Source organism: Mesoplodon mirus (assembly GCF_964341445.2).
Source record: "Mesoplodon mirus genome assembly, chromosome: 13".
Classification (NCBI taxonomy): domain Eukaryota; kingdom Metazoa; phylum Chordata; class Mammalia; order Artiodactyla; family Ziphiidae; genus Mesoplodon; species Mesoplodon mirus.
Window position 1 is genome coordinate 40,906,750 of NC_138989.1, and position 72,089 is coordinate 40,978,838.

The window sequence follows — 72,089 nt, forward strand, 5'->3', positions numbered from 1 at the left end:
AAATAAAGAAATTGGAATACATCAAAATTAAAACTTCTGGGCTTCAGAGGACACTATTAAGAAAGTGAAAAGACAACACACAGAATGGGAGAAAATATTTGTAAATTGTAGGTGTGATAAAGGCCTAGTATTTAGAACACAGAAAGAAATCTTACAACTCAACAGAGTAACAAACAACCCAATTGAAAAGTAGGCAAAATACTTAAATAGACATGTTTCCAAAGACAAAATACAGATGGCCAAGAAGCACATGAAAAGATGTTCTACACTATTAGACATTAGGGAAATGTAAATCAAATCCACATGGGAAATCACTTCATATCCACTAGGATAATATAATAATAATTTTTTAAAAATGGAAAATAACTAGTGTTGGCAACAATATGGAGAGATTTAAATCCTTGTACATTGCTGATTAGAATGCAAAATGATGTAGCTGTTTTAGGAACCAGTCTGGCTATTCCTCAAAAAGTTAAAAATAGTGTTAGTTACCATTTGACCAACAGTTCCGTTGTTAGGTATAAACTCAAGAGAATTGGAAAAAAATGTCCACACAAAAACTTATAAACAAATGTTATAGCAACATTATTCATGATAGCCCAGAAGTGAAAACAACTGAAGTGTCCATCAATAAATGAATGAAACAAATGTGGTATATCCACATAATGGAATATTATTCAACCATTAAAAAGGAATGAAATCTGATTCATGCTACAACATGGATGAACCTTGAAAACAGTATTCTGTGTGAAAGAAGCCAGTCACAAAAGAGCACATAGTGTATGATTCTAATTATATGAAATGTCCAGAATAGGCAAAACTATAGAGACAGAAAGTACATTTGTGATTTACCAAGGACTGGGAGGGAGGGGGTTGGTGGTGAAGGAATAGGAAGTGTCTGCTAATGGGTATGGAATTTCTTTTTAGGGTGATGAAAATGTTCTGGAATTCAAGTGCATAACTTTGTGAATATACAAAAAATCATTTAATTGTATCTTTAAAAGGATGAATTTTATGGTATTTGAATTATATATCTATAAAAAATTAAAAATAAAGATTGATATATGTGATTGTCACCATCTTGGACAATGGCTTTATAAAATATAGATATGAAACTTCTGGTGTAGTAGAGCACATTCTGTAAAATACATTTTCAATTAATATAAATCAATCACCAAAACATATTGAACAGCATAAAGATATCTGATATTAGAAACATTATGAATTTTTAAACTGCATACAGCTGAAAGTCTTGTGAGTTTTGAAAATGTTTCTGATAAAGACAAAATACACATTACATAGAGAGATATGACTTAAAATAGGGTTGATTTGATTCTTTTTCCATTCATGGAATGCAAATTAATGCTAATGATCTTTTTTAAAAGTCTAAGTGGTCTTCTCCGTTTGTCAATCTTTACTCTTTACATTTGTAACCTTTACTCTTCTTTGCATTTATTCATTATTACTTCTCTCTTAAGAGACACTAGGATTTTCTTCATTCTTCCACAATTAATAAAGTCCCTTTCAAAAACAGCCAGTATTTTTGCTTAGTTAACTTTCAAGGCCTTGCTATTAAAAAAGCAATGAAGCACTTGTTTTATGCAATTTCTTAATTCCAGTCTCTAAACTGGAGACACTAGAGAGCATTCAGTTTGAAAGGGAAAGGAAAGAAAGGCTGATAAATACATTGCTGATGTTGTCTGTAGTATAAGATAAGGTGCAAAAATAAACAGGATGACTGTAACCGCTGTAGATAAGATGGTGAAGGGGCACTGAGTGGGTTGGCCCAGAAAGTAAACATGGATTTATTTTATGGACTGTGCATGATAACCGCAATGTTTTTTGTAATTCTATGTGAGAAGGGAAAGCAATTCAACAGCTTTGGGGATCTTGCCTGGTAGCCTTAGGTTGTGGCAAGATCATGTCTATGGGCTGCCAAGTAGATCAAATTCAGGAAAAAGAATAAGGATGAATCATGTTGGCTACATTTCATTCTCTTACCTTGTGTGAACATAGAATGGGTTAGGAGCAAAGCTCAGAATTTTTTCTTGGTATTCTATTTGAATTTATTGAAGTGTCAAGTCTCTTTGTAACTTGTGTACCATTTCCTTCCTTTTCTATCACTCCTGATGTATATCTAACTATTCTTTTTACATATTTATGATACTTTAAAAGTTCAAGTTTTGTAAATAAAAATACATAAACAAATCCCACCAACAACTAGCAATTTGCTATTAAATAATGAATTGAAATAATTTTCTTTTAGTGGACTGTGACTAGTGATCCAAGACCTTTTGATGTTGTTTACATCCTTTAACTTAATTCATTAACTTTGCTTGTATAACTAAGAACAGAAATAATCAATACCTTGCCTCATCTGGTCACTGTGAAAAAAAAGTGGATGGAAGGCAATTGAACACAGGGTTAAAGATTCATCTTGCTCATGTCAAGAGGGACATAGCAAGGAGAGGGTGTGGAGAAAAGGGAACCCTCCTATACTGTTGGTGGGAAGGTAAATTAGTATGGCCACTATGGAGAACAATATGGAGGTTCCTTAAAAAACTAAAAATAGAGCTCCATATGATTCAGCAATCCTACTCCTGGGCATATATTTGGAGAAAACCATAATTTGAAAAGACAAATGTACCCCAATATTCATTGCAGCACTATTTACAATAGCCAGGACATGGAAGCAACCTAAAAGTCCATTAATGGAGGAATGGATAAAAAAAGATGTGGTACATATATGCAATGGAATATTACTCAGCCATAAAAAAGAACAAAACAATGCCATTTTCAGCGACATGTATGGACATAGAGATTGTCATACTGAATGAAGTAAGTCAGACAGAGAAAGACAAATATCATATGAATCGCTTATATGTGGAATCTAAAAAAAATGGTACAAATGCACCTATTTACAAAACAGAAATACAGTCACAGATGTAGAAAACAAACTTATGGTTACCAAGGGGGGAAGGGGAGGGAGGGATAAACTGGGAGATTGGGATTGACATATGCACACTACTATATATAAAATATATAACTAATAAGAACCTACTGTACAGCACAGGGAACTCTACTCAACACTCTGTAATGACCTATATGGGAATAGAATCTAAAAAAGAGTGGATATATGTATATGTATACCTGATTCACTTTGCTATACAGCAGAAACTAACACAACATTGTAAATTAACTATACTCCAATAAAAATTAATTTTTTTAAAAGAAAAAGAAATAGAGGGACAGAGCAAGAGCCTTAATCTCATCCAGCAGATGATGGAGTCTCACAGGGTCCAGCTCGGTTTCAGTCTCCAATGTGTTCCATTTCCTTCAGCAAACAAGGGACTAAAACCATCAACATGCAGGGACTTTCTAGCAGGTTTACATTTAGGATGAAGAAAAACTAAAAAGACCAAGCTCTTTTCTTCCTGAAACTATTTTGCATTTTCTTTATAGCTTTTTCCTTCTTTTATTCTTTTTCACATATTGATCTTTTGTCTTTTTTTCTTAAGTTAAGCTGCCTTAGATTTTCTGTATGCTTTTCAGTTTATGCATTTAAGTCCTTTTGCATTTCTAAAGGAGTAGCTGCTAAAGCTTTCTTATTATTTAATGACATTAAGTTTTATAGCTGCCACAGTTCTGTCAAGTTGCCTCTGTCTCATGGCCCTCAACTTGGTGTAGAGCTTTTGGAAGATCGCATAGAGAACAAAACAGCTGAAAACATTTATCATCCATGGGTATCCAGGAAGGAGCCCACTGTGATGTGTAGGAAGCATAGCTCCTCATTCTCCAGGGCTGAGGACTCTCCAGTCTGTTCTCCATCCAGCTTCTTGGTATGTTTTCCTGAGCTACTTCTTAAAAATATATATATATATATTTATTTATTTATTTTTTACTTTTGGCCACACTGTGAGGCATGCGGAATCTTAGTTCCTCCATCAGGGATCGATGGAGGAACTTTATCTCCATCATTCATCCAGTTCTGGGGAAACACTAAACATAAGGGTGCAGTAAGGATTAACTCAGCAGGCCTGGGTTGTCCAAACCCTTCATATTTTAACAAATAGTTTGGCCATTGACCAGCTCCTAGGAAATAACCCCTAAGCTCCTGGAATATCGTGCCCGTTACAGTGTTTTTGTTTACTTGGGGCCTTGATCAAGCCAGATAGTCTAGCTAACAATGTGATTCATGGTGGGGATCTTGGGCCACGTGATATCAGTTTGACCTCTGGGGGAGCTGGAGACTAAGTAATTAAGGTCAGCCATGTGGATGCTAAATGCCTATATGATCAATCTCCAATAAGACCCCTCGACACCAAGGCCCAGGTGAGCTTCACTGGTTGGCAATATTTTATGCATGTTGTTATACATCATTGCTAGAATTAAGCACTGTCCCTACGACTTCACTGGGAGAGGACAACAGGACAACTGGAAGTTTGTGCCTGGTTTCTCCTGGACTCTGTGCCTTTTTTCCTTTGCTGATATTAATCTGTATCCCATTGCTGTAATAAACCATAACTGTGAATATAACAGATTTGTTGCATTCTGCGAGCCCTTCTAGTAAATCGTTGGACCTGAAGGTGGTCTTGATGACTCCCAACAACAGTAAGGCTGATGAGTCAGCCTCTCTGGTTCCTCCTTGAGATCTCCTCTACTGTGGGAGGTAGTGAGAGCCTGACTAGGGTCTGGGCACTCATTTGTTGCTTATGATAGCAGGTTAGCACTGTAAAAGGATCAGATAGGAAGTATTTCAGGCTTTGCAGGTCATTTGGTCTCTTGCAACAGGGTGAAAACCCACATAGCACATTTTCTCAATAAAGTTGGATCTACCCTTTGGAACAGCCACTCATTCACCAGCATCATCAACAGCATCATCAACTCTAGCACCAAAGTCACAGTAACCTCTTATCATATCCTGCTCACTCTGTGAGGCTATTCTGAACACACTTACATCTTTAGTTAGGCCCATTTTGCCCCTTGGTGTCTATCCGCTAATAGGTTTGTGTCCATGGTAGTACTGGGTAAGAGGTGGCATGTACCTTCCCAGGTGGCTCAGTTCCAGGATATGAATCTAAAGCATGATACAGCTGGACCTAGCACCCAAGTTCAAAAACCCCAGATGGGAGCCCCCAGAGTAACCAATGAAGCAGACCACTCCCCTTCTTTTCTACAAAATGAGCCTTAGCTGCCATCTAAGAAAGGTAAAAGTTGGGAACATGGTGGCTATTACTCTTTGCTGGAGAAAAGCCCTTGGGATTATAACTATGTTGTCAGTGCCCAGCCTGTTATCTCCTTTGGCCTCGTTGCTGTAGCTCATACCTGCTGACCTCCCACCTGCCAGCATCTGCATTTCTTTGCTGACGGCTTTCTCTGGTGGCCTGAGACTGCTCTGCATATGCACCTCAGGCTGGAAATACTGGAGAATTAATGCCACCCTCAAACCCTAGCAATCTTTAGCCAATGATTTATGGCTCCCTCACAACTACGGGAATAACTGAGGAGGATGTTCTACACTGGCTTCCAGAGTGTCCCAGTAGGATTAAGACTTCATTAGTCAAAGTATAACTTCAAAGCACCCTTCTTGGCTTGCTTCCTTTCCCCACTCTTCTCCCACTACTACTTTTCCCCTACTCTTGGAATCATATCTCAAATAAACTACTTGTACAGATCTTTGTCTCAGGATCTGCTTGTGGCATAACATAAATTAAGACACCTGTCAACTTCGCTGCTCCTTATCTGCTCTGGGACCTTCTTCTCTTTTCTTGGTTCTGAATACACACTGATCCTTGAGGCAAGTTTAGGTAGCTCTTCATTGTAAACTTTCAGTAGCGTCTGGCCAGTGCTGTGGATGGAGAGTGGCTTGGGTATTATGCCATTGGTCTTGTGACTCAGCTTTCTTGGGCTCACAAGGAGTGAGGACATAAGCCTTTAGCAGTGGTCCAAGTGAAGGCTCTCTCAGGCTTACTTTTCATTTTTCTTCTGCCTCATCCTCTTGTCTTTCTTCTTTAATCACCCCCATTTCTTACCAAAGCCCTTTCCCCTCTATTTCCTGGGATTCCCTACCCCACCTCCAACCCCAGAGAAAAGATCAAGTCCCAGTATTTTCTTGTATCTTGCAAATTTTGACAGACTCAAGTTTCCACTGTATATCATTTAGGCTGTCTGCTTTCTGCTGGGCAAGAGATGTGAGCTGTTGTCCCAGGAGAGTGTGTGTATGCACGTGTGTGTGTGTGTCTGTGTGTAGCATGGGGGTGGGGAGGTGAGGAGGAGATGAGGGTAAGAAATTATGGCTGTAACTGCTTTTTTTCCTAAAGTATCTGGAATTTAAATGCACTAATGGTGACAGACAGGGTTCGATCACTAAGAAAGACTCACAGGAACCAAACTGAAAATGCTTACAAATCTGTGGCTTATTGCAGGAAGGGGATCTGATACAGCATCAGCATAGAGGAAAGATAGGCATCACAGTGCAAGGCTGCTTTACAGTGAGGGGTTTGGAGAAGTCAGGCCTGAGCTCCAGATGTCCTCTTTTTGTAAAGGCCATACATATGTGCTTCCTCTCTAGGACCAGGACAAACTGACAGGGAACACCTTGAAACTAGGGAGCCAGAATCGGAGTCTCAGCCAGGGTTTCTTATACCTTGCAGGTCACATAGGCATATTCTTGCTACATAATTGGCCCCAACAGCTCTCTGAGGTCTCATGAAGACCAGGTACAAATCATCAGTCTCACTGTTACCAATAAACAATGTTGAAAGCTGGAACAGACTAGCCAGAAACTCCTCAGACTCATGGTTACAAAGCAACACTATTAATCAGCACATTTCATGTCTTGATCTGGCCAACTCCAGGTCTTCTGGAATTACCCCTCACAGCACAGTCTAGCTCCTTGACCTATGAGCAAGGCCTTTTTAGACCTAATGATAACTCTTGGTTTGACAGTAATTACTTGCCTTAAAGCATCATATAATCACAGAGACAATCAAAATTCACCAAATTGCAAACATCTATAATAACTAACAAGAGGTTGGTATGGATTTAAACAGATGAACAATCCAATAATATTAGCACAGAGTAGCACAAACTTTCTCATATTTTGGACTAACTTCATAATACTTTTGTTTCCCTGACTTATAGTAATCTGCACCTTAATGTACACATCTATTGGGTGAGAGAGATTACTAATTGTCAATCATCAAGTGTAAATTTTCTTCAGGCCACTTCTCCTCCATAGGGATAACATCATGAGGGAGTTTTAATCTAATCTCACAACATTTGATCAACCACCTCAGTAATATCATAAATTTGATTAGCTTCTACAATATTAAATTTACCTATGATTTGTGTATTACACCATACGGCAGTGTCATGGATACACGGTACAAATAAATCAGACATAGTTACATATCATTATTTTGTCCATCTCAATAAAATCTACCTTTCCTCATAGGAATTTAGGTTAGAAACCATGTCTGTTATTTTAGGACTCCAAACCTCTTGAAAACACAGTCAAATTCCTTTTCTCTGATACATGGCTTGAGAGATAGTGGTTCCCAGTGAGACGTGTCCCACAGCTGGGTTAATCTCTTCTCCTTGGGGAGCCCTCTAGTCCTGTTTAAAGTTTGTCCAATGCCCGTGAATAATGTTAGAGGAAAGGAACGGTTCGCCCTCAGTTGCGGCACTAAAATTGTTAAAGAGCGCCTCGAGAGGTTGCGTTCTCCAATTACAAATTTCTGCAGACTATGTAGCCCACACATCTCCCATGCGTGAGAATCTATCTCTGGCTCTTGGGCCTCAGATAGCTCAGACTCCTTTGAGTTAAGATACCAAAGAGCCCAGCTGCACTGATATACAAGCTCATTCCCATTGCTGAGTTTGGGCAGGTTATCTTGGTGTCTGCTCTGATTGCAAAGCCCATTTTCCCAGTGCTGTGTTGCCATCCAGTTGTCATCCTTACCTTTCCTCCTAGAGGAAAATGCCTTGGAGGTTCCCCATTTGCTCCAGAAGCATTTGTTTTCTTCAAAATATCTTTCCTCATTAAAAGTGAATTCCTCTTCATCAATTACTCCTAGCCCAGCTCCTAATTCTCCTATGGCTCTCTTTTTTTTAGGAGGCAAAAGCTGTTTGATCCACCAGACCCTCTGTTGACACTGAGTATTAGCTTCTTACATTTAGGAAATAAACCTGGGACCTGATCACATTGACCCCATTAGGCTAAGGTCCCGTGAGTAGTTGTTACCACTAAACCGACTTTGGTTTGGATATGCCATAGAGCTTCCCACAGCCATCCACATAGACTTTCTGGCTTTTCACTCTCAGGAATGTGGGCCCAACAAGTTATACTAAATTCTTTTCCTTTTTCAGTGATCCAAGTGTCCCAATTGTCCCTCTACATCTTTATGGCTTTCCACCCACAATGTTTTGGAGCTATTTTTACACACAATGTTTTGACAGATGGAACATGTAGAAGATTAACTTTTACTGTCATACTCCAGTACCTTCCTTAAACCTTTACCATCAAAATTAATGGCCATGTAACTGTTCACCTAGATTATTATTAACCAGTGTTGTTCAGATTCAACTGGATATATATTCTCATGGTTTTCTTCCTAACTCAGGTCTTCAGTAATAGCTCTATCCTATGAAATGGGAACCAAAAGACATAGCCACCTTAGTATTGTTCCATGTGATTACAGTCAGACCTTCCACCTGTTCATCCATTATGAGGACACAGACCACTCTCAGAAGTATATATATGTTCACTGGGTTGGCTATTCTACTTCTTGGTTATTCAAAGGAGGAGATTTTGATAAATGAGTCCTTCACCTAAAGGGCATCTGGGTCAAAGCTAAGAGAGAATAATATTCTCATGCTCTATGCTTCTCTTAAGGCACCAGAATTTATTAGATGTTCCCTTTTTAACACCCATTTATTAGCTACCCTCCCCTCAGCAACAATTTCAACTTTCTTCCATTTATCACTACTTTAATCCAAACATTTCTCCTTAATGTAGGTCCCTCTGGTTAAGTCACTGGGCTGGTCTATATGATTGGTACAAGATGAAATACTCCTAAACAACAAGGTCCTACTGTATGGCATAGGGAACAATATTCAGCACCCTACGACAAACCATAATGGAAAAGGATATGAAAAAGAATATATATATATAATATATATATATATTTTATATATATATATAATTGAGTCACTTTGCTGTACAGAAGAAACTAACACAACACTGTAAATCAGCTATATTTCAGTAAAATAAATTGTAAAAAAAGATGAGATATTTCACAATTTTCCCTTTGGTCCAATACAGAGAAATGGGATTATCCCTTTCAAGAGGCAACAAACATTTGCATAATTAGTCCCAGCTTGGCAAGGTGCAGGGAATAGATAATTCATCCCACTATCTCTTTGGAATTTTTGTATTTAGGTTCAAATTAATATACATACTGCCTTTTTTTTGGAATATTACCAGACTTTGGGATTCTTAATGGTAGCTCTAGTTTTAGGGACTAACCACTACTGAGAAAGAACATTTTGGTGAAGTAAGGAAGACATATGTAAATTCCTGTAAAGCGTAAACCCTTTCTCCTTAATTCTACCACAAAAGTGTAACCATCTATCTAACAGAAACCTATTTTTAGTTCCCCTCACCTTACATTGCAAAACACAATGCTGGAGGTTTGTAAACCAGCGCTTTGCTTCTTTGTCATGCCCATCTTCTTAAGCAGGTGTGTTAGTTAACCATTCCAATTTTCTGTTAACCTACTACTTTGAAAGTGATAAATAAAATAAGTCAACTGAATGTGATAATATTTTACTTACTGTTGCCTGCATGGGCAGTGAACTGAGGACCTTGATCTGAAAAGATGTAGCTAGGAAGGCTAAATTTACTCTAAGTTTCTATCAAGTCTGATATAAGGAGAATGGGATGGAGTGGGGAGAGATAGCTTGCCTCTTGTTTCATCAGAGTCTTTCTCCTTTGGGAAACTATGTATATATGAAAGACATGTAAGTTCTGAACTCAGAGGTATTTACCTTTTTATTACCCAGATCCTATTCTTGGTTTTTGAAGTGGATACCTAAAGAGCACATATGAAGTAGAATTGTCCAATAAGGAAGCTCCAGGCTCAGATTATGGTTACCAAGTGAGAAAGAAAAGTTTTTTCCCTTCCAGTGAAATTGTAAAGAAAGGCGAAATGTAACCAATTCCTTTTATTCTTCACTTTAATAAATTTAAAAGCATTGCAAATGAAATTAATAAATTATAGTGGAGTAGAATATATAAATTTCTTTATAATTTAATCATGTCATATAGAATATATGTGAAGTACTTTAATGTAAATTTTTTTTGAATTTTATTTTTTTATACAGCAGGTTCTTATTAGTTATCCATTTTATACATATTAGGGTATATATGTCAATCCCAATCTCCCAACTCTAATGTAAATTTTGAATGTATAATTTCATTTACAAAATACAAAAATAGGCACAGTTAATTTATGATTATAGATGTCAGGATAGTCTTACCCATGAGGGTTGAATGTTTCTTGATTTGGGTGGTGGTTACATGGGTATGTTCAATTTGTAAAAATTAATCAGTTATACATCTATGACTTGTATACTTTATACACTTATGATTTATGTACTTTTGTTTGTTTTTTAAATTTTGGCCACACTGCGCAGCATGTGGGATCTTAGTTCCCCAGCCAGGGATCGAACCTGCACCCCCTGCATTGGAAGGTGGAGTCTTAGCCACTGGACCACCGGGGAAGTCCCGATTTATATACTTTTGTTGTGTATATCATACTTAAACAAAAAGTAATAAAACAGAATGAAACAAAATGCAGCCTTAGCCCTTAGCGACTTATTTCTACTAGGAGAGACAAGCAAGAAAACCTCCATTTCTGTTGTTCTTCATTCCTTTGTATAGATTCCTATGCCCATTTGGATTCATTTTCCTCCTGCCTGAAGAACTTCCCTTCACATTTCTTGTAGTGCTAGTTTGTTGATGATGAATCCTTTCAGCTCTTATACATCTGAAAAATTCCTTATTTCGCCTTTGTTGTTTTTTTTTTTTTTTTTGCGGTATGTGGGCCTCTCATTGTTGTAGCCTCTCCCGTTGCGAAGCACAGGCTCCGGATGCGCAGGCTCAGCAGCCATGGCTCACGGGCCCAGCTGCTCCGCAGCATGTGGGATCTTCCCAGACCGGGGCACAAACCCGTGTCCCCTGCATCGGCAGGTGGACTCTCAACCACTGCACCACCAGGGAAGCCCAACCTTTGTTTTTGAAAGTTATTTTTATTAGGTACAGAACTCTAGGTTGACATTTTTTTTCTTTCAGCCCTTGAAAGATGTTGGACTAGTATCTTCTTGCTTACATTGTTTCTGATGAGAAATCTGATGTCATCCACATCTTTTTTATTTTGTATGTAATTTTCCCTCCTCTGGCTGCTCTTAAGATTTTTTTTTTTAAAACACTGGTTTTGAACAGTTTGATTTGATGTGCTTTGTGCAGTTTTCATCATGTTTCTTGTGTTTGAGATTCATAGAACTTCTTGGTATATAGCTTTCATCAAATTTTGAAAGCTTTTGCCCATTATTTCTGCAATATTTTTCTTCTGTTCCCTGCTCTCTACTTTCCTGCAGGGACTTCTATAGGCATATATTAGGTCCCTTGAAGTTGTCCTACAGCTTAGTGAAGCTCGGTTAAATTTCTGATGGGTGCAGCATCTCCTTTATTTATTTTTTAATTTTTTCTTTTTTTTTTTTAAAGAAGATGTTGGGGGTAAGAGTTTATTAATATATTTTTTATTTATTTTTGCTGTGTTGGGTCTTCGTTTCTGTGCGAGGGCTTTCTCTAGTTGTGGCAAGCAGGGGCCACTCTTCATCGCGGTGCGTGGGCCTCTCACTATTGTGGCCTCTCTTCTTGCGGAGCACAGGCTCCAGACGCGCAGGCTCAGTAGTTGTGGCTCATGGGCCCAGCTGCTACGTGGCATGTGGGATCCTCCCAGACCAGGGCTCGAACCCCCGTCCCCTGCATCAGCAGGCAGACTCTCAGCCACTGTGCCACCAGGGAAGCCCTATTTTTTTAATTTTTATTGGAGTATAGTTGATTTACAATGTTGTGTTAGTTTCAGGTGTACAGCAAAGTGAATCAATTATACATATACATATATCTACTCTTTTTTAGATTCTTTTCCCATATAGGCCATTACAGAGTACTGAGTAGAGTTCCCTGTGCTATACAGTAGGTCCTTATTAGTTATCTGTTTTATATATAGCAGTGTGTATGTCAATCCCAATCTTCCAATTTATCCCTCCCCTGAAGCTCTGTTAAATTGAAAAAAAAATTCTCCTTTATCCCTGTTTTTTATTTTGGGTAGTTTACTTTGCTATATGTTCAAATTCACTAATCTTTTCTTCTGCAATTTCTGATTTGTAATTAATCCTTTGTAATGTATTTTTAGTTCAGACATTTCAATTTTCATTTTTAGAAGTTTGATTTGGGTCTTCTAAAAATAATTTTAATTCTTTATATATCTGTTTAAAAATATGGAATACAACTATAATAACTGCTTTAATGTCCTTATCTATTAATTCTAATATCTATGTCATTTATGGGTGGTTTCAACTGATTGATTTTTCTCTGCATTATGGGTCTTATTTGCCTGCTTCTTGGCATGCCTGATAATTCTTAATTGGATTCCAGACATTATACATTTTACCTTGCTGGGGACTGGATATTTTTATGTTCTACAAATATTCTTGAGCTGTGTTCAGAGCTGCTGTTAAGTTACTTGGAACTGGTTTGGTCCTTTCAGATCTTGCTTTTAAGATTTGTGAGGCAGGATCCAAGCAGTATTTGGTATAGGGCTACCTATTTCTGACTACTAAGGCAAGACCTTTCTGAATATATTACCCAATGCCCCGTGAATTGAGTTTTGTCAGTCTGGCTGGTGGGAACAAAGTCTGTAACTGGCCCCTTGTGACCCCTGGGTATTGTTTCTTCTAATCTTTTTGAGTGGTTCTTCTTCCTGTCCGAGAACATTTCCCCACGTACTGTGCTGGTCAGTACCCTGGTAAATACTTGAGAAGGGCCCTTTGCAGCTCTGAAGCACAGAGTTCTGTCTGGTACTGCCCGACTCTCAGTTCTACCTCCTTATCTCAGGGAATCTACTGGGCTCCCCCTGGATGCCCCTCTCTGCTCTGTGCCCTGGAAACTCTCTCAAGACAGTGAGCTGGGGCAACTGCAGGGCTCACCTCATTTTCTCCCCTTCTCAGGGATCACTGTCCTTCATTGCCTGATGTCCATGCCTCAAAAACCATGGTTACATATATATATATATTTTTTTTTTTTTTTTTTTTTTTTTTTTTTTTTTTCGTGGTATGCGGGCCTCTCACTGTTGTGGCCTCTCCCGTTGCGGAGCACAGGCTCCGGACGCGCAGGCCCAGCGGCCATGGCTCACGGGCCCAGCCGCTCCGCGGCATATGGGATCCTCCCAGACCGGGGCACGAACCCGCGTCCCCTGCATTGGCAGGCGGACTCTCAACCACTGCGCCACCAGGGAGGCCCAACATATATTTTGTACAGTTTTTTCTGTACAAAAATGGTGAATTCAGCCCCTGATATTCTATCTTGGTCAAACGGGAATATTTAACTGGATCTGTATCTTTTCATTTGAGCCCAATTCCCTACCTGTATAGTGTATCAATTATATATATATATATATATATTTTTTTTTTTTTTTTTTTTGCTGTACGCGGGCCTCTCACTGCTGTGGCCTCTCCCGTTGAGGAGCACAGGCTCCGGACACACAGGCTCCGCGGCCATGGCTCGCGGGCCCAGCCACTCCGCAGCATGTGGGATCCTCCGGGATCGGGGCACGAACCCGCGTCCCCTGCATCGGCAGGCGGACTCTCAACCACTGCGCCACCAGGGAAGCCCTATATTTTATATATATTATATAATATTGCTCTATTGATGGGAGATGGATGAGTCACATCAAAATGTTTAAGATAAAACATTTCACTGTCTTTTGGAAATACTTTCTCAGTGTCAGTTAAAGGGAAACTGTTAACACAAGTTTGCTTTATCAAGAATCAGGAAGTACTATAAAATCAGCATTAGATTCTAAAAACTGTTGTTATGAGTAGGAGACTATATATTTTAGGTATTCGATTGGAAAACACACTTGTCAGAATCGTCTTTCCAGCTTAGTTTGCTGTATTACGTTTCTTCATCATTTGATGTGATGCCAGCTACTAATGACACAACTGATTTACCATCAGAAACTAGCATTGCTTTAGCATTTTTAATGAGCTTATTAGCTTTTGCTATAATGGTAGGAAATGCTGTGGTCATTTTAGCTTTCGTGGTGGACAAAAACCTTAGACGTCGGAGTAATTACTTTTTCCTTAACTTGGCCATTTCTGACTTCTTTGTTGGTAAGTTACATATCTTTATTTAAGATAATCTTTTTCAATTATAATTCATTTCTGAAACCTTAAAATAAGCTTTTTCATTTCAAGGGATTATTAAAAACAAAAAGTTTAAGGATTGAAACTCAGGGGAGGCTATACGGCACTGTATGGGCATGTTATATATATGTAAATCAGGTTTGCAGGGGAATTTTCATCTGAAAACTGTTTCTTTTAATGGAATAAAAATAAGTCCAGTATTGCTTTAGTCTAAGAGTTATTTGTTTTTGGACCTATTTTCCTTGTATGTTTAGGTTTATAAGTATTCCTTTTTAAGTAAGCATAGTTTCTTTAATATCACAGTGTTGGAGTAATAGGAAATAATGTATATGCTGGTAATCAGCACAATCAGAAAATAGGATGTTCAGGTCAATTACATAGTATAGTTAATAATATTATCTTATAATATGGCATAGAATGTTGTAAAGTACACCCAACACTGAACTCCTTGCATATAATATGGAACCACAGTATTAATAATTGTAAGAGATCACTGAAATCAAAGTAATCTTTCTTTGAAAACATGCACTATATAATTTCTTACTGCCTGATGATCATTTTTTAACAATGCTTATCATAATGAGTGAATATGCAGAAGTGTCAACTGATGATATGGTTTTATAGGACCTTCTAATATAATTTAATCTGTTATTGTGTACAGCTATATAAACGCTTGCATTTATATTAAAATGAAACAAAACTCATAGAATACTTAGTTTATTGCCTGGAACACAGTGACTGCTCAATAAATGTTAGTCTTTTCACTCCTGATCTCTCTGAAGATAAATGTCAACTCAAACCAAGTACACAAATGTTAGTAGAGTACCTACCATGTAAGTACTGTTAGGTACCAGGTACAGTTAGATAATGAGGAGGTATCGAGAAGACTAGGTTAATCTCTTTCTTTAATAAGGTTTCAATACAGTAGAGTAGATAAGAGAAGTTCAGAAATGACTATAACAGGACATGTTGATATGAGAACCCATGAAGACCCACCCAGTGCTGTGGGCACTCAGAGGAGGGAGAAAACACATTTGGTTAGTGGGTAGTGGCCTCTGAAATGAACTTTAAAGGATGGGTAGAATTTCCATAGGCAGAGATGGAGAGGAGAGAGTATTCCAAGAATCAGCAACGATATGCTGGTTGAAAATCATCGTGTATACCTTCCTAAGTGTGAGCTCCAGACTGGCTAGTGTGCAAATGGGCTGTATGAGAACAGCTGAGGGTGAGGTTGGAGTAGTTGGAATCTATATAGTGAAGGCCCTTGACTACTAGTGTGAGTCTGGATTGGAGTTTATTCAGCAGGCAATGTGAGATTTAAGTCAATGATTGAATGGGTTGAAGCTTTACCTCAGAGGCATCAGAAGAGACGTAGCCGGTGGGAGAAGCTGGAGCAGAGGGCAGCTTCATTTCAGAGAGAATCCTGCAGTGACCTTGGCAGAAATCAGCAGTGAGGCTCTGAGTGAGGGTGAGGGTGGAAAAGAAGTTTGGGAAGCAGAGCTGCAAGGCGAGGTCAGGCAGGAGAAAGAGGAAGATGTGTTGAAGACTGAGTTCTGGGGGCAAGAGTATGACACTATTCACAGAATTAGGGAGCATTTGTGAAAGCAGCTTCTGCTTCTGATATTGCAATGATAAAAGTTTTGGAGGAAACTTCTAGTTGGAGAGATTGACTTAGGAATTCTGGTATAGAAATTATAGGGTCACAGAAAAAAGTGGGTAGCCAATATAGAAGTATTAAAAAATGCAACAATCTCCCCATTTCTCTCCTCAGTTCTGCCCCTCCAGGTAACCAACATTAACAACTTGATGTAGGTCCCTCCACATCATTCTCTATGCTCACATAAACACAGATAAATACACGAGTGTATTTATGTGAACAGAGAATATTCTATTATATGTATCCCTCTCCTCCTTCTTCACAGAACTGTACAACTTTTAGGTGACACTCAGCACTTAAAGTGGAAAATGTATTTTGACTACCCCAAAGGGAGTGAGGCCCTGAATACCTGGTGGTCAGGAGGGATGGGGTAAAACTATATCCAACTGAGAGAGCCTGAGGCCTGAAACTTTCGAATGAAGATGGTTCTAGACAAGAACAGAGTGCCTCTGTGTAAGGCCCAATGTCAGCATCATGGCAGCCCCACCATCGTGGGCTTGAGCACCACAACATAAAGATGTGGTTTGTCTTTGAGAAATGTCCCTGCAGATGTGATGATACAGCAGTCCTGGTGGCCTCCCTCCATCTGCAGGTGGATGGGAAGAGAAATGGCTTTGCTCCAGATGAGAGCGATTGGACACAGCTCAGAATCTCTCTTAATCTGTCGGTCTCATCCTTCATGTTTCCCCTGACCCCTGCCAGCTTCATCCAGAGGTCCACTTTCTAACACAATATTCACCATGACAGCACAAGACTTAGAAGTCTCTGAGAGCATTTTGTAACAAGATTTGAGTTTTGTGTCAACGCTCTTCTTTCTCCTTTGCCATGGTCAAAAGTGTATCTTTCAGCTCTGAGCCTGTCGGACCTCATGGTGGTAGTGGACCAGGGCAGAACTTGTGAGAGATTTTCTGTAGCTACAAGATAGCAATTCTTAATATTTGGGGTCATGAGACCCAGAGCTCCAGAACCATGTGGCGATGCCAGTGCAGATGAGAGCATAACATGGGCTCGGTATGGTGGGCTTTCTGGCTGAATGTCCTCTTTTCACAGGTTTCTGAACTGCCCTCCTGTTGAGAATTTAAATTTGTGGCACCTGAGAAGCTTCCCAGGCTGAATTTAGTTGAAAAGCAAAGACTTATTGAGGGAAAATTCCAGTACTAGCTACACTAATATATGTCATCTATACACTATTCCAGAAAAAAATACTATTTATATCTTTATTGATATCTATAAAATTGGTATCACGTAACTGATGTTTCCATCTGTGGGTACCTTTTTCACATCTACATTTGTGTGGGCATGTATGGCCTACATAAGCATGTGATGGATGATCCAGACAGGATCTTCAAGGGCAAAAGTGGTTGCTGATGACAGAGTCTGAACCACATTTTCAGGATGGCAAAGTTTATCTTTAGTACAGGCATACCTCAGAGGTACTGTGGGTCCAGTTCCAGACCACTGCAATCAAACAAGTATCAAAGTAGAGTCACATGAATTTGTTGGTTTCCCAGTGCATATAAAAGGTATAGGTATAGTCTACTAAGTGTGCAAAAGCATTATGTCTAAAAAAACAATGTACATACCTTAATTAAAAAATACTCTATTGGGCTTCCCTGGTGGCGCAGTGGTTGAGAGTCTGCCTGCCGATGCAGGGGATACGGGTTCGTGCCCCGGTCCAGGAAGATCCCACATGCTGCGGAGTGGCTGGGCCCGTGAGCCATGGCCGCTGAGCCTGTGCGTCCGGAGCCTGTGCTCCGCAACGGAGAGGCCACAACAGTGAGAGGCCCGCATACCACAAAAAAAAAAAAAAAAAAAAAAAACTCTATTGCTAGAAAACGCTAACGAGCATCTGAGCCTTCATTGGATCATCATCTTTTTGCTCATGGAAGGTCTTGCCTCGATGGTGATGTATGCTGACTGATCAGGGTGGTGGCTGCTGAAGGCTGGGGTGCCTGGTGGCAATTTCTTAAAATAAGACAACAGTGACAATTGCCGCATCCATTGACTCTTCCTTTCACTTGAATACTTAGAGGTCATTTTAGGGTTATTATTATTTTTTTTTTTTTGCGGTACGCGGGCCTCTCACTGTTGTGGCCTCTCCCGTTGCGGAGCACAGGCTCCGGACGCGCAGGCTCAGCGGCCATAGCTCACGGGCCCAGCCGCTCTGCGGCATGTGGGATTTTCCCGGACCGGGGCACGAACCCGTGTCCCCTGTATTGTCAGGCGGACTCTGAACCACTGCGCCACTGGGGAAGCCCCCATTTTAGGGTTATTAATTGGCTTAATTTCAGTATTGTTGTGTCTCAGGGAATAGTGAAACCTGAGGAGAGGACAGAGACTGGGAAATGGCAGGGTGGTGGGGCAGTCAGAACGTACATGACATTTATTAAGTTCACCGTCTTACACGGGCACAGTTCGTGGAGCTCCAAAACAATTAAAATAATAACATCAAAGATCACCATAACAAATACAATAATAAAAAAAATTAAAAATATTGTGAGAATTAGCAAAATGTGACACAGAGACACAAAGTAAGCAAATGCTGTTGGAAAAAATAGTGCCGATAGACTTTGCTCGATGCAGGGTTGCCACGAACCTTCAATTTGTAAAATATGCAATATCCATGAAGTGCAATAAAGTGAAGCACAATACAATGAAGTATGCCTGTACCTTCATGCCTTGTTTCAGGACTCTTCTCTTTCCCTCCGTGTTAGTCAGCTTGGGCTGCCCCAACAAAATAATCACAGTCTGGGTGACTTAACAGCAATTTACTTTCTCACAGCTCTGGAGCCTGGGAAATCCCAGATCTAGGTGCCAGCTGATTTGGTTCCTGGTGAGGGCTCTCTCCCTGGGTTGTAGATGGCTGCCTTCTTGCTTCACCCTCATATGGCCTGGAGACAGAGCTAGCAAGTGAGCTCTCTGGTGTTTCTTCTTATAAGGACACTAATCCTGTTGGATTAGGGCTCTACCCTTACAACCTAATTTAACTTTAATTACCTCCTTATAGGTCCTATCACCCTGGGGTTTGGGTTTCAACTTATGACTTTTGGTGGGGGGGACACAAACATTTAGTCCATAATACCCTCCATACAATCACTGTTATCTACACACTCCTCTGTTGGCCCAAAGAATTCACTGGGGCTTTTAGCTCCCCTCACCTTTTTTTTTTTTTTTTTTTGACTGTGCCACTTGGCATGGCATGTGGGATTTTAGTTCCCCCACCAGGGATCAAACCCTCGCCCCCTGCAGTGGAAGCATGGAGTCTTAACAACTGGACCACAAGGGAAGTCCCTCCCCTGACCTTTAGATTATCATTTTCTCATGGAAGATGCAGCTTCTTAACTGGCTTCAGAAAGAAGGGGCGATACTGGACTGGTGACAATTTTTATGCAAACTGGGCTTTCCCATCCCCATTTATTCATTCATCCCATACTGATTTATTTTGAACCAGGTACCCATTTAGGTGTTGGGGATATATCAGTGAAAAAACAGACAAAAATCCTTACCCTCGTGGTGCTTGTATTTTTCCTGGGAGCAGGGGCGGGGAGAGGAAAGTAAACAGTATAAATAAGTAAATAAAACTACATAGCATTTTAGAGGTTGATCATTGCTACTGAGAAAAACATAATAGCAGGGAGGAAATGTGTTAGAGGTAGAGGTTGCAATGTAAACCTCAGGGGTAGGGTTCACTGAGGAAGATGCATTGGAGTAAACAAAAGGAGCCTCTGAGGGAAGAGTGGTTCATGCCCAGGAAACCCATGCAAGAATCTGAGGGTGTGTGTATGGTGTATTTGACGCCAGGTAGGGCGGAGCAGAGTGAGCTAGGGGTGGAGGGAGTAGCAGAGGGTTTCTTCTCTCCTCTCCCTGGTTCCTTCACTTCCTTTTTATTTGCTTCACCATCTTCTTTTAATATAGTTTGTTTTCCCTCACTCCCCTACCTTCCCACCGCCACAATTGGTCATGCCAAAGACTTATGGCTCTTTTCAAGGACCTGGCTATTAGTTTTTCTTATCAAGTCTATTTGACCCAGAAGCATGACTCCAGAGTGGAAGTTATGGAAACACCTAGGAGTGGGTATATCACAGATGTATTTCAGGTTCATGGTTTCAGGTTCTGAAACTCCTTTGGAAGGAGCCACAAAACCACTCAACAAGTCAGAGGAAATGAGCATGACGTTTGTATTAAACCATCCCAAAGAACTCAAGGTGATAGCAGGGTTTCATTAAAACAAAAGGAATAGACTTGAGCCTGTTTTCAATTAACTGTTATTTCAAGCAGCTCCAGAGGTTTTGAACACACCTTTCTCTTTTATCTAATTCAGAAAGTTTGTGAAAAACATTATCAATAAATAGGCAATGGCATCTGTAATGCAAATGATTGGTGGTATCCCGCTCTTCTTTCTCATCCAGGAGAGGAAATGAGTGTGTATGTGGAAAATGCTCCTGTCGGGAACATTGGAAGCCACAACTCCAGGCCAAAATATAATAAATTTCTCTGTTTTGAAGATACTTTGATTTATCTCAGGTGATCCTGAGATACCACGGGTACACATACACACACACACACACACACACACACACACACACACACACACACCCCTTTGAGATGGAAGGCACCATAAGGAAGCTTAAAGAATTACACCCATTATCTTGTAATAACCTATAATGGAATATAATCTTCGAAAACACTGAATTACTATGGTGTACACCTGAAACTAACACAATACTGTAAATCAACTATACTTCAATTAAAGAAATAAAATATTCCAGAAATATTTAGAATCCTAAAAGATATATATACACACACACATATACATACATACACATACAGTTAAAATGTAAAACAAGCAGGCAATTTGAACGACAGGTAAGAACTGACCATACAGCTCTTCTTCTCGATGGTGTCTTGTCTCTCATATTTGTATGTAAATCTAGGTACAGGACACTAAGTTCTGCACTTCCTTACACTGGTTCTAAAACAACACCTTTATATCCTCATGTCATCTTTTTTTTGGGTTGTTTCCGTCGCTTGCCTATTGTAAATAGTGCTTCAAAGGGTATTGGGTGCATGTATCTTTTTGAATTATAGTTTTGTCTGGATATATGCCCAGGATTGGGATTGCAGGATCATATGGCAACTCTATTTTAAGTTTTTTGAGGAACCTCCATACTGTTTTCCATAGTGGCTGTACCAATTACATTCCCACCAACAGTGTAAGAGGGTTCTCTTTTCTCCATACCCTCTCCAGTATTTGTTATTTGTAGACTTTTTAATGATGGTCATTCTGACTGGTGTGAGGTAGTACCTCATTGTTGTTTTGATTTGCATTTCTCTAATAATTAGCAATGTTGAGCATCCTTTCATGTACCTGTTGGCCATCTCTATGTCTTCTTTGGAGAAATGTCTATTTAGGTCTTCTGTCCATTTTTGATTGGGTTGTGTTTTTTTGTTATTGAGTTGTATGAGCTGTTTGTATATTTTGGAAATTGAGCCCTTGTCGGTCACATCATTTGCAAATATCTTCTCCCGGTCTGTAGGCTGTCTTTTCATTTTGTGTATGGTTTCATTGCTGTACAGTAGCTCATAAGTTTGATTAGGTTCCATTTGTTTATTTTTGCTTTTATTTCTATTGCCTTGGGAGACTGACCTAAGAAAAACGATTGGTATGATTTATGTCAGAGAATGTTTTGCCTATGTTTTCTTCTAAGATTTTCATGGTGTCATGTCTTTTTTTTTTACAATAATTATCTTTAAAATATACATTAAAAATTTTATTTTATTTATTTTTTATACAGCAGGTTCTTATTGGTTATCTATTTAATACATATTTAGTGTATATATGTCAATCCCAATCTCCCAATTCATCCCACCACCAGCACCCCCGCCCCACTTTCCCCCCTTGGTGTCCATACGTTTGTTCTCTACATCTGTGTCTCTATTTCTGCCTTGCAAACCAGTTCATCTGTACCATTTTTCTAGATTCCACATATATGCATTAATATACGATATTTGTTTTTCTCTTTCTGATTTACTTCACTTTGTATGGCAGTCTCGGTGTATCCACATCTCTACAAATGACCCAATTTCATTCCTTTTTATGGCTGAGTAATATTCCATTGTATATATGTACCACATCTTCTTTATCCATTCATCTGTTGATGGGCATTTAGGTTGCTTCCATGATCTGGCTATTGTAAACAGTGCTGCAATGAACATTGGGGTGCTCATGTCATCTTGTTTTGTGAGAATGCAGGGTTCCCTTCAATCTTCCCTTTCCTTTTCTTTTATCTTTACTATTGTTCTTCATGATAGACTAACTTGGTTCTCATATGGAAAATGGGAATTCCTGCCAAGTGCCTTCATAAAATATGAAGATATCCAACAAAATAAGATTTCAACCGAGCTTCCACTTAATAGATTATTTTCTTAGTGAGTAGACCACCTGTCTGAAATGTCAATCCAACTGAAAACCCCTATAAGGCTAAAGGAAAAGGAACCCAGTTCAGTCATTTTCCACAATGAAGCAGTTTCTGTGCTGAGTTGAATCAATCACTCAGGTATTTGTTCATTTGGTGAAGGGTAGCGGTTAAAGTCAGGGGTTATGAAATCACATTGCTTGGTTTCAAATCCAATTTTTCCCTTACTTGGGCTAATTATGTCTCCTTTTTGAACTTCAGATTCCTTATCTGCTAACTCAGCATGGTGCCTACCTCACAAAGTTTCTATGAAACTTAAATGAGATGATATATGTAATACACATAGCACAATGTCTGGCATCTGGTAATTGCACAATACCTATTAGCTGTTATTAATTTCCTTGAGTTAAATGTGCGAGCCATTGGTCAACTCTAGATGTTGTGAAAAATACAAAGATCGACTTCCCACACAGTCCCAGTCCTCAGGAGAAACAAGTTAACATATGACAACGATATAAAGTAGGATATATTTGTATATGAGAGGGGGAGTGATGAGTGAAGTGCCAGGAGACGGCAGGTGACAGAGGGGTCACTTCTACCCAGGAAGTTCCAGGAAAGATGATAAGGAGGATGTCACTTTTTAAACTAAGTGAAGAATTAGAAGGAATTAAATAGACTTCTTCGTAGAAGAGAGGAGGATATTCTAGGAAGAAAGAATGTTGTTGGCAAAGGCAAAGAGATATGACAATGTGAGATGTGTTTGGGGGAAGGGTGGTCCATCCTGTTTGGGTTGGATCATGAACACAAAGATGATGTGTGCTGTATATGGCTGGAAATACATGCTGGGACCTGAACTTAACTTGGAAAGTAATAAGGAGCCATTGAAGGTACGATGTTTGTGACAGCTATTTTAAAAATGGTATTTAAAGAATGTGTATGAGATCAGTCCTGAGTTTGTTGATGAAATACCATGAATTTCTAAATTATAATCAAGCTCTTTTTGGTCAGTTCAGATAGTTCATTGTGTTGTGTTCCTATGTCTCTTCGTATTCATTGATATGTGCTATTTTTCTTTACCCTCATTTTTTCCTTGTACAGGTGTGATCTCCATTCCTTTGTACATCCCTCACAGGCTGTTCAACTGGAAGTTTGAAGATAACATCTGTGCATTTTGACTCACTATTGACTATCTTTTGTGCACAACATCTGTGTATAACACTGTACTCATCAGCTTTGATCAATACCAGTCAGTCTCGAATGCTGTAAGTCAAAATATTAATTTATCCTCCTTAGAAGATTATATATTTGTAAATTTTGGGTCCCCAAGCAAAAAAATTTTTTGTTTAATTGGCAAAAATTAGAGAAGCCTGTTACCCTTTTATCTAGCACTAAGTTTTCATTGGTGCTTAGTGAACATTTTCTGTGTGATTTGGTTAGGTCACTCCCTTATGTACCACTAAAATGGGAAGGTGTCCACCAAAATCCAAGGCAAGTTGTGAGAAGTGGTAAATCGAGTCCGTAGTAGATTGGATATGCATGAGTCTCACAGTAGGTTTACCTGTTCAACTCCTTAGACAACTTGAGACCTGAATGTTTTCTTCAGGATGGAACTTGGTGGGTGATTAGAAAGACTCCCAGACTTCTGAATGTCATGAGAAAATTAATTTTGAATGACCAAAGGAAAAGACAGTATACAGGGAAGCTATAGGTTATACAGTGGCACTAACCAGAAACTAACCAGTGCCAGTTTAGGACCCATGCCAAGAAAGTATGAACTTACCCAAGATTTAGAACAGTTTCATCAACTAGTTCATGACAGTTCTTAAGCTAAATTTATCAGCAATAGAGTAAAGGAGAGAATAAGGTTGATGTTAATAAGGATGAGGGATGGGAAAAGGCCACAGAAACATGGACGGTGATCTGAAGTCTTTGAGACCTAGATGGGAAACTTCCTTCACTCCTGAGTCCCAGGGACCCAAATGTGTGGGAAACGACTGTGTGACAGGGATTTTGCTAAGGACACAAAACTGAATCTCCAGAGTCTTTCTTTTTGAGGAGCATAACAGTCTAATGTGGAGACAGATCCATAAACAAAGGGACTAAGTGTGGTGCTGGAGGCATTGAGAGGACAGTGACAGTTCTGTCCTGGGAGAGGTGTGCAGCATGGAGGCAGACAGGATCGGGAAGGTGCACTGGACAAGGCAATGATAAACTGCTGTAATGAAGAGACTCCAAAATGCTGAGACCAAACGAGACAGAAGGTAACTTTTCTCTCATAGAACAGTTCAGGAAGATGGGAAGGCTCTGCTCCAGGAACTCACCCAGGGACCCAGGCTCTGTACCCTCTAGAGCAGGGACCTATGGTGTCTGTTGCAACTGCTCAAATAAAACTTTATTATCCAAACAGGTGGTGGGCCACACTTGCTCCATGGAAAGTGGTTTGCTGACCCCCACCCGCCCTAAGTCATTAACCTCCTCTGCACGCTCCAAGTCATGTTGTTGTCACTCCAGGTTCTAGAAAGGAAGGGCAAAAGGCAGAAGTCCAGGGTAAGGGATTTTCTTTTAACCAAGTAGTGCAGAATCACACAATCATTTCCACTCACCTTTCATTGGTGAAATTTAGTCACGTGGTCTTACCTTACTGCAAGGGAAGCTGGGAAGTGTGGCCTCTAGCTGAGCTGCCATATGGCCAGGAAGAAGTAGAGAAAGGATGTGGTGGAACAGCCAGACACTTGACAATGAGTACTTTATTGGCACCAGGGTCCACTGCAGTTTGTACTGGATGAACTCTGGAAAGAGTACAGATCAGTTTGGATTAGCAATCTAGAAGCCTATAATCTCAGATTTTTCAAACTGACAGTAATCCATTATTGAGTCATGAAATCAGTTCAGTGGGTTATTATGTCACTTTTTCATAGAATGAAAAAATATGGAAAGAAGTACAATAGAACTTAACAAGTTAGAGTATAAAATATCAGAGTACCTTGTGCATAATTAAGGTAAGTATTGTTTTATGAATACTTCTGTCTGTATACTTCATTAGGGTATAAAATGTATTTCTTACTTTAGGTCACAGTCAAAATGTATGAAAAGCAGTGCTCTAATTAATAATCTTTCTTTAACTAAATCTTTAATTTGTACTTTAAAATTTTCCTTTCTTTCTGGGTTTTCTTTTTAATCTTCACTGAGTGTTCCTAGTTAGTGTTCACTGGGACATTTCTTCACTGAACGTCCAAGCTCTTGAGTCAACCTCAGCTTTGTGTTAGGGTAAGGGATGGCTTGCCCAGTTAGAAAAAGAGCTTAGAAGTTACAGAGAGTTGAGGGGTGATGTCCAGAGAGAAAATGGGTGGGCTTATTTCTTGGTCTTGCCCTGAGAAATTCCCCTGGCAATGGAGGCTGTAAACTTGGTGAGGGCCAGGTCAGCTGGATCCGGGTCCCTGGTACCCAGCACAGAGTCAAGTGTAAAAAGTGCTCCATGCATGAGTGTATGAATGCTCCCGGGGGTGCTCAGGCAGCACTCGCACCTCTGTTGGCTGAGTTCCAACACAGCTGTATGAAGCCAGAAGGAAGCCTTTAAAGACCACAGGAGCCCATAGGAAGTGATCATGCGGAATTGAGCTCTTGCTGTAGCTAGAAGTAGAGGAGACAGTGTCATAGGGGAAGGCGGCAGGCTGGGCTTGGGAAATAGAAATCTGACAGTAGTTTGGGGAAGGAAGGCTCGATGCAGACGGCAGTGCATGACAGGCACTTAGAACGGCTCTGCAATCCCATCCCATTAGTAACACCAGCAAGTGCCAGGGGTCGCTCTGCCTCACAAAAGAACCGGACTGACAGGATGTTTGGATATCTTACTGGGGAGGGGAATGAAGCAGGGTAAGAGACAGCATCCTGAACAATGGACATACTCTGTAGTGGGTGAGAAGTGGGCCACTCATGAATTTCAGGGAGGCATGGGCCTGGAGTTAAGCAATGCTTGAACTGTTATCTGTTAAAAATGCTACCCAGAGATGAAGAGATTGGCATCATCTTCTCAATTCCCTTGGATGTCCATGATCCCATTTGACCTTGTGCATAATAGAAAAGAGATTACTTTCCAGCATATTGTATCATATGATTACAAAGGCTGAACAGAGCAATTAAAAAACTAAATGCAGTCTTATGACCATCTGGGTATTGTTACCATCTTCATAATCATTAGATTTAGTGCAAGTATTAATTAGTGGTATGAGAAGCAGAAGGCAAAAAAATGTATTGTACATGGGAGCTTGTGGTCAGCACAATATGCATTTTAGCTTAGCCTCAGAAATACCAGTAATTTGGAAAAAGAAAAAAAAAGAAAAAGAAAACCCCACTTCCCTGCAGTTTTTAAAAATAACTTTTTTTTTTTAAACCAGCCTCCTTTTACCTCTAGTCAATTGGTGAGCCCTTCCTAGCATGTACAATCCATCAGAGAAAGACAGTGCTGGGCATTGTTACACCCCTTTAATAAAAATGAGAAACCACTTTAGAACAAGACTTGAAAACTCACAGAGAAAATAGCACTTGAGAGATGGTGAAAGGGAACTTCACTGGTAAATCATTTCCTTTCCCTTGAGTGCAAAAGGCAGAAAAACATGGAATATTTGGGCTGGAAGGAATCTTACTGATCTAAAAGGTGTCCAGAGAGGTTGTGTGCTCTAGGTCCCCTTAAGAAAGTCTTGGGTCATACGTTTATCCCTCATACAGGGTGGTTGGCATTTTAGATTTCTTATAGAAGATTTCAGAATCAATCAAAAGCCAATGGGTCTTGTGATCCAAGAGCAATCCTCCCTCATAGAATCTCATTTTCCCTTACAGAAGCCTGTCCTTGTGACCAAGTGGACTTAGAACATTCTTCACCCCTATAAAAAGACCGTGGCACTCACCACAGCCATGTCTCTCCAGTGGCTGACCACCACTGCTTTGGCACCATTTTTGTTGGGTAGATACGTTTGTAGAAAGAAATGATTTGGTCACGCTCAGTAACACTGTAGTATCTCCCCACAGCTGGTTTAAACTTTCTTTTTGTGCGTCATCTTGTGGGAGTAACATAAGAGTTCTCTTTTTGACCCCACCTTGAAGGCTCAGCATAAACTGCAGAGTAGATTCTCCCTAAATACTGGATTTAGAAAAGCCAGTGTCTTTTAAACTTCTCTGACTGTGACTTCAGTGATAAATGCATTTTACACTATGATTCAGTACACACATTTCTCTTTCTCTATGTACATCTATATTCCCAAAGCAAAAGTTTCATCAAACAATACATATCTTTATGATGTGTGACGCATTCTGCCCCTGATTATTCCAATTCATTAAAAAAAATTGCTGCTCATGATCCAGCTGGCAAGTTAAAAACACCGTGAAGAGGCTTCCCTGGTGGCACAGTGGTTGAGAGTCCGCCTGCCGATGCAGGGGATGCGGGTTCGTGCCCCGGTCCGGGAGGATCCCACATGCCGCGGAGCGGCTGGGCCCGTGAGCCATGGCCGCTGGGCCTGCGCCTCCGGAGCCTGTGCTCCGCAACGGGAGAGGCCACAACAGTGAGAGGCCCGCGTACCACCCCGCCCCCCCCCCCAAATAACACCGTGAAAATGGGCATTTAGTTTCAGTTAACAGTTCAGGTTAGTGTCTGTGGACTAGGAAAACTGCATTCTTATTTTAGATATTGACCTTGACATTTTCTATAGTGTCAGAGGTTTAACCTTGAACTGCTAAGAAAGTCTACATTTCGGCCCAGGGTCCACAGAAATCGAACCCTCTGCTCTGGCCCAGATCATGTTACCCAAATTCAGTGAATATCCCCGCTTTGCACATCCCTGAAACTCCTGAGGGCCGATGGTATGCTTTGTGCAATCAACATATGCTCATTGTATTGAAAATAACTTATTTGGTTTCTTTTAGGTATCTTACAGAGCTCAACACACTGGGATCTTGCAGATTGTGGTTCTGATTGTGGCCGTCTGGGTAGTGGCCTTCTTAGTGCATGGGCCAATAATTCTAGTTTCAGAGGCCTGGAAGAATGGGAAGGGGGATTGTGAACCTGGATTCTTTACAGAATGGTATATCCTTGCCCTCATGGTACTCTTGGAATTCATGATCCCAGTCTTGTTAATGGCTTATTTCAACATGTATATTTACTGGAGCCTATGGAAGTGTGGTAATCTCAGTAGGTGGCACTCTAGATTCACTTCTGTCTCTTCCAGTAGCTATGGATGCTCATTCAGGAGTGGACTATTTTCAAGGACATCTTTTTCTAACCCAGAGGAAGCAGCAGCATCCCTTCGTTCCAAGAAACCAAGAAGAAAGAGCAGGGTCTTGTTTTCCTTAATAGCCCAACCAAATAGTGTAACTGCTTCCAAAATGGGCTCCCTCTCCCATTCAGATTCCCGGGTTCTTCAACAAAGGGAACATCTTGAGCTGTGCAGAGGCAGGAAATTAGCCAAGTCACTGGCCATTCTCTTAGGTGTTTTTGCCACTTGCTGGGCTCCCTACTCTCTGTTCACAATTATTCATTCAATATCCCCCACAGATCTCAGTCTGTCAGCAACAGCTGTGTATGAGTTCACATTTTGGCTTCAGAGGTTCAATTCCTTTGACAATCCTTTTTTGTATTCGCTGTGTCACAAGTGTTTTCAGAAGGCTTTCTTGAAAATATTTTGTGTGAAAAAGCAGTCCATACCATCACACAATCGGTCAACATCCTCTTAATCTTTGTGCCTATGTAAATTTCAGTCTTGCTCTCACCTAAATGAATCTGGCTTTCATCTTTCCCTTTCCACTCTACTGAAAAAATCCAGAAAATCATAACACTTGAAAACTTAAAAAAAATACCTGGAACCTAGAAGTCAGTGGAAAATTATTCCGGTGAATAACAACAGCATAATTAGAAATAGACAGTAATATTTTTGTAAACTCATAATCACAAAAGCACTATATTTTTCTTAGTCATCACCTCTTCTTTGACTTTTAGATCTTAAATAACGTTGATTGTGAAATTCAAGAATTTTGGTTTTCTATGTTCAGTGTTTGCTACAGTCTTAAGTGAATTTCCCTTTTTTATTTTACAGTGATGAAAACTCGTCACGTTTTAAGATCATTCCCTAAAGTACACAGTAGAAAAAAAGAGCTCTTGTGCCCTCTTTGCTTGGGGTGGGTAACTGTTATGGTCACTGGGCAGGCGAATTAGGGTTTGAGTTGGCAGGACAGGGGTTGAGGGTCCCCAGATAGAAGAGCAGAGGGCATGTGTACTTCCAGACTCTATATTCCTGATCCCAGAAAAGAAGGAAGTGTGAGATGAGGGAGGAAAAAGGAGGTCACTGCAGCTCTCAAAGGTCCTCAGTGGTTATCTCAGAGGCCCCGGCAATCAGAAGATGTCAGGGTGAGGGACAGGCAATGGGTTGAAAGGATGGCTTTCCCTGTTCCTTCCTGCCCCCTTCTCCCAACTTCCACATCAGCTCAAACTTCTCTGTGAGAAAATATGGAAGAAAGAGAAAGGCTAAGAGATGCAAAAGGACTGTATGATTAAACCTGATGTACCTGGTGTAACATCCACAGAACTAGTACGTGTCAATAATTATGAATAAAATATATTTCTGTGTTTGATGTTTTTAACTCTTGTGCTCAATATTTTACACTGAAGTGCTCAGAGTGATTCCTTTATTATGCAGTTAATATAGGTTATACCTTACTGATGAGTTGCATTTTATTAGACTGGTGACATTTTGTTCTTTTTGTCATTATTAATTTTTTTATAGTGTTCTTTGCCTGTCTTTGTCATAACATTTCATTTTGACTTCATAGTTAATTTAATCTATTCTGTAAGGTTTTATCAGTGTTTCTTCTATAACTTCTCAGAGTTCTTTTTTTTGGGGGGGAGCATTACCTTTATTTTTTATTAAAAAAATTTTTTTATACAGCAGGTTCTTATTAGTTATCCATTTTATACATATTAGTGTATACATGTCAATCCCAATCTCCCAGTTCATCCCACCACCACTACCACCACCCCACCGCTTTCCCCCCTGGTGTCCATATGTTTGTTCTCTACATCTGTGTCTCAATTTCTGCCCTGCAAACCAGTTCATCTGTACCATTTTTCTAGGTTCCACATCTATGCGTTAATATACGATATTTGTTTTTCTCTTTCTGACTTAACTTCACTCTGTATGACAGTCTCTAGATGCATCCACGTCTCTATAAATGACCCAGTTTCGTTCCCTTTTATGGCTGAATAATATTCCATTGTATATATGTACCACATCTTCTTTATCCATTCGTCTGGCGATGGGCATTTAGGTTGCTTCCATGTCCTGGCTATTGTAAATAGTGCTGCAATGAACATTGTGGTACATGCCTCTTTTTGAATTATGGTTTTCTCTGGTTATATGTTCAGTAGTGGTATTACTGGGTCATACGGTAATTCTATTTTTAGTTTTTTAAGGAACCTTCATACTGTTCTCCATAGTGGCTGTATCAATTTACCTTCCCACCAACAGTGCAAGAGGGTTCCCTTTTCTCCACACCCTCTCCATCATTTGTTGTTTGTAGATTTTCTAATGACGCCCATTCTAACTGGTGTGAGATGATACCTCACTGTAGTTTTGATTTGCATTTCTCTAATAATTAGTGATGCTGAGCAGCTTTTCATGTGCTTCTTGGCCATCTGTATGCCTTCTTTGGAGAAATGTCTATTTAAGTCTTACGCCCATTTTTGCATTGGGTTGTTTATTTTTTTAATATTGAGCTGCGTGAACTGTTAATATATTTTGGAGATTAATTCTGTGTCCGTTGATTCGTTTGCAAATATTTTCTCCCATTCTGAGGGTTGTCTTTTCATCTTGTTTGTAGTTTCCTTTGCTTTGCAAAAGCTTTTAAGTTTCATTAGGTCCCATTTGTTTATTTTTGTTTTTATTTCCATTACTCTAGGAGGTGGATAAAAAAAGATCTTGCTGTGATTTATGTCAAACAGTTTTGTTTTTTTTTTTTTTTTTTTTTTTTTTTGCGGTACGCGGGCCTCTCACTGTTGTGGCCTCTCCCGCTGCGGAGCACAGGCTCCAGACGCGCAGGCTCAGCAGCCATGGCTCACAGGCCCAGCCACTCCGCGGCATGTGGGATCTTCCCAGACTGGGGCACGAACCCATATCCCCTGCATCAGCAGGCGGACTCAACCACTGCGCCACCAGGGAAGCCCCTCAAACATGTTTTTCCTATGTTTTCCTCTAACAGTTTTATAGTGCCCAGTCTTACATTTAGGCCTCTAATCCATTTTGAGTTTATTTTTGTGTACGGTGTTAGGGAGTGTTCTAATTTCATTCTTTTACATGCAGCTGTCCAGTTTTCCCAGCACCACTTATTGAAGAGACTATCTTTTCTCCATGTATATCCTTGCCTCCTTTGTCATAGATTAGTTGACCATAGGTGCGTGGGTTTATCTATGGGCTTTCTATCCTGTTCCATTGATCTTTATTTCTGTTTTTCTGCCAGTACCATACTGTCTTGATTACTGTAGCTTTGTAGTATAGTCTGAAGTCAGGGAGTCTGATTCCTCCAGCTCCGTCTTTTTCCCTCAAGACTGCTTTGGCTATTTGGGGTCTTTTGTGTCTCCATACAAATTTAAAAATTTTTTGTTCTAGTTCTGCAAAAAATGCCATTGGTAATTTGATAGGGATTGTATTGAATCTGTAAATTGCTTTGGGTAGTATAGTCATTTTCACAATATTGATTCTCCATCTGTTTGAATCATCTTTAATTTCTTTCATCAGTGTTTTATAGTTTTCTGCATACAGGTCTTTTGTCTCCCTAGGTACGTTTATCCCTAGGTATTTTATTCTTTTTGTTGCAATGCTAAATGGGAGTGTTTCCTTAATTTCTCTTTCAGATGTTTCATCATTAGTGTATAGGAATGCAAGAGATTTCTGTGCATTAATTTTGTATACTGCAACTTTACCAAATTCATTGATTAGCTCTAGTAGTTTTCTGGTGGCATCTTTAGGATTATCTATGTATAGTATCATGTCATCTGCAAACAGTGACAGTTTTACTTCTTCTTTTCCAATTTGTATTCCTTTTATTTCTTTTTCTTCTCTGACTGCCGTGGCTAAGACTTCCAGAACTATGCTGAAAAATAGTGGTGAGAGTGGACATCCTTGTCTTGTTCCTGATCTTAGAGGAAACACTTTCAGTTTTTCACCATTGAGAATGATGTTTGCTGTGGGTTTCTCATATATGGCCTTTATTATGTTGAGGTAGGTTCCCTCTATGCCCACTTTCTGGAGAGTTTTTATCATAAATGGGTGTTGAATTTTGTCAAAAGTTTTTTCTGCATCTATTGAGATGATCATATGGTTTTTATTCTTCAATTCGTTAATATGGTGTATCACATTGATTGATTTGTGTATACTGAAGAACCCCTGCATCCCTGGGATAAATCCCACTTGATCATGGTGTATGCTTCTTTTAATGTTTTGTTGGAATCTGTTTGCTAGTATTTTGTTGAGGATTTTTGCATCTATATTCATCAGTGATATTAGTCTGTAATTTTCTGTTTGTAGTATCTTTGTCTGGTTTTGCTATCAGGATGATGGTGGCCTCACAGAATGAGTTTGGGAGTGTTCCCTCCTCTGCAATTTTTTGGAGAGTTTGAGAAGGATGGGTGTTAGCTCTTCTCTAAATGTTTGATAGAATTCAACTGTGAAGCCATCTGGCCCTGGACTTTTGTCTGTTGGAAGATTTTCAATCACAGTTTCAATTTCATTACTTGTGATTGGTCTGTTCATATTTTCTATTTCTTCCTGGTTCAGTTTTGGAAGTTTATACCTTTCTAAGAGTTTGTCCATTTCTTCCAGGTTATCCATTTTATTGGCATAGAGGTGCTTATAGTAGTCTCTTAGTATGCTTTGTATTTCTGTGGTGTCTGCTGTAACTTCTCCTTTTTCATTTCTAATTTTATTGATTTGAGTCCTCTCCCTCTTTCTTGATGAGTCTGGCTAATGGCTTATCAATTTTGTTTATCTTCTCAAAGAACCAGGTTTTAGTTTTATTGATCTTTGCTATTGTTTTCTTTGTTTCTATTCCATTTATTTCTGCTCTGATCTTTATGATTTCTTTCCTTCTGCTAACTTTGGGTTTTGTTTGTTCTTCTCTAGTTCCTTTAGGTGTAAGGTTAGATTGTTTGAGGTTTTTTTTTTGTTTCTTGAGGTAGGCTTCTATTGCTATAAAATTCCCTTTTAGAACTGCTTTTGCTGCATCCCATAGGTTTTGGATAGTCGTGTTTTCATTGTCATTTGTCTCTAGGTATTGTTTGATTTCATCTTTGATTTCTTCAGTGATCTCTTGGTTATTTAGTAACGTATTGTTTAGCTTCCAAGTGTTTGTGTTTTTCTATGTTTTTTTCCGTGTAATTTATTTGTAATCTCAAAGCACTGTAGTCAGAAAAGATGTTTGATATGATTTCAATTTTCTTAAATTTACCAAGGCTTGATTTGTGGCCCAAGATGTGATCTTTCCTGGGGAATGATCTGTGTCCACTTGAGAAGAAACTGTAATCTGCTCTTTTTGGATGGAATGTCCTATGACTATCAATTAAATATATCTGGTCTACTGTGTCATTTAAAGCTTGTGTTTCCTTATTAATTTTCTGTTTGGATGATCTGTCCATTGGTGTAAATGAGGTGTTAAAGTCCCCCACTATTATTGTGTTACTGTCAATTTCCTCTTTTACAGCTGTTAGCAGTTGCCTTATATATTGAGGTGCTCCTGTGTTGGGTGCATATATATTTATAATTGTTGTATCTTCTTCTTGGATTGATCCCTTGATTATTATGTAGTGTCCTTCCTTGTCTCTTGTAACATTCTTTATTTTAAAGTCTATTTTATCTGATATGAATATTGCTACTCCAGCTTTCTTTTGATTTCCATTTGCATGGACTATCTTTTTCCATCCACTCACTTTCAGTCTGTATGTGTCCCTAGGTCTGAAGTGGGTCTCTTGTAGACGGCATATATATGGGTCTTGATTTTGTATCCATTCAGCGAGCCTGTGTCTTTTGGTTGGAGCATTTTATCCATTCACGTTTAAGGTAATTATTGACATGCATGTTCCTGTGACCATTTTCTTAATTGTTATGGGTTTGTTTTTGTAGGTTCTTTTCTTCTCTTGTGTTTCCCACTTAGAGACGTTCCTTTAGCATTTGTGGTAGAGCTGGTTTGGTGGTGCTGAATTCTCTTAGCTTTTGCTCATCTGTAGAGCTTTTGATTTCTCCGTTGAAGGTGAATGAGATCCTTGCTGGGTAGAGTAATCGTGGTTGTAGGTCCTTCCCTTTCATCACTTTAAATATGTCTTGCCACTCCCTTTTGGCTTGTAGAGTTTCTGCTGAGAAATCAGCTGTAAACCTTATGGGAGTTCCGTTGTATGTTATTTGTCATTTTTCCCCTGTTGCTTTTTTTTTTTTTTTTTTTTTTTTTTTTTTTTTTTTGCTGTACGCGGGCCTCTCACTGTTGTGGCCTCTCCCGCTGCGGAGCACAGGCTCCGGACGCGCAGGCTCAGCGGCCATGGCTCACGGGCCCAGCCGCTCCGCGGCACATGGGATCCTCCCAGACCGGGGCACGAACCCGTATCCCCTGCATCGGCAGGCGGACTCCCAACCACTGCGCCACCAGGGAGGCCCTCCCCTGTTGCTTTTAATAATTTTCCTTTGTCATTATTTTTTGTCAGTTTGATTACTATGTGTCTCAGCATGTTTCTCCTTGGGTATATCCTGCCTGGGACTCTCTGCACTTCCTGGACTTGGGTGGCTATTTCCTTTCCCATGTTAGGGAAGTTTTCAACTATAATCTCTTCAAATATTTTCTTGGGTCCTTTCTCTCTCTCTTCTCCTTCTGGGACCCCTATAGTGCAAATGTTGTTGTGTTTAATGTTGTCCCAGAGGTCTCTTACGCTGTCTTCACTTCTTTTCATTCTTTTTTCTTTACTCTGTTCTGCGGCAGTGAATTCCACCATTCTGTCTTCCAGGTCACTTATCCGTTCTTCTGCCTCAGTTATTCTGCTATTGATTCCTTCTAGTGTATTTTTCATTTCAGTTATTGTATTGTTCACTTCTGTTTGTTTGTTCTTTAATTCTTCTAGGTGTTTGTTCTTTAATTCTTCTAGGTCTTGGTTAAACATTTCTTGCATCTTCTCGATCTTTGCCTCCTTTCTTTTTCTGAGATCCTGGATCATCTTCACTATCATAATTCTGAATTTTTTTTCTGGAAGGTTGCCTATCTCCACTTCATTTAGTTGTTTTTCTGGGGTTTTATTTTGTTCCTTCATCTGGTACATAGCCCTCTGCCTTTTTATCTTGTCTATCTTTCTGTGAATGTGGTTTTTGTTCCACAGGCTGCAGGATTGTAGTTCTTCTTGCTTCTACTGTCTGCCCTCTGGTCTTCTCAGAGTTCTTATACAGATTAGTCATTTTCATATTTCTTAGACCTTTGAACCTTTGATTAATTTCAAAGACTAAAATACGAAAATATTTTAAGTATATCATAAATGCTTAGAAATGCTTTTTTTTTTGTGGTACATGGGCCTCTCACTGTTGTGGCCTCTCCCCTTGCAGAGCACAGGCTCCAGATGCACAGGCTCAGTGGCCATGGCTCACGGGCCCAGCTGCTCCACAGCATGTGGGATCCTCCTGGACCGGGGCACAAACCCGTGTCCCCTGCGTCAGCAGGCGGCCTCTCAACCACTGCGCCACCAGGGAAAACCCTGAAAGGCACATGATTTTTATATACACTTATGCCTTAACATTAATTTGAAAACAGGAAATACATGTTTAACATTCAATCATAATTTGAAAAATTTGAGAAATAAACCCTCATGAACAGACAAGATTTTATAAAGCTGTTACTTGTCAGCTGTTGGTTTTAACATTTATAAATTAGTAGTTTTGGATTTCATCTGATCACTGGAGGCTTGAATGTTCATTGAATGGAGTGGCCACAGGAGAACTTTCCTAGTTGAACCTTGGGGGAAACATGCCTAAATTGTCATATGTATTTTCTAAAATACAGAAAATGTAATATATATTGTATTTCATTCAATCCAAGATGCTGTCAATGTAAGACTTACCATCTTACTATAAAAGAGAAAATGCTTTAGACTGTCTATGAAACAATACTTTAAAAATCACAATTATAATAAGTTCTATTCTGATTTCAGGATTGTTGAAAAGTGAGAAACGTGTGTTTTAGAAGTGATGAAATATGATCTAGGTATGAGAAATGACAGAACAGGGCTAATCCTCTATGAAATGAGAGTTTGAATAAAATACTTTTGATGGTACACTCATGTATTCATTATACAAATGTGTATTAGGAGTCTATCATGTATTAACTACTTATTGTAAAGATGTCTGTGAACCTAGCCAATAAGATTTATATTCCCTGGGGCAGGAATATTACTTTTCTTTTAGTACAATGCACCTCATAGCTATTTATTGAAAAGGCACACATCAGGCATTTTCCTTAAAACGGGAATGTTGATGCCAGTCTTTTATTTTTTTAAACACTTGATGAATTTTTTAAAAAGATTTAGTTATTTACTTATTTATTTCATTTATTTTTGGCTGTGTCAGGTCTTAGTTGTGGCACTCGGGATCTTCGTTGAGGCATGTGGGATCATTTGTTGCAGTGTGCGGGCTCTTTGTTGCAGCACGCAGGCTTCTCTCTAGTTGTGGTGTATAGGTTTTCTCTTCTCTACTTGTGGTGCGCAGGCTCTAGGGCGTGTGGGCTCTGTCCTTGTGGCATGCAGGTTCCAGAGCGCGTGGACTCTGTGGTTTGTGACGTGCGGGCTCTAGTTGAGGCTCGCAAGTTCAGTAGTTGTGACGTGCAGGCTTAGTTGCCCCGCGGCACGTGGGATCTTAGTTCCCTGACCAGTGATCAAACCTGAAACCACCAGGGAAGTCCCAATCCCAGTCTTTTAAATGCAAGTCTTTTAAATGTGCACTGAAGGAACTTTAAAATGTTTTTCATTATAATAAAAATAATATGAACTTATTATAAAAAGACAACAGTTAAAGAATTCCTTTACCCAAGAAGCAGCCACAACTATTAGTTTGGTATAGGTGTTTCTAGAGAAAAGAATGATATAATCCCATTTTCTAGAAACACGTGTTTATATATCTAAACATCTCAAGATATCCTCAGGTGGGGCTATTCATAAAACAAAGGCTCCTATTCTAGTATGAGTAATTACCATCCTCCAGTCCCCAGTATAGCTGGTTTATAAACACTAAATTTTAGGGACTTCCCTGGTGGTCCAGTGATAAAAAATCAGCCTTCCAATGCAGGGGATGTGTGTTCGATCAAGAGAGCACCTCAACGAGAGAGCCCATGTGCTGCAAACTACAGGGCCCATGCGCCCTGGAGCCCGTGCATCACAACTAAAAGCCCACATGACGCAATGAAGGATCCTGCATGCCTCAATGAAGATGCTGTGTGCCACAACTAAGACCCGACGCAGCCAAAAAAATAAAGAAAACAAAATTAAAAATTTAAAAAATACTAAATTTTAAAGATATTTAATTTTAAATTATTTTAAAATACATATTTAAAATTTTTTAAATACTTACTAGCTCATCTTAAATCTACACCCAACTCCACTGGCATAATTGGCAGAACATTCCTAAGAATGTTGTTTCCTAGGTGTTGGCTTCAGTTGGTCTGTGTAGATAGAGATTCAAGAAGAGTGAAGGCAGATTTAGGGCTATGTCAGTTATGAATGTCACTTTAGGTATAGTCTTTTTATGGGTCATGAGGGCTTTAAATAAAAATAACTGAACAATCATAATAACTATTTTACAGAACTGCTTTTTGTGGCTTTTTGGTAACTACTTTCTTGTAGCAAGGATCTTGAGATTTGAAGAAACTATTCTTCACACTGTGATTTCAGAAAAAGGAATTCCTGTATACAAAATAAACTTTTTGTTCTAATAATTGTTGTCAGGGTTGAGTAAAGTTATTTCAAACAGAAGGAATTTAAATAGTGCAGGATATCAGAAGGTTGAAAGAGCAAGAAGTGGATGTTTATGTAACCCAGAGATTAATAATTTAAGAAAATGACTACCATCTTTAAGGTTAGAGACAGTAAAAGAGAAGAAGTGGTATTATCAGAATCTAGGATCTTGGAGACATCCTTAGAGGGTTAATGCTTGGAGGCCTGATTAATTCCTAATGCCCAATGGTAGAGCTTGGACAGCCAAAGAGGTGGGTGCTCAGACTGCCTTGAGGGTAGATGAGGCGGCGCAGCCAAGGCTGCGGCTAGTACCTCTGATGGGTCCCAGCAAGGCAGGAACGTTGCTGTGCACTGCTGCTAGAGGGATGCCAAGTCAAGTGAGTTTTCTTCTCTGTACATCCTGCCTTCCAATCTCTTGCCAGTGCCTTCCATTCATGGAACCTAACTGAAAGCCAGTTGGCAAGGAAGTCTGGGAAACATGATTCCTAGCTCCAGCCTACAGTGTGGTGTATAAAAAGGTAGACTTGGAGCTAACAGACACCAGATAACTGGCAAAAGCGTTCTATATTAAAGAATAAAGTAGAACTTTGGTCTTCAGGGATTTAGCATTCACAGTTTCAACTGTATATAAGCAGCTGGCTGGTCCATAACATTGTAATTTTCTTAAGGCACAAATTCACTGGTATGCTGAGTGATTCGGCTGCTAATGTTATTGAAATAAGTGTATGGACCCTGCTAGGGCCTGCCTTGGCGGGGGAGGATTCTTTTTCCCTTCGGGTTTGAGTAGTTGAATAATGAAACCAAGCTTCCAACACAGCACAAGCGTTATTCAGTGGCCAAAGAATGCACAAGCTGGAACTAAGTTCACAGATCAACTTCTCACCCAGCTGGCGAGAGTGATTTAATTTTAAAGAATAAAGCTAAAGGGGGAAAAAAAAAAAGCTAAAGGGAAGTGAGGCATAGGCATTAGTTTACTGGGGGGAAGGGGAAGGGCTTTTTCGAGGGAGTAGGGTGTCACCCCCTTTTTATCCTTTTTTGGTCCTTAATGTCTGGTCCTGGCTGTTGATAGGTGTGTGCTAATGTAGTAAAATCAATGTATAATGAGACTCAGGGTCTGTTGGAGGTCAGATTTGTTGCCACCTTGGTCCCAGCTGGTTCCATCTGTTTTTTTTCTTTTTTGTGTGTGTGGCTTCCTTTCTTATCTCTGGACCCTTTAACTTAAAGATTTACGTTCACTCCTGCTAAAGGTGGGGGTAGTTGGCAGGTTCTGAGCAAGGACACTCCTGCTAACAGGGGGTTGATGGGTTTTGAGCAAAGACCTGGAGCCGTTCTGGCAACATTAAGTCCAGCATCCTCATTCCCACAAAGTTTTCTTGACCTCTGTTCTTGTCACATGGACTTTAGTACTTAAGAAGTGTTCAGCATTTTTGTGTTGGTGATGCAAGTGAAAGAGGAATGAAGTCCAGGATAGCATGGGACTCAGCAGTGGGTATCATTGGTGGGTTCCCTACAGAGATTCCAAGCTGACAGTTCATGGAGGTGTCTGGTATATAAGATGAGTGGATTTTATTATTTAAAAATTGGGGAATTCAACATTAAAATTGAGATTTTCAGGTTTTTTTTTTTTTTTTTTTTTTTTTTTAAGAAATTGAAAGATCCAGCAACATTGGGCTCACATTCCCTCAAGAAAACAATTTGCCGAATCTAAGTTCTGAGTAGTGGCTACAAGAGATACCCTGCAGGGCTCCACAGTTCCATTTTCCTTCATTTAGTCACTTTCATTTGCCTGTCTGTTCCCTTTATGTATCTGAATTGTAGGCCCTGCTCTATATGTAAAAAGAAAAAGTGATTCATGAAACTAGAGAGTACCCTAGAAACTACAAACATTGCCTTTTCTTTATTTTTTTTAATTTTTATTTTTTGGCTGCGTTGGGTCTTCATTGCTGCACATGGGCTTTCTCTAGTTGCAGTGAGCGGGGGCTACTCTTCATTGTGGTTCGTGGGCTTCTCGTTGCGGTGGCTTCTCTTGTTGTGGAGCACAGGCTCTAGGTGCAAGGGCTTCAGTAGCTGTGGCTCGTGGGCTCTAGAGCACAGGCTTAGTAGTTGTGGCACATGGGCTTAGTTACTCCGCAGCATGTGGGATCTTCCCAGACCAGGGATCGAACCCATGTCCCCTGCATTGGCAGGTGGATTTTTTACCACTGCGCCACCAGGGAAGTCCCAACATTGCCTTTTCTGTTGGAAATGTGATGTTCTGGGGCTCCTTCAGTTAGGATTCCTTTGGTTACAAGTGACAGAAACACAAATTGAAGCACCTGGGCAAAAGTGAAGGTATTGGTTCCCATTATCAAAGTGCGTAAAGACAATGGTGGGAGCCACCCCAGGGATGATGGAAACCAGACACTGTGACTTTATTTTATATTGTAGCTTCTCCATGAGGCTGGGATGATGGATGCTTACATCCTTCTTGATCAGATAGGAAAAGGGCCTCTCCTAGTAACAGTGAGAAAAAAAATCCTGGAAAAGCTAAACTGAGAGCCCAGTGGGTACCTTGTGTGGATATCTTCAGACCAATACAGGGGAGGATGGATACTAGTACTGTCCACTTGGGTCAGTTCCCCCTTCAGACCAATCTCTGTGACAGAGAGGTAGGGTCAGCCCCATTCAGAAGGGGGAGGAACAGTTTCCTCAAATGAAGAGAGGTATGGTTACCAGAAGAAGGAGGAAGGGAAAATAAATGTCTACTCCAAGGGGTATTCAAAAATTGGGGATGTAATGAACATCTGACTGTCTTCCTCATACATTGTATAAGACTGCCCAAATGGCCTCAATTCTCTACCCCTTCCTGTATCCCCACCTGAGGCCAGGTGACTGCAGCCTAGCATGGCTCAGACCAGAAGAACCACTGAGCTGACCCAGAGACCCCTGAGCAATGATAAGTCGCTGCATTTTGGGAATGGTCCGATATTCACTAACAGCTACCTGACATGGCAAGTGTCCGCCTTCCAGTGTATTAAATGTAGCCTCTGAAAGTTGAGCAGGAGAGATACAGATATTTACATCACTTGTTCTTTTGTGGTAACTGAGACAAAAGACAAACATTATTATGTAATAGGACGGACTTTTTTTTTTTAAAGGCCACAGCTACTTCTCTGCAACAATACAGTCATTGCAAAATGATTTAGCAGCAAGATAACTGATTTTGAAATATCATAAACTACACAACATAACAATAGTAGGATAGATGTACACATGAGGATAAAGCTGTACCATGGGGATGGAAGAGAAAGGGCACCACAGGTTAAAACAAGCTGTTCTTAGCTATGTGCCTCCCTCTCTTAATCACCTTGTTCAGTCTCTTCACGTTCCATCTTAAGTCAGATACTGCAACCTACGGACTGGTTATGCACTTTGTATTAAGTATTCTCTCTTTTGGACCCTTTTCTTCTTGCTCATGCCTGTAGTCATTTCGTTATGAGATTAAACATCTACTAGGGAATAAGAGAAGAAGGAGGACTTTCAGTAGAAGAAGCCAGTTTGGTTAATGATGAGTAGTTCTGTGAAGGATCAGTGGAAGAAGTCGAATTTATCTCTCCTTTCAGATTTTTATACTGCCTTTTTCTGCTCTCTTACTACAGATCATAAGGAGTTGACCATAAAAAAAAAAATCCCGCAGGAAAAGTTTAGGTTAGTTAACCAGAGTCTAACCTGCTGGGATAATATCAGAGCCTAACTGACCTGGGGGAAGGGAAATACCCAACTCCAGCTGGCTCTAGCCATCCCGACCCACCTAACGGGGGAGGAAAAAAACCCCAGAAATAAGTGTGAATTTCACAGTGAACAGGCACAGGCTCATTGAAAGATGGAGACCTAATCATAGAACAACAGAACGCTTCCCCTTCCCGACACCTCACCACCACGTTGCTAAAAGTCTATTTATGGTAGTTCCTTTTACGAAGTATATCACATTCAGCTACTAAGGAAAAAATTACAAAGCATACCAAAAGGCAAAACGCACAATTTGAAGAGACAGAGGAAGCAGCAGAACTAGACATAGTAGGGATGTCGGAATTATCAGATTGGGAATTTAAACCCACTCTGATGAATATGCTGAGGTCTCTAGTGGGTGAGGTAGTCAGCCTGCAAGGACAGATGGGCAATGTAAGCAGAGAGACAGAAATTCTAAGAAATGTTTAGGTAACTTAAAACATTCTTCTGACACTCACCCTAACTTAAAATTTCCAATAGTCAAGATAAAGATGTAAAAGATATGCTTTTTCCTTCACAGAAAGGCACTTACCAGTTCCTTCTTAGAAACCGGAAGACAGGGCTTCCCTGGTGGCGCAGTGGTTGAGAGTCCGCCTGCCGATGCAGGGAACATGGGTTCGTGCCCCTGTCTGGGAAGATCCCACATGCTGCGGAGCAGCTCGGCCCGTGAGCCATGGCCGCTGAGCCTGCGCGTCCGGAGCCTGTGCAAAAGAAACCGGAAGACAACTTGCTTTTAAATTATTACTCCATTCTTCCTGTGTCCTCACCCCATTCTAGGGCATCTGGGTCATGGCTGAGGTGGCAGTGTGGCAATTGGTTGGATGTTTCTGCCCTTCTTGGCTTCCCATTTCTGGAACCTCAATTTCTGAGTTTTGAGTTTAATCCTTATTTTTGGGTTTTGTCCCTCTGGCTTCACATGGCTCAAGCTGGGCTAAAGGTCCTCATTATTTATTTTATTTTATTTTTTATTTTAAAGATTTAATTTTATTTATTTTTGGCTGTGTTGGGTCTTCGTTGCTGCATGCAGGCTTTCTCTAGTTGTGGTGAGCAGAGGCTACTCTTTGTTGCAGTGAGTGGGCTTCTCATTGCAGTGCCTTCTCTTGTTGCGGAGCACAGGCTCTAGGTGCACGGGCTCCAGTAGTTGTGGCACACGGGCTCAGTAGTTGTGGCATGCGGGCTCTAGAGCGTAGGCTCAGTAGTTGTGGTGCACGGGCTTAGCTGCTCCATGGCATGTGGGATCTTCCCGGACTAGGGCTCGAACCTGTGTCCCCTGCATTGGCTTCTTAACCACTGCGCCACCAGGGAAGTCCGAGGTCCTCATTATTACTGAGTTAGGAATAGCTCTCAAGGGGCTGCAGTCCCCCTGGTATGGAGTTGGGCTCCATGGTCCACTCCTCAGCGTTCTTCGCTCTTAGGCATTCATGAGGACTGAGAAAAGGAGGGTCTAGAGTCTGAAAGCTGTACTCTCTACACTGGTCTCAGGTGTGAGGAAAAGTCTGTTGCTTTGAGAACATAGTCCCATCAGGGTTTGTACCATGTAGCAGCTAATGGGGGACAAGTTAGGCAGAGTCCGTGCCTTTAAGGAGTTATGTACCATCTGGCTTGAAATCAACAGGGACACGCACACAAATATGCTCTGCAGTGAAATGACAAAGCATGATGAACTGTTTCTCTTATAGTGATGCTTGTAGGGATGCAAGAGAGGGCACCGCCCCTACAGCTGGACTGCTGCAGAACTGCCCTGCTTGGCCCTACATCTTTCCAAGCAACCCAGTCCTTCCGTTGCTAGGCTGTGTAGCTGTGCTCCTAGACTAGTATAGACAAGGCTTTGCCTGGAGAAGGCTAGAATAGAATTTACATGGATAAATCAGAATAGGATTTGTATGGATAATGCAGACACTAAGCATGGTGCTTTCTTTTTGCCAGATAGGATTCCTTAGAACACTTGTGGAAAACAGATACCGTTGTTATTCTTACTTCACAGAGGACGAAACTAAAGAGTAAATGACTGGGGCTTCCCTGGTGGCGCAGTGGTTGAGAGTCCGCCTGCCGATGCAGGGGACGCGGGTTCGTGCCCCGGTCCGGGAGGATCCCGCGTGCTGCGGAGCGGCTGGGCCCGTGAGCCATGGCCGCTGAGCCTGCGCGTCCGGAGCCTGTGCTCCGCGGCGGGAGAGGCCACGGCAGTGAGAGGCCCGCGTACCGCAAAACAAACAAACAAACAAACAAACAAAAAAAAGAGTAAATGACTGGCCCCAGGTGGTACAATCAGCAGATAATGAAGCCAGAACTTGAACTCAGGGAGTCTGAAACATGAGTCCGAATGCTTAAGCTCCATCCTACACTGCCTCTTGGCCTTATGAGATCTCTGCTCACTCCTTCTTCCAACAGGGTAGCTAGTGAGTCAGAGCTTTTAGGAGGTGAATGTAAGTGAACGAAACAAAAACCGGAACCAAATCCCAAATAAACAAAACCAAATCAACAAAGTTCAAATCTAAAGGTCTTTTTTCCCCCGTCTACAACAGCAGTCACCATTTTCTCCACCAGATGGCAGTAATTCCACATAGTTTCTCTCCCTTTTAATTCTGTTTGAGCAGCCACTGAATAAATGGGTAATATCGTTTTGTGTTACAGTTTAGAGGAATCTGATAACAGCCTCCTCACTTGCCAATATTCTATATTGAATTAAACTCAGAAAAGCAGTTAAGGCTACACAAGCTCTATAAAAACCAAAATAGTGACTTCTCCTCCCCCCTGCCCCCCAAGGTAAGGCTGCCCCAAAGCACTCACAGAAGGGTACGCATGTGGACGCGTACATATTTACTATGTACGCGTACATTACTATGTACATTTACTATGTACACACATATTTACTATTCCCCCTCACATCCACAAGTGGACACACACATACACACACACACTCCAAGGAGGAATCCTTTCTCAAGGAATCCCTTAAAATCCTTCAGGACTATAAGTATGAGTTTTTCTGTGCCTGTTTCATTAGATTACCTGCTAATTTTTCCTTTGTAAGAACATTACAAGTTATTGGTTTAAAAAATAAAAATCACTGCATTTCAGGACCTCCAAAGCTTATACAAAAATTTTCCTTCCCTGAAATTCACTGAAAAAGAATAATTCTCTTCTTAGCTTTCACATACACTAACCTATGCCCATTTTCCCTAAACTATTACTTTATTGGTGTTTCTCTTACATCTACTCTTTACACTCCTCAGTAATCCCTTAAAGTAGCTGACTATTTCTCACTGTAAGAGCCATATCCCAAAGTATCCAAAAATTTAACGGTCACAGGCAGCTGTATAGTCATGATCCTCTACCTTCAAGTATCTCCGTAAAAACAGAATTTTCAACTTCAAGCATTTTCCCTGTTTCAGAAAGCACCCCTTCCTGGCTAAATTTGGTATTGCAGCTCAGATCTAGTTAATGCTCAGCCTCAAAAAAGCAATAGAGCTTCTTTTGTAACTATATGATCAGGAGGTAAAAAGGGAAATTATTTTTATTACAGAGTAATTTCTAATTTCATATTACACTGGATGCTGTGAATCTAGCCACATTTAAAATCTTTATCTTACCAAAACTTTCCCTGTCATTTAATTGGGGCATCCCTCAGTCCTAAAATTTTGCTCTCTGAGACTGTCTTTGATATTATAATGGATGTTAATGGGGAGGATGATGTGCATTTTGGAAAAAACTGCCCTATGGTCAACTTCTCAGGAATAAATCTATTTCATAATGTGGGCATTATTTATGATTCATAAGATAAACCTGTTTTGAAAATCTGAGCTGTTACTTTAAAAAAGCTAAGTGTTGGCAGCAACGATAGTATACTTAGAATTATACAAAATTTTGAGAGAGTCAAAGATATTGTTGATGAAGATAATACGTTCATTCCATCTCTATCATCAATGTTTCATTTATTAAAATCCTATGAGGTTTTGTTCTGCAGCTTAAAAGAAGTTTATTTTGGGAAAGTAAAGCTGGGAAGAAAGAGAACAAAAAAGGAAGGAGTGGAAAATAATGTATATTTATCTTCCTGGCTCATATCTGAGCTCCTCTGGAGAGAGGATCAGGACCAGAAGTTGACAGAATTATTTTACTTGAGGACTACCTTCCAGGCAAGAGGTGATCCCAGAAGTTGATAAAACATCGAGAGAGACTTTGTGATTCTCTGTGCATAACAGAGCTGCCTTGGGGACCAGACACCAAACTAGAGGCAGAGCTGGGAAGGAAGCCACTCCCCTCCACCCTGCGGGGAGCCCAGCGTTGTCCGACAGCCGGTCTGGCAGGCTGGGTTCCCTGCAGGCAGCACTGGAGTCCAGGGCGACCACTGGAGCCTCCTGAGGGGCAGTGGGAGCACTGGGCCTTCCCCACCTAGGGGGGCTTTATGTGTAGTGGACAAAGGAGAGCTAGAGATGGAAAAGACAGAGGTCACCCCATGCTGACCGCAGCCGACAGACTGGTCTGCGGGCATGTACAATGGCATCTCTTTAGGGACTGACGGGAATGTCAGGACAGGTACAAGGCCAAAGTCTGGAAATCAGACAAAGGTGGGCTTAATCACAATTTGTTTCTAAAAAAATTAAATAAATCTCTCTGTATATAATAATAGAAGTGTGATATGTACATATGTTGATAATAGTCATGGGCTAATGAGGTCTGGGGTATTTAGGCAACATCTAGTGTAACCAGCAGCTTCAACAGTAGTGCACTGTACCACGGGAACAGGTGTAATTTGAACAGTTGGCACTTCTGCACGAAAGGGATAGAGCATGGGATGCACCCTAGCGTCTCTACTCCAATTCCACCCAAGATCGTGTGGGATGGAGAAGGGATGTAAACATGGGGAGCGGGGCTGAGAATTTTTTCAAACTCATGCCTGAAGCTTAACTGTTTACTTCTAGAAGATACTTGGCCATTGATCAGGGTTAACCCAGGACTTGGCTCATTTCTTCTGAAAAGCACAGGTCAGTTTTCACAATAGCCCGTCAAACGTCCAAAGCCATGAAGAACAGAGCCAGGAAATGAAAGGTGATAAAACTATGGATCCTGGCTGCTGCTATTCTCTGCACATCTGCACTGCTTCTCCACACAGGCCGACTTCAATGGAAGCTCTGTGCTTGCAGAACTGCCCGGGGACCTGGCCTCCTCACCCCTCATCACATTCTGAGGTGGGCGACACTGGCTTTTGAATCGGGAAGCAATTTTAAAATCAGTCATGTTTTGATCCCGCAGGCCTGGTTTTATCTGATTAATAAGCTATGCTTTCAAGGCCCTACCCGTTTGCTTCCCTTGGTACCTCCCCTCCCCAAACCCATCCTCCAAGTGTCTACAAACAGGACGCTCTTTTCCCCTGTGACCCAGCCCAGCAACAGGATTCGGCACAGCCCTACCCAGAAGGACTAGTCTGGTGCAGGCCTGACCTTGCCAGGAGGAATTTCTCTCTCCAGCTGGAATTTCCTTCCCGTCTACCTCCAGGCCTTTCCTGCCGGCCAAACTCCCCTTTGACCACCCTGAATAAATCTTCCCTGCATCCCTGACAGCTGCTGATTTGGCTTCTTTCTTATTTTTTTTAATTGAAAGTAAACCTTCAAAGCGGCCCAGGCACCTAAGAAGCTCTGCTGAGCGCTTCAGCTGGGCCAGGGAACCTCAAACAGAAGTGCTGGGGTTGTGCGTGGGGGGTAGGAATCATGGGGCTTTGTGGGCGGCCAGGGCCACTAAGCTTTCAATTTAGCTTTTCCATTAGAAGGGAATGTGGGCAAGGATAGAGTGGTTGTGGAGAGATTTTGAAAGTGGTTGAGGGAGAGATGGAGCGAGGGGATGGCGGAGGAATGAGGAGGGGGGGAGAGGAGGTGCGGGGAGAGAGAGAGACCTGCAGAGGGAGGTGTGAGTTCACAGGCAGAATGCATATGCAATTTATAAGAGAAATCTGGGGGTGTCTTTGTGCTGCCTAGTTAGACCATTGGGAGTACTTCTCAGAAGTAAATTAATCTAAAAAGGCATATTCAGATCTAACGATCAGTTTGTAACACAGAAAGCAACAACGCAGGGATGGCACAGAGAGTTAGGAGTCAAGATTCTAGATTTCATTCTAGGGTCTTCTCTTAGTTACTCTGCATTTTGAGCTGGTCATTCAGGTCTCTATATTGCCCCCTGCCCGCCCAACAACTTACTATAGAAGATTTGAAATATTTAGAAAGGTTGAAAAAATAACACCTTTATATCCACAACCTAGATTCAACAATGGCTTACGTTTTTTCCGTAATTGTTTTATCTTTATCTCTATGTCTATCTGTATACATTCTCTCTCTCTCACACATACACACACATTTTTGCTGTATCATTTGAAAATAAGTTAGGGACATCATGACACTTCACCACTCTAAATACCTTTAAATACTCCAGCATGCATTTCCTAATAGGACATTCTCCAACATAACCACAATATAACCATTACACCTAAGAAAATTAAAAATAATTTCCTAATAACATTTAATATTCAGTGCATATTAAAACTCTAATTGACTCCAAACTATCTTTTATAATTGACTTTTGTTTTGAACCAGGAGTCAAGCAAGACCCGCCCATAAATTTGGTTGTTAGGTCTTTTTAGTCTCCTGTTCTCTCTTCTCTCATTGAGATAGAACCTACATTCAAAGTATACAAATCTTAAATACATACCTTGATGAATTTTAAAAAATAGGCTTTTATAGCAGTTTTAGACATTGGTAAATTTTTTATGTAGGTATACCCTACATAAAACAGATAGACAAATAGAGTATTTCCATCACCCTGGAAGGTTTCCTCGTGCCCTTTCCCCATCAATATCTCCTCTTCAACATCCCCCAGAAGGGGTGAGGTTATGAAACAATTGGGACTCTCAGATCCTTTTTTTTGTTTTTTTGTTTTTGGCCACCCCATGCGGCATGCAGGATCTTAGTTCCCCAACCAACGACTGAAACTGTGCCCCCTGCAGTGGAAGTGTGGAGCCCTAACCACTGGACTTCCAGGGAATTCCCAACTCTCAGATCTTTTGGTTGGAAGTCTAAATTTGTTCAACCACTTAGGAAGATTGTTTGCCACTATCTAAAACATTTCGACACATATGGACTATGACCCAGCAACTCTATTCTTCAGTATATACTCAAGGTAAACAATTACACATATCACTATAAGACCTGTGCAAGAATGCTCATAGCAACTTGATTCATCTTTTCTCCAAACTGGAACTGTCCCAAATGTCCATCAGCAAGAAAATGGATAAATACGTTGTGGTGTATTTATACAAAGGAATACTACATAGCCATAAAAAGACAGATATTGAATCATGCAGAAGCTTGGGTAAGCTCAGATACTACCTTGAGCAAATCAAGCTTGATACACAGAGTACATACCATATGAACCCTTGTGGATGAAGGTGAAAAACGTGCAAAAATCTATTGTGAGAGAAGTCATTAGTTTCCTTTAATTAACAATCAGCACTTTTTCTTCATAACTTTTTTTTCAAGTTTCCTTCCTTCTTCCTTCCTTCCTTTCTTTCAGCTGTGCTGGGTCTTAGTTGTGGCACACGGGATCTTTTAGTTGTGGCATGGGGACTCTTAGCTGGGGCATGTGATCTCTTAGTTGCAGCATGCATGTGGGATCTAGTTCCCTGACCAGAGATGGACCCAGACCCCCTGCACTGGGAGCACAGAGTCTTATCCACTGGACCAGGGAAGTCTCTCTTCACAACTTTTTTTTTTTAAGAGACTAGGTGAGTTGTTTTGTAGAATACCTCCCGTCCAGGATTTGTCTGACTTTTCCTCATTTAACTTGACCCTTCACAACTGAAGATCCATGAGAGGACTGAGCTCTATTGTCCTAAGGCACCCATTTTATATAGCAAATTAAGTTCGATCCCATACATCTAGAATAGTACTAATTATGTGCGATTCTTGGGAGAATTGAGTAAATCGTCACTCAACTCATTTTCTGTGATCTGTGGTTCAGTTGAGGAACCCCAGTTGAAAAAGGCTTCCTGAAGGTTAGGTCTTAAGGTAAATTAGAGTCAAGTTAAACATTTTTGGCAAGAATACTTTACAGGTGGAAGTGTGTACTTCCTACTATATCATGCTGAGAGGCATTTAATGGCAGATTGTTCCTCTATTAATGATGTGGATGCAGAGTGCAACCACTCAGTTAAGGTGGTGACAGCCAGGTTTCTCCATTGTAAAGGATGTTTTCCCAAGTCTCCATGGCTTAACAACCTCATTTGTCAACATGAAGCACTCACAGGTCAGTATCTCCCACTTGGTGGAAAAGTTTCTTTCCTGCAAACATGGCTGCAAGGTAAAATTGTTCAAAGCAAAATGGTTATTTCACCTATAGAGCTTCACCTTAAAATGGGAGCTTCATACCATGGAAAATACGTCTTAACTGTAATAGAACGTTTCTAATCTTTGAGATTTTTAGGTAAAAAATGAATTCCCTTCCTACTTGAGATAATTTGATAAACATACCATATTGGCTATTAAAATTGCTTAGATTTAGGACATGTTATAAGGCATTTATATGCATTTTGATGGTGATTAATATTTTGGGAGGTAGTGTTTAGGTCATTGACAGAAACTAAATTAAGGATTTCATGTATATACCTAGATCTTAGACTCAGAAGTGATGTTTTTCAAAGCATTTTGTAGTTTTAAAAAATTACTATTAACTCATTTCTGTACTCTAACTTGATGAAAGAGTGGTTGAAGCATGATTATCCACTGGCTTCAAGGGAAAGAAGTAATTTCAAGTGACTTAGATGGATTTTGGTGCACTATTCATCACACCAACCCAGAATAGTTTGGTGGAGAAAGCCAAGGGTCGCACTTACTAGTTGAGTAACCGTAGCCAACCCACTCTAAGCCTTGACATCCTGTGGCAGATTAAAGATGGCCACAGATTGGTCGATATCCTTCCCTTTAAGAGTCTGGCTCCATGTTTGCTTCCCTTGAATACTGGTGGGCTCTGTGATGGCTTTGACAGATAGATACAGCTCAAGTGATGATGTGTCAGTTTGTGGACCCAAGCCTGGAGAGATGGGAGAGTCCTGCTTTTTGGAACACCCACTTTTTTTTTTTTTTTTTGCGGTACGCAGGCCTCTCACTGTTGTGGCCCCTCCCGTTGCGGAGCACAGGCTCTGGACGTGCAGGCTCAGCAGCCATGGCTCACGGGCCTAGCCGATCTGTGGCATGTGGGATATTCCCGGACCGGGGCATGAACCTGTGTCCCCTGCATTGGCAGGCGGACTCCCAACCACTGTGCCACCAGGGAAGCCCCAGAACACCCACTTTTGAAACCTAGCCACCATGCTGTAGAAAGCCCAAGTAGCCACGTGGAGGGGCCCACGTGACAAGAACTCTTGGCTGACATGCCAGCCTCAACTTGCCAGCCATGTGAGACAAACATTCTTGGGAGTGGATCCTTGGAAGTCCTTACTGAGTCACCCCAACTAATGCTGCATGGAGCAGAGATGGCCATCCCTGCCAAGCACTGCCCATAATTGCAGACTGGCGAGTAAAATAAGTGAGTGTTCTTTTTAAGCCACTAGGTTTTGGAGTAGTTTGGTATTCAGCAAAGACAACTGCAATAATGCTCATTTGCAATATGCTGATAAACCTACTTGTTTTGTACACACAAAAAGGTCCACTAGGATAGGGTATATAAAAGTGCTTTGCCAACTAAAAAGAAATTCTATGCCAGTGTAAGGTGATAGTCTCTGAATTAGCTAATAGAATGGAAGGATTCTGTAAATATGATTGCTTCGAAGTTGGCATATTACTCTAATTTCTACTGACTCCACCTCCTGAGGTTAAAACAGAACCTGTCACTTTTTCTTCATTACGGTAAAATATACATAAAAATAGTTAAAATGGTACATTTTATGTTCAGTCTACAGTTTCATGACATTAAGTACATTCACACTGTTGCACAAACATCACCACCATCCATCTTCAGAATTCCAGTTACTTTTGATACCAGAATCTATCTTCTTAACAAGTGTAATTTTCTATTCTAAATGTGAAGTGAAGCTACATCATCTCAGCACTGTCTATGACCATGACAATTTAACGAGTGAGCCCATATGCTGTAAAGATAGGTTTCTGGAGAAACTATAAGAAATGGTGCAACCCAGGATCTGCCATTGAACCTGAGAGCACCCTCTTCCCAGAGCCCGTCCCATTCCTGCAGAACTTCAATTAGTCATTAGTCAGCACTGGGATGGGGGAATATTTAGACAGAAGTGAGCACTTGTTAAAAAGAGCCAAGAGAGCAAGTTTTCAAAGCTCCAACACTCCAATGAAACCGTTTTAGATATAAGTAGGCCCTCTGGAGTTAGCAGGCACACTTACACCTGGACCCCACCTGGACATAATTAGTTTCCCTGCACTCAGAGTGGAGAAAACACCGAAGAAAATGACGTCAAAAAACTGAGCAATCTGTCATGATCTGTGTTTCACAATTAAAGCAGCGTGCTTTCTGGAAGAATTATGTAACACAGATGACATGGTATTTAGATAGCCAGGACTGGAAAACCATCTGGTAATGTTTGACTTTATGACTATATGGCTGTTTCTTGCATTGTATTGTATACTTGGGGATGGAAGACATGGGAAGGAAAGAGGAAATGCTCTTAGTTGATCTGTAAGAAGACCTTTTATCTACGTGCATACTGAAACAGGACTTTGAATTCTAAGCGAGCTGAATCCTCCGTGCTTGAGGACCAAAATATAAAGCAGGCAAAGACTGGGTGGACCCATCAGCCAACAGCTGCACACACAGGGCCAGAGAACAGTTAATATATTATACCACGAAACAAGTGAGAAAATACATTCCGGAGCCTTCTGTGAGCCATCCCCCGTCTCTCTCCTCCGGGCCCTCAGGATCGCACCCACCTCCTTTGCACTGTGTCCCTTTTATCAGGCTGTTCCCCACCCTCCTCTTGCATGAGGATGCACGTGGAAACTAAGCCACTGTTTCCCTCACCAGATGATTTCAGTCATTATTGAATCAGCGCTTATTGCCCAACCATGGGGTGCCAAGCAGTCCTAGTCTCTTTGGGGGGGGCGGGTGTTACATAGGAATAACTAGAAATAATTTACAAGCTCATCAAGAGAGACACGTTCACAGGCAACAATAAGGGTAGAATAATAATGTGTTACCCAACGAGGTTCCTCTCGCCCGAAAGGCAGCCCACACGACTGACTGAGGTGCCGAGGTGTGCAGCAAAGACAGGGTTTATCCGCAAGGCAGCCAAGCAAGAAAGCAGAAGAAGCTCAAATCTTCCTCCCCCAAGGCAAGGGGCGGGAGTGTTTATATGAGGTCACCAGTAAAGCAACAGGGCGTTCTGAAGCGCAAGGAGTGTCGGAGGAGCGACTGGAAAAAAAGCGCGGTAACCTTCCTTCTGCGCAGGCTCAGGAGGCCGCGGGCTTCTTCAGGGTCCAAAGGTCATCCAGCGGACACTCGCGCATGCCCAGTTGGAGGGGCGGTGGTCCTCTCCAGTCAACCGGCTCAGCTTGAACGAAGCGCAGCTGACTCCAAGTTTCTAGAAAACAACTCGGGCAAACAACCTATTGTTTAGGCTCCCTGCCACTTGGAGGACGTGCAAGCCTTAAATGACCTTGATTAGTGAAGGCAGGTGAAGTGGATTTAACCCGTGGTTTCAAGTGGAGTCGCTGAGGCCAGGCAGAGTGGACCCGGGTGTCTGAGTCGCTCCGCATCCTTCCAGGCCAAGCGCCGCATCCTTACCTCCACCGGAGCAGTCGCCACGGTCATAGTTTGCTCTCTGCCCCGAGACTGCCTTCTTTAGGGGGCTAAGGTTCAGGTTCCAGCCACGTTCAGTGGGTGCCTGCCGGCTCCCGCCGCCACGCCGCTCCTTCACAACCCTGGGAGAAGTCGCCATCGACGCTTCAGGGATGACGGGAATAGGTCCCAGCACCGACGAACCTGGTGCAAGGCCAGGGGATGAGCCGGGGCTTCAGGTGCGTGTGGTTTATAGTGGGCCCTGTAGGAAAACCGAGGGGAGAGAGGGCGGCAGGGGAGGGAGGGAAGGAGTTGAGCAAAGTGTGGTCTCAGGTCAACCCAGTCCTGGCCTGCGGAGGGGGGAGGGCTGGGGACAGGTCCTCTGGAGAAGTTGTCCCACTGGGGCCAAGGAGTCGGGCTTTTTACCCCAGAATTGGTCACTGGCCAAGGGGGAGGGGCCGTGGGTGTGGGTGACATCATCCTCCAGGCTCTGGGCCAACACGGTGGCCACAGGGGAGCGGGTCGGGCACCCGGCAGTCAGTATGTGGGCGGCCCCACGTGAGCCCAGGTGTCCTGACTTCACCGCTCGCTTTCTGAGCCAGCAGCAACCCCCTACGCTTCCTTTGCTTTGCCGTCTTTACCAGACCCCGCCTCTCCCAGTGCCCCTCACAGTCACTGACCCAATCCACCCGTGTGTTCTAGGAATTAGTGGGAGGATGAAAAGTAAGTGCTACATAAAGGTGCAAAACGTTGTATTTAGAAGAAATGAATTCTGATTGGCGGAAGGGAAAAGAAGAGGGATGGCCTCACAGGAGAGCAGTTTTGAAGGTGGACTAGATGGGGAAAGGGAATTCTAAACTGGAAGAAGGCACTTTCGGGGGAAAGGTGATGCCCTTGAGAAGTAAAGAGTAAACCCCAAAGCTTAGTTTGAAGGTATTTGGAAGGATACCCTGTGAGATGGGCCTGCAGATATTATTTGGGTCTGATCATTGAAACTTTCAATAGCATCCTTTTAATTCTTTAAAAAATATGATTTAATTTTATTCTCATGCTCTTCTGTATATTCGAATTGTCTGCAAGTTACAGGAAAAAAAAAAAAAGAAAGGTATGTCTATATTGTAATTGGGCAAAGGCCGACTCTCATACTGTCCCTTGACATTGGTTCAGAACAGGAGAGGATGCTCCTTTGGGAATAGAAGTGAGGCCCAAATGAAGTTTATTCTTAGGCAGTAGACACCATGCAGACCTTTGAGGAGGGGATTGATGTGATTGGAAAGTATTTCTGGATATTGTGTGGCAGTGGTTTGAAGAAAGACCTAGAAGATGAGGGATGGGCATCTGGGAGAAGAGTTACAATTGTTCAACAAGAGATGACAAAAGGTGGGGCCCTGTTGACTGAGATGACATCTTTGGAGATGGAATGGAAAGGATTCGGTGACTGGATGTAAGCAACAAAACAGGAAGGATCGAATTTAGGTCAGACATTTCTTGAATGGATGATCAGGAGGTTGTTGGTACCATTAATTAAATGGAGAAACTGGGGACAGGTTTTGGAGGTAGATTTTTGAGTTCAGTTTTACGTGTTGGGTTTGAGATAAGGGATGGAAATGCTAAGCGAGGATGTTTAAAGAAAGATGGAAGTAAATCACAGATTTCTGAAGAGTGAGGGCTGGGCACATACACTGGGGACTCATCAGCCATAAATTCAGTATGAGGAAGAAATAGAAGGGGAGTAGACTAATTAGTGGGGAGACACAGAGCGAGGCAGGAACTGGCTGGCAGCTCAAACCCTGAGGAATCTCTGAATTCAAGGATCAGGTTGAGGAAGAGAAGCCACTGCCAGAAACTGGGAGGGAACAGTGTTCTGGGACTCAAGTGGGGAGCGAGATTTAGGAAGAGGTTGGTCAAAATCCTCCAGGGAGGGGAAGTATGACTAGGATTGCCAGGTAAAATACAGGGTGCCCAGTTAAATTTGAATTTCAGATAAACAGTGAAAAAATGTTTAGTATGAGTATGTCCCATGCAGTGTTTAGGACATACTTATGTTGGGGACATCCAAGTATTGCATTGGGCATACTTACGAATAAAATACTTACAAAATAGAATAACAAATAAAAATTGTTAATCTGGAATTACATTGAACTGGGCATCTTGTAATTTTGTTTGCTAACTCTGACAACCCTAAAACGGCTTGAACAGAAGGAAGTCATTAGTGAACTCACTGCTTTGTCCCAATGAGCTCAGTTCTCTTAGCCCCTCTTTTACATATGGGTGAGATGACAGGAGGCCCGTAAAAGGGGCCTGGTTCTATTGTTAATAAGGCTCCAGGTTCTGTTTCCTACACACCTGCCCAAATTTCCTTCTCCATTCTGTTGTATATTTGCCTCCAACTCCACCATCACCTCTCTGCCTGTGCTCTCTGAATTTACTGCTTCATTGGTCTTCCCTTGGTGTCTGGAGGGCGTGCAACACTGGGCAGTCCCTTTTCACCCATGTTCACCACTTCAGGAGGGCAGCTAGGACTGTGAGAGTTTCAGAGTCTGTATTAGATGAGCAACTAGAATGGATGAATTTAAACTACTTTGTCAAGAGCTCGTGTGGTGAAGATACGGGATGCTAGATTGAGGACAGAAGCAGGTTAAGAAAACTTAAATGTTTCTGACTTCAGAGGCACAAGAGCAGAGAGAAAGGATAGCAAAGCTGATGGGGCATTTTAAGAAAAGACTCAAGCAAAACAGAGTTGGGGTAGAGGCAGGCAGTGAGGGGAGATAGTCTTGAAGAAGAGAACAGGAAAGGAGACAGATAGTAGATGAAGATAAAGACACATTTTGATGGGGAGGAAAGATTTGAGGAGCTCACACGAATTGCTTTTATTTTCTCAGTGAAAGGGGAATTGACCTTATTGGTTATGATATCGAGTTGGTATGCAATTTGGGAGTCTGGAAAAAAGTGCATATATTTGGTTTTTACTAGCTTCAGTTGCAAAGGTTGGATTTTTTCCCCTGATATTTGACTTCAACTTCTTGAGACTTCCTTACACACAGGATATGAAATATATTACTGTTGTGTGCCTATGCTTTATTGTCACCCATGGGTGACTCACCAGTTCACTTGATATTGTCCCTTAATAGGAACCAATTAGCATGTTTGCAAGTGGGACAGATATATGTGACCTTAGGGTCTGCAGTGCCTTCCCTCAGTGTCACAGGACATAAAGTGAGACCACCAGAAAACATCTGCAATTAATGCTGATCTACATTAAGTTCCTTATGGGATGGTGGTATATTTTCATACCCACGCTGGAGTATCTCCTTCTTTCTTTCTACTGCTACTTGTGAAAACTGCTACCCCAGACTCTAAGGGTTAAAATGGTGCTGGGCACACCTACAAGGATGGCTATAAAATAAAAAAATGTAAAATAACAAGTGTTGGTGAAGAAGTGGAAAAATTGGAACCCTCATGCATTGCTAATGAGAATGAAAAACGGTGCAGATGCTACGGAAAACAGTTTGGCAGCTCAGTTCCTCAAAAAGCTAAACATAGAATTACCATATGACCTGGCAATTCCACTCCTAGGTATATACACAAAGGAATTAAAAGCAGGGACTTGAACAGGTACTTGTGCACTCATGTTTATTGCAGCATTATTCACAATAGCCAAAAAGTGGAAACAACCCAAATGTCCACCAACAGGTTAATAGGTAAATAAAATGTGGTATATACATACAATGGAATATTACTCGGCTTTAGAAATTCTGACACATTCTACAACATGGATAAACCTTGAAAACATTGCTAAGTGAAATAAGCCATTTATGTAAGGACAAATATTGTATGATTCCACTTATACAAGGTACCTAGAATAGGCAAATTCATAGAGACAGAAAGTGGAATAGTAGTTACCAGGAGCTGGGGGGAGTGGTATGGGGTGTTATTGCTTAAAAGTTAGAGAGTTTCTGTTGGGGTGATGAAAAAGTTTTGGAAATAGTGATGATGGTTGCATAACATTGCAAATGTACTTAATGCTACTGAACGGTATGTTTGAAAATGGTTAAAATGGCAAATTGTACATTATATATATATTTCACCACAACTTAAAAACATAATATTTTATCGTACCCCAAACCATTAAATTGTACACTTAAAATGGGTGAATTGCATGGTATGTGAATTATATCTCAATAAAGTAGTTGCTTATACCTTAGGGACACTGTTCCTTCACTCTGCATTCAACCCACAGGGACCATGAAAAACCTGAACTGGAAAAATAATAAAGTGTGAGTCATGGGGGAGGGAGATCTCTTCACAGCTTGAGGAGATTCAGATAATTAACTCAGAAACTTGCCATGCTTAAGAGACTGAAGGCCGTGGGATATGACAGAGGAAGAGTGGGTGGCTCAGAATCCTATTTTGTATTGTATTGTATTTCGTATTGTTATGAGTAGGGTTATTCTACTGAAAGGCTTTAGAGAGAAAGCTACCAGCATGAACTTCTTTAGAGAGAAGTCACCATAGTCAGGATTTAGTAGGTTTTGGGTTGTTGTTTAAGGGTAGCCACCTGTTGGGTGTCAACCTGAGCTGTCACTGGCCTGAAAAGCAGCAACATGAGTTTGAGTTGAGTCTCATGAGCCATGTTGCCCTGCTGTTCTGTGTGATAATATGTCTGGGATGGAGACTGATGGATTTTTTTTTAAATGTGCATTCGGAGTTACAGGTGAGGCCATCCAGAGTGTCCACAGTGTCACTAGAGGAGGTGAAACCATCCATCCATCCATTCAGCAGCGGCACAAAGCTGCCTACACCAAGAAAATAGCAATACATCCCCAAACAGATCAAACAGCTGCTCATCAATCTGGTGCAAGCTGCAGGTTGCCTGACTAAATTACTGTCGAATAGGCAGATGAGCACAATTTGTCAGTCAGCATTGAGTTTAAATGAGCAGAGATGCCCATAAACCCAGCAATGCCATTGTAATTAAGAATTGTAGGCATCAAGTTTCAACTAGTGCTTTTCTTAAGGCAGCAGTGATTGAGCTCTAAGAAGCATATGAGGGATCCAGAGCAGGATTAAAGCCGGGGCCTGGTCCACCTAGAGCCCTCTGCAATTTAAGCAGCTCATCATGTAGGAAAGTGATGTGTAGATGATGGAGAATCCATGAGAATGCAGGCTTTATTTTTCCTGTTTGCTTTAAAAAAAATTGTATATATCCCACATATTAAAGAGTGAATAATAATAAAAGTAATAATGATGATGATAATGCTCTTAAACCTACCACCCAGGTAAAGAGATAGAACATTTTGAATTATTATTATTTTTTTAATACATGTTACATTTTATTTTATTTTTAAATTTAATTAACTTAATTAATTTATTTATATTTTTGGCTGCATCGGGTCTTAGTTGCGGTATGTGGGATCTTAGTTCCCTGACCAGGGATCAAACCCAAGTCCCTGCATTGGAAGGTGGATTCTTAACCACTGGACCACCAGGGAAGTCCCCATTTTGAATTATTTTAATGGTGGTTGGAATCATTATGAGAACTGACATATGTCTGCAAGCTGAGTGGAATGGAATTCAGTAAATGTTGAGTGCTGACGAGTTGGTACTGGGGCATATAAAGATGAATTAAAACAGGTTTTATAATCTGGAAGGGAGAATAAGATGATAACACAATTAGCTTTGCATCACATGAATTCGCGAGAAGAATAGAGGTGTCTTAAGAGAGGTATGCCGTGTTATAGGGGTTCAGAAGAGGTTGGATCAGGTTGGGTGGGGAGGAGCTCAGAGGAACCTATGTGAAGAAAGTGGCACCTGAGCTGGACATCAGAGATAAGCGGGAGTTTTACAAGATGAGAGAGGGTGGGAGGGAGGGCATTTCAAGTGGAGGGACCTAACGCAAGTGAAGACATAAAGTCTCAGGCCTATAAAATAATAATTTCTCTAGAATAAGAGACTAGTGGAATATAAGATTGGACTACTCTTCTGAGCCAATTTCTTATAAGATTTCCATGTCTTTAGAAAACATTCCATCCTCGAAGGGCTAAATTTCCTTGTTACCTGAAAACTTAAGGAATAGCACACCCAGAGTCAATCCTATTTAGGAAGATGTGGGCAGTAGAATTGGTGGTTTTGGCTATTCATCATCTATTCTGACTTCTTTTTTTTTTTTTTTTTGTGGTACACGGGCCTCTCACTGTTGTGGCCTCTCCCATTGTGGAGCACAGGCTCCAGACGCACAGGCTCAGTGGCCATGGCTCACAGGCCCAGCTGCTCCGCAGCATGTGGGATCTTCCCGGACCGGGGCACGAACCCGTGTCCCCTGCATCGGCAGGCGGACTCTCAACCACTGCGCCACCTGGGAAGCCCTATTCTGACTTCTTAACAGAAGTTTGGGGCAAACACCTCTTCCCCAATATTAGCCTATGTCATGTGGCATGGGGTTGGCTCTATTTTTTTAGCTCCAAGGTTAAACCTTCTAGCTATAGTTGGTTGGTTCAGATAAAGGCAAGTAACCTAGTTAGGTCCAGTGAGAGCAAGGCCCAGGGCTTTGCAGATACTGTAAGGAAGTTGAACATTTTCTTCCCTGCTAACCATAAAGCTGAGAGAATGTGAGGGCTAGGGCTTCTGCAGCCACCTTGTCATCATGTGGGGAGAGCTTGGCTCAGAGTGAAGTCAATGCATGGAGGCAGGGTCAATAGTGAATATTTGATAAGGGTATGCCATGGACAGCATTTGGTATGCTGTGCTGGAGTTCTGTCTGGGAGAACTCACAGTTTTTAAGAAAGCTTTATTAATGATGTATTATCTCAGACAAAAATACCATTATGAATGGTCTGTCTATGATTTACATTCTTACATAACTCTTGTCATATTGTTCCTAAAAGTATTTACAGTAATTTTTAATATCATCTAAAATCCAGATCATATTCAGTTTTCCCCAGTTGTTTAAAATGTTTTTCTTCATAGTTTGTTTTCTTGAATCAAGATAATAAACAAAATTATGGTAGTTTGTTGCCATTAAAAAGAAACCTTCATGCTGGAAACTGTTAGAAACAACTGATGCATGAAGTCATGGGTTTAAGTCCTGGCTCCTCCACTAGCTGGGACCTCAGATAATCCACTTAACTTCTTGACTTGCCTCAGTATATTTAACTCAGAAGGTATTGGGAAGATCCTGTGAAGTGGCAAGTCATCACTGTGTGAATAAATGACCTTATTTTATATCAACTTGATTAGGCCACAGGGTGCCCAGATATTTGGTCAAACATTATTCTGGGTGTTTCTGCGAGGGTATTTCTGGATGAGATTAACATTTAAATATGTAGACTGCAGCCACATAGCACAGGGAGATCAGCTTGGTGCTTTGTGACCACCTAGAGGGGTGGGAGGGCGACGCAAGAGGGAGGGGATATGGGGATATATGTATATGTATAGCTGATTCACTTTTTTATAAAGCAGAAACTAACACACCATCGTAAAGTAATTTACTCCAATAAAGCTGTTGAAAAAAAAAATCTGGTCTGAGTAGAGTAGATTGCCTTCCTTTATGTGGGTGGGCCATGTCCAATCAGTTGAAGGCCTAAATAGAACAAAAAGGCTGACCTTCCCTTGATAGAAAACTCTTCCTGCCTGATGGCCTTCAAACTGGGACATTGGTTTTTAGCTGCCTTTGGACTTGAACTGAAAGTTGGCTCTTCCTCATCTCAAGCCTGCCTGTCTTCAGACTGGAACTATACCATGACCTTCCTGGGTCTCCAGCTTGCTGACTCATCTAACATATCTTGGAACTTGCCTCCATAACTGCATGAGGCAATTCCTTATAATAAAATCTCTTTACACAAACATACACACATACTCACACACACCCCACTGGTTCTGTTTCTCTGGAGAACCCTAACTAACACACTTTGTAAGAAATGCCCACATTCTATGGCCAGGTGCCCCCATCTGCACAGTTCTAGGACATCAGCCCTCCCCTCTTTTCTCAGTTTTCCTCTGTTTTTTTTTCTTTTCTGAGCTTCCTGAGGGGGTTATCTCACCTGGGTTCTCACAGCCCTCTACTTGTTGCTGTCTGGCACACAGACCCCCTACTGCAGGTGCTCTTGCCTGTTCCCACTACCCAGAAGGCACAAAATCCTGATAGCTCTGAAGACTCACCACTTAAGTCTTATATCTCACAAAAGCCCTCAAGGAAACAGCCCCTCCAGCTTCTGCCTATAGCCTCTTAGTGTAGGGCTCAGACCTAGTCCTGCAGGCTGGGCTCAGAGCTGACCCTATACTGCCATATCTATTTCAGTTTCTCTCCACCTCTACAAGCTCCATTCCTCTAGACAAAAAGATCCTTAGGGCTGCTTGGGGGTTAGCCAGACACTTAATCAGCATTTCAGCTCAACTATGACCTTGGCTCTAGGCCCTTCACATAGTTGGAGCTCAAAATATATCAGTTCTCTCTTCCTTAGGTTTAGAAGTGAGGTGTCAAGACAAGAATATAGTCATTCTTGCTCCTTCTATGAGTATGTTTGAGGACTAGTTCTGGGTATACAGTGTAGGGAATATTTTATTTTCTGAGCACATTTTTGTTGTTGTTTTTAACATCTTTATTGGGGTATAATTGCTTTACAATGGTGTGTTCGTCTCTGCTTTTATAACAAAGTGAATCACCTATACGTATACATATGTCCCCATATCTCCTCCCTCTTGTATCTCCCTCCCACCCTCCCTATCCCACCCCTCTAGGTGGTCACAGAGCACCAAGCTGATCTCCCTGAGCTATGCGGCTGCTTCCCACTAGCTATCTGTTTTACATTTGGTAGTGTACATATGTCAAGGCTACTCTCTCCCTTCGTCCCAGCTTACCCTTCCCACTCGCCATGTCCTGAAGTCCATTCTCTACATCTGCATCTTTATTCCTGTTCTGCCCCTGGGTTCTTCAGACCCCCTTTTTTTTTTTTTTAGATTCCATATATATGCTGAGCACATTTTTGGATAGGAACCTCCCACTCTATGAACATAATGTAACTGTTTTATGCTATTCTATTTTCAAAGTGCATATTAGTGACATTTAAAATATATTAGGTTTGATCATACGAAGGTGTTTTTATAGGTAAAAAAAATGATCAAGTATTGGTGATCTCTTATGGCTCAACCTAAGCAAGAATCATTTGTAAATGGGCTAGTTTAATTCTGTCATATCTGTAAGGGAAGAGAACAGGATGGATTGGAAGCAACACTGTATGTAGGATGCTAATTTACATCCCCTAGTCTTCCCTTTCTCTATCCAGAGCTCCTCCAAGCTTGCATTTACTCTGTGTCATAATGCTGCTTTCTGACAACCCTGACTCAGTCATCTGATCCAAGCCTGCTCCATCATAGAGGCCTGAGTTCTAACATCACATGTCACTTCTTAGGAGGTTAGCAGTCTGATTAAGCTTTTCTTGCCCTTAAGATGTGAATGACTGGTAACTTTGTTTAGCATTCTGTACTATCAGCAGTGCCATTCACAAATAATTGGATTCTTGCCTCCTCTTGGGCATGTGGTTGGGTCATCTCTCCATCTTTTCCTTTTTTGTCCTCCTTTGGAAGTTAGAAGTAGTCATATGCCTTGACTTGGTTAATAACATGTGAATGTGAATGACACACATCACTTATAGGAGGAAGCTTTAAGAAGGGGGCAATTTCAAGTACTCCCTTTCAGCAGTAGGGCGGTTGTGAAAGTGCCAGCTAAGATGATGCCTCTTTTGGCCTGGATCCCTGAGTGGCTACCATGAGCAGAATCCCATGCCAAGCCATTATTCATGTCCTAGCCAATGAGGTCAACACATGGGATGGGATGGTCCAGTCCACACAGTTATTCAGGAACACAAGGTCTTCCCACTTAGTGGTTCTCCTGGGGCAGGGTTTGGAAAACTATGGCCTATGGGCCAAATCCAACCTGTTTGTATGAATAAAGTATTATTGCAACACAGGCATTCATTCCTTCACATATTGTTAATGGCTGCTGTCCTGCTACAGTGGCAGAGTTGAGTAGTCCTGACAGAGACTACACCCCCAAAAGCCTAAACTCTTTACTCTCTGGCCTTTTATAGAAAAGTTTGCTGGCTTCTGCCCCAGGGCCTTGGAGTTTCCCCATGGATTCTCTAAGTTTGGCTGGCAGATGAAGGACAGGAGAGAATAGGAAGAATTGCATGGGTGGTTCTGCAGCCTTTTCCTGAAGGTGGAGTATACCGCTTTGATCCACATACCGATGTTCAGAGCTCAGCCACCTGGCCATATCTCATCACAGCGAGGCTGGGATATGTAGTCTAGCTGTGTGTCTAGGAGGAAAAGACAAATGATTTGGTGAATGATCTCTGCCACATCTGCCTACATGTGTGGTTAGCTTGGCTGCTGTGCTGTCTCCAGTCAGCCCCAGTTGGGGCAGTGGCCGTTGAAAATTAGAAGTGATTCCTCTGCTGTTGCACTAAACTTCCTTGCTCTGATCTGCTGCTGTAGTGGAGACTCCTTCTGCAGCCCTGGTCCTCTCTCAGTGATTACCCACATATACTGGTCCACAGTGACTAGTGTTGCGTAGGGTCTAGCTGAACCGTAGACCTCACTCTTTTCCATTGTTAGAGGTAGTTCTGCATCACAGGGCAGGAAACTGTAGTCTGGCCCTGGAAATGTTTTGATCTTATACTTGGAATGCAGAACATAATGGTATCAATCTCTGAAAATCAAGTGAAATCTTGTGGGAGTAGGTTAGGTCCAATGAATAAAATTATATAAAACAATTTCATACTTGACATTTACTGAGAGGGGCTTAACTTTTCCTACATATTTTAGTCTGTTCAGCTGGTATTATTTATTCATGTCTCTTTCCCCATTTGGTTCACGATTTATCTTTTGGGAGCCTAGAATTAAACTGTAAAAATGTATATATGCTAGACACTGTTTTATGTTCCATCTATGGAGAAGTCATCAAAATCTCCAACAGAATAAGATTCAGCCTATTACAGGGGTGATTTAGCTGAAATAAAATGTAATGTTTAACTCAGAAGCTGGAAAAAATGAGATTTAGGAATATGGAATTGAATAATCAGTTGGTGAAATGACAGTGGTTTCTTTGTAATCTCCCAGTTGAAAGAATATTAGGACATCAAGGTTATGAATGGCCGGAGCCAAATGAGGATTCACGATAACCCAAAAGGACAAGAGTGGTGTCTGCTTCCAATGAGAACAGATTTCTCCCTGACACTGACAGAGTTAAAGAAAATAAATTCAGTGTTCTGTGTCATATCCTCTTGTTGCATGATCATATTTCGTGGTAGGGAAAGAATTAATGTATAACAAATTAAAACAACAGTTTCTGATACCACTGTGACTAAACATTTCCTCAGATATTGCATAGATGAGGGGAAGCTCATGCACAAAAACATGAATGGGAATTCTACAAGAGGCATGGTTTGGGGTGGGAAATTAGAGAAGGAAAACCCAGAGAGTGAATGTGAAAAGTCCAGATCCATGTATTAGTTTACTAGGGCTGATGTGACAAATTGTCATAAACTAAGTGGCTTAAAACATCAGAAATTTGTTCTTTCATAGTTCTGGAGGCTAGACGTCTGAAATCAAGGAGTCTACAGGGCCATACTCTCTCTGAAGGCTCTAGGGGAGGATCCCTCCTTGCTTCTTCCTAGCTTCTGGTTGCTGGTGATCCTTGGCACTCTTTGCTTTGTGGATGCTTCACTCCAATCTCTGCCTCCATCGTCTGAGTGTGTGTGTGTGTTTCTCATAAGGATATCAGTTGTATTGGATTAGGGTCTATCTTCATCCAGTGTTACCTCATCTTAACTTGATTACATCTGTAAAGACCCTATTTCCAAATAAGTCCACATCCACAGGTTCTAGGGGTTAGATATCTTGATATCTTTTTGGGGGGCACAATTCAATCCACAACAATCAGTAACCAAAGTTGTCTATGACAGTGTCATGAGATGGGTGGAACAGTCGACAAGAAGGAAATGACCATCACATAAAATGCAAAACAAGGGAGAAGATGCATCTTCAGTAGGGTTGATAATACAGTAACAGCTTATCACTTTCCCTATACCAGCCTTCTGAGAGCTTTACATGTGTTATTTAATTCTCACAAAGATCCTATGATATAGGTATTTTAGCCCATTTTACAGGTAAGGGAATCGAGGCATAAAGAGACACATGTGGAATTGAGAACCAAAAGACCCATGAAAATAACTGGAAGGGGTGCTTTGCGTGGTGGTAGATCTCAGGTGAGGTCAGCATAATGCATCCAGAGCAGAGATAGCTGCCTGGCCAGGGGAACCAGCAAAGCTGCCTTGACTGGAGGCTTCCCCACCTTTAGATTTTACTACATACTTGAGTCTGCCTGAAATTCCACAATAGAAACTTTATTCATTGAACCAAAGGTTTAGATCCCAGCTAGTCTGGAAGAGATGTTGCCCATTCTGACATCAACTGTTTGAATCTGTGTTCTGGAATTTAAAAGGATAGGTACATATCGCTCAAACCATAGAGGATGGCAGGTGACCTGCCAATTTTTTTACTGTTTCACCTACTAAAATTGTCTTGAAAGAGAGGTTTTTTTTGTGATTATAGATAAAGATATTTAAAAATATACATGTAATTGTAAATCCAGAGAGTAGATTGTCACGATGAAGATCACTGTTCTGGAACTGGACAGCTCACATTCAAATGCTAGCTCTGCTCTCTGAGCCTTGTGACCTGGAATAAGTTACCAAACCTTCTCTGTGCCTTAGTTTTCTCTTCTATGAAATAGGGATGACAATAACAGTATCTGCCTCATAGAGTTGTTTGGGAGGGTTAAATGTGTTAATTTGTGCATTAAAACAGTATCTAGCACATAGTAAGTGTATATAAGCACTTGTTTTTATTATTATCTATGCGTTATAGAGGAGGTAACTAATGTATGAAATAATGCTTTGGCTTTTATTATTGGACACAGGGAGAAGGCGCTAGAAAATGCGCATTAGGTGGGGGGTTGAGGGCTCATCATTTTTTTTTTTTTCCTGCGGTATGTGGGCTTCTCACTGTTGTGGCCTCTCCCGCTGCGGAGCACAGGCTCCAGACGCGCAGGCTCAGCAGCCATGGCTCACGGCCCCAGCCGCTCCGCGGAATGTGGGATCCTCCTGGACCGGGGCATGAACCCGTGTCCCCTGCATCGGCAGGTGGACTCTCAACCACTGTGCCACCAGGGAAGCCCGAGGGCTCATCATTTTATCTGTAAATACTGCTAGATATGCGTCTAGTTTATCTGAAGCTTGATATCATTATGATGCTCAGAGTTATCTGCCAGCCCTTCAGAAGACTGTGCTTTGCTTCTTTTTATTTTTCATCAACACATCACAGTATTTTATGCTGCCTAAAAAACAGAGTTCAAACTATTTTTCTGTTCTATGTGACCAGGCTATCAGGCTGCATTTAGGGTTTCCCTTCCCTAGCATAGACCGATGTAGGATAAGGATGAGTGTCCCTGAGCTTAGCTGGTTATTGGTTGATGACAGGATCTCATGAGGATTTGAATCATTGATTAAAAAAATTTTAGCCTGTTTTTCCCAGATACGTTTGTATTTAAAAACTGGTAATTTGTGGGGTCATTCCTCACCCTTTTTCTGCCATTTAGCGGAGATCCTGCCCTTGCTGAGGAGTTCCATATCATTGCCTGTAGTTGAAGAGTAAGTGACAGGGCAAGAACGTCAGCAACTAAGTCAAATAACTGCCCATTATTTGACTCTGAATTGTGATACAAGTTAAGAGTGTATGGGATATGACGTGAAAAGCATAGGCAATAAAGAAAAAATAAATTAGACTACATCAAAATTAAAAACTTTTGTGCATCAAAAGACTCTATCGACAGATTGAAAAGACAACCCACAGACTGAGAGAAAATATTTGCAAATCATATACCTGATAAGGGGTTCACATCCAGAATGTATAAAGAACCCCTACAACTCAACAACAAGAAAACAAACAACCCCGGGAATTCTCTGGAGGTCCAGTGGTTAGGACTCTGCGCTTCTACTTCTGGGGGCCCGGGTTCAATCCCTGGTCAGGGAACTAAGATCCTGCAAGCCGTGTGGGGTAGCCAAAAAAAAAAGAAATCAAACAACAAAAGACTTGAATATTCCCCAAAGAAGATATACAAATGGCCAGAAAGCACACAAAAAGATAACTCAATTTCACTGATCATTAAGGGAATGCACATCAAAACCATAATGAGATACCACCTCACACCCATTAGGTTGACTATTATCAAAAGAAAAAAGACACAGAAAATAACCAGTGTCTGTAAGGATGTGGAGAAAATAGAACCTTTATACGCTGCTGTTAGGAATGTAAAATGGTGCATACATGATGGAAAACAGTATGAAGGTTCCTTAAAAAATTAAAAATAGAACTACCACGTAATTTAGCAGTTCTACTTCTGAGTATATATAACCAGAGGAACTGAAAGCAAGGCCTTGAATGGACATTTGTACACTCATGGAGATAGCAGCATTATGCACAATAGCCAGAAGGTGGGAACAACACAAATGTCCATTAACATTTGAATGAATAAAATATGGTACTGTTGAATATTATTCCACCTGAAAAAGGAATGAAATTCTAACATATGCCACAACATGGATTAACCCTGAAAACATTATGCTAAGTGAAATAAGCCAGTCCCCAAAAGACAAGTACTGTATGATTCCACTTATATCTGTTACCTAGAGTAGACAAATTCATAAAGATAGAAAGTAGACTCTTGATTGCCAGGGGCTAGGGGAGGGGGAATTGTGAGTTAGTATTTAATGGGTAAAAAGTTTAAGTTTTGAAAGATGAAAAATGTTCTGGAGATAGATGGTGGTGATGGTTGCACACCAGTATGACTGTAATTAATGCCACTGAATTGTATACCTTAAAATGGCGAAAATGGTGAATTTTATATGTTTTTTACCACAATTAAAACAAAAAAAGAGTGTGCAGGAAGGTTCTGGTTTCCTTAGTACCAGAAACCAATCCTCCTGATACAGAATTATCTTCCAGTGAGCAAAATAATCTCATATCCAATGTGGGTTACAACACATCAGCTCAGGATGACTGTGTGGTCTCCTATTTTTGTTGCTGGCTGCCCCTCATCTCCGGGCTGTGCTCACAGGGGCTGGGAGGTGGGCTGCTGTTGCTACACTCTGCTCTCCCCACCATGGGCCGAAGTCCCCTCCTGAAATTCTCTGGGCAGGATTTTCACCTAACCCCTTGCTAACACCCCCATGCCCTGCCCCCTCCCTAGTCTACTGTGTCGGGTCCTCTCTAACTGGGCACTGCACTTCTGGCCGCTATGGCTACCTTTTTTGGGGGAGGATTTTAAAATTCTCAACGAAGTTTCTTTTTCTGCCTTTGTTAAGGGAAGGGATGAGATGTGAGCGCTTAACTTGTGTTTAAGCCCCCAGGTAATCAGTTTTTTTCTCAAAGCACCTCAAGGTGAAAGTGTTCTTCCATTGATAAGGTTTTATTTCTTCCCTGTCCTGGAGTGACTGGGAAGTAAATGGACAGCACAATTTTCCATGCAGAGGCTGGAAGGAATTTAGCTACTGTGTGTGTGTGTGTGTGTGTGTGTGTGTGTGTGTGTGTGTGTGTGTGTGTGTGTGTGTGTGTGTGTGTGTCCACGCTGCATGGAGTTGGGAAAGGCAGAGAGCATTCAATAAACCTCATTTGTCTTTAACGTGCCATGACTCTCCCAGGTTTGCTTTACTTTAACCTTTTTTATTTTGATAAAACTGACTTGCAGAAAATTTTCTGAACTTTGAGAGTAAATTGGAGACATCATGCCCCTTTACTCTGAAATACCTCAGTGGGTACTTCTTGTGGCCAAGGACATTTTCTTACACTAGCAGAATTATCAAAATGAGGAACTTTAACACTGATATACTATTGTTGTCTAATTCACTATTCATATTCAAATTTCGTAAATTGTTCCAATAAAGTATCTCAAAATTGGCGTTATTATTCTGGTTCCAGGATCTAATCCAGTATCACACATTACATTTAATCGTTATGTCTCTTTAGTTGTCTCTAATTTGGATCACTTCCTTATCCTTTTTTCACCTTGATATTTTTGGAGACTACAGGTCAGTTACTTTGTAGAGTGTTCTTCAATTTGGGTTTGTTTGATGTTTATGTTTCCTCATGATTATATTCAGGTTATGCATATTTGGCAGAAGTACCATCATATATCAGGATGTCTCATGATTAATAATGAGTTTGATAACTTGGTATATACTGACTCATTAGTAGTGATGGCCTTGATAACTTGGTTAAGGTTTTTTCACTCTAAGCTTATTCACTCTTTTCTCTTTAGTATTAATAAGAAATTTGTTGGGAGATATTTTGAGATCATATAAATGACCTCAAACTATGACCTACTGTTTTTTGCATCATTGACACTTTTCTAACTCTATTTTTCCTTCTGTATTTATTAGTTGGCCTTCTTCTATGAGGAAGAGCCTTTTCTTTTTCCTCCTTTCCTTCCTTCCTTCCATCAGTATGTATTTTTGGAATTTTATTTTATTTAATAGATTATCATTCATTACTATCATTATTTTTGTTTGTTTGTTTTGCCTAGAATTTTATTGGTATTGAAAGAAAAATTTTAAACAAAGCTTTAGAATAATGTTTACTAAGAAAATAATAATAATAATAAACAAAGCCACAGGAGCAGTCCCCTATATGATTTACATGGAAAGAAGTCCACAGAATCCACAAATCTCATCTTAACTCAGGGCCCTGCTGTCATTCTGTAAAGCAGAGTTAGGCCCTTTAGCCAGCTGCAATACTTTCAGACATTTGCCACCAATTCCTGATTCTCACCACAGCTTTCTATTTACACCACAGTTAAAACTTTCTCGTGGAATTGTCTCAAAGTTGTCTACAAAGGATTGAGTTTGCAAAAGAATTGACATTCCAGTTTGATAGACACCATTTCCATGTTGACTCTGATTCCATCAGGAGAAAATGCAGTGCTTTCCACATGTGTGTCCCTAAGCAAAACCTGGGTTTCCACTATTGTTTCACCCCCCACCCCCCCAGAGGTGAAGAATCACTGATTCACCAGGGACAGGCCACTCCTTGGGACTTCCCCTCCACTGTTCCACAGTCACCTCCAGGGTACCTGGGGCTGAAGGACATGTCTTAGTGGTCATTGGTGTCTCCCTCTCACTCACTCTCTTCAGAGGAAGAAGAAATCTGAAGCTCATCATAGAGGACACTCCAGGGGCCTGGGGCACAGTGCTCCTCAGACTTCTTGCCCATGGGTGGGCTCTGAGCAGGAGGGGTTGGCTTCTCAGCAGGAGACAAAGAGGGAGATGTCATGTATGTGCAGCTCCACCAGGCTTTGCCTACTCTCCTGAAGATCATCCTGAGAGGCTGGCCTGGAACATGTTTGATGGGTGGAGGCTGGACTCTGGTGTAGGCCTGGAGAGTATTCAGGTAAGATGTGTTGCGTGGAGGCTGGAGGTTAATGTTTTGCACCTGGGCAGGTGTCTTCCTGGTCACTTGGGGTGCCACGGTTGGCCCAGGTCTGGTGGTACTGGGTGGAGGCTGCAGATTCTGGAAAACCCCCGGATCTGGTCTCAGGGTGCTCTTCTTGGGAAATTGGATGGGACTCAGTCTGGGTTTCTTTGGTGGGTTCAGACAAGCCAGGGTGGAGATCTGAGCTGACCTCTTGCCTGGTGCCTGGATGCTGCTTATGGAGTCCTGGACCAAACTTCTCTTGATGGGATGCCCTGAGGACCAGGTGGATTTCAGGTCATCATTCCCGATCAGTGAGCTAATCGGGCGATCCATTTCCAGGACAGATTTCCTCTTGGATGCCTGGATGAGCATTGGCTGTTGTGGAGGCTGAGAAGCTGCCATTTCCTCCTCTCCTTCCTCCTGCTCTTGGTCGTTTTCTTATCGA

The 72,089-nt window shown here is 41.2% G+C and overlaps 1 protein-coding gene and 1 long non-coding RNA gene across 2 annotated transcripts; one reads left to right on the forward strand and one right to left on the reverse strand.

Moving 5' to 3' along the window:
• Positions 1-14,191: 14,191 nt before the first annotated feature.
• Positions 14,192-29,289, forward strand: HRH4 (histamine receptor H4; the record flags this gene model as incomplete). The annotated part of the gene is given in 4 exon segments (XM_082641026.1): positions 14,192-14,460; positions 23,665-23,738; positions 23,742-23,828; positions 28,483-29,289. Coding segments are annotated over 4 exon segments (1,161 nt in total). The 5' UTR covers positions 14,192-14,267.
• On the reverse strand, positions 24,976-43,005 carry LOC309814855. Its single transcript, XR_014295759.1, has 3 exons — positions 42,873-43,005; positions 25,204-25,355; positions 24,976-25,080 (listed from the first exon to the last, which is right to left on the reverse strand). It is a non-coding gene; the product is annotated as an uncharacterized lncRNA (long non-coding RNA).
• Positions 43,006-72,089: the final 29,084 nt, after the last annotated feature.